Source organism: Notolepis coatsorum (assembly GCF_963971535.1).
Source record: "Notolepis coatsorum genome assembly, chromosome: 9".
Classification (NCBI taxonomy): domain Eukaryota; kingdom Metazoa; phylum Chordata; class Actinopteri; order Aulopiformes; family Paralepididae; genus Notolepis; species Notolepis coatsorum.
In genome coordinates, this window is record NC_140173.1 from 147,851,035 (window position 1) to 147,923,123 (window position 72,089).

The following is a 72,089-nucleotide window of genomic DNA, read 5'->3' on the forward strand; positions in this document are numbered from 1 at the left end:
CGGGAATCTGATTACCAGACGACTGCTCTAACTCCTGAGCCACTGTCACCCCCATTGGTAAGTAGGAAATAGGGCTTGGGTTATACAAACATAATAATAATAATAATAATAATAATAATAATAATAATCAGAACTATACCCCCTTAAAGCTGCAGTACGTAAGTTCGTAGAAATTAGCAAGAGTGAGTTTACCTGCCCAGTAGTTTCCCACATATTCCCACTAGCAGCGTTAACCCTTTCACTGCCACACTAGTACAGAAAGTTAACCCTGTCGTGTGATAGTAAAGGGTTAACCTTATGCAGTGTGGCAGTGAACGGGTTAACCCGCTGCTGTGTGTGGCAGTGGAAGGGTTAACCCTTCTGTGTATTGCCGCAGTGAAAGGGTTAACCGTTTGGCAGTGCGGCAGTGAAAGGGTTAAACTGTTTCCCCCCCATGTGACCCCTGGAACACCACTTGGCAACACCTGACTGGTTATTGGTGCAGGGAGTTGTTTTTGGCCAATCAGATGTGTTTGGCCTGCCAAGTGGCCGTGTTCCCCTGGTCACAAAAACACCGGATTGGCCAAAAACAACAGCTCCCTGCACCAATAACCAGATGTTGCCACGTGGTGTTCCCTGAGTCGCATGGGAAAACTAACACCGCCATCCCCGTTCCACGTCAAAAACGACACACAATATAGAGGCAATATAATATATTAGGGCTGACCCCTATTAATCGATTAGTCGACTAATCGGTCGAATGGGGCCGTAGTCGACTGGCCAACCTCTTATCGAATATAATAAAAAAAAAAAAAAGAGGCCTAGAAGCGTGGCTAACGCTAATGGCACGCATACCAGAGGCTAACTGCCTACGAAAACAGGCACAGAGGCACTGAAAGAGGATTTCACCCGTCTAATGAACACACTAGACTAGACAAATATCAAGATGTATCCATCAGTGGACCAATTGCATGCTTTTGCAGAGGACAAGAAGCCTTCAGTCGACTCCTTCAGACATTAAGCACCCCCCACAGCCCAAATGGAATGATAAAAAAAAAAAAAAAAATGAAATTAAAAAATTAAAAATATTATACTTTTTTTTTTTTTTTTTTTAAGTCGACCAATAGTCGACTAACGGCAAATGTTGGCCAATCCTAGTCGACCATCCAAATCCTTAGTCGGGGACAGCCCTATAATATATATATATATTTTTGGCTGAAAACCTTTCCTTAAAGCTGCTGGAGTCTTTGGAAATCCTTTTGTTGCACATGCATGGGCTTGAGAAGTGATGTAGAGCTTGCTGTATTTCTGCTGGGCAGGTAAACTCACTCTTTCTAATTCCTCCTAATTTGCCTACTGCAGATTTAAGTGCTTTAAGATTTCTTTGTAAAAAAAAAAGATATTTAAATATATATCACACCTGCCGGTTGCTTGCAGGTGCGTTGGTGAAGAGATTCACACTTTTTGAGAGACCTGCACACTGCTTCTAATTTTGAAACTATTACTATTATACTACATTTTGAAATTATATTTCTATAATCTAATCAAATCGATTCTAATATATATATATATTTGTATGTATATATTGCGGAGCAGATGGCGCTGTAAAAAGCCATACCTCTGCATGGATCCATGGAGCTCTCAGCTTGGACTGGTTCCATGGTCATACCTCTGCAGGATCCATGGAGCTCCCAACCTGTACTGGTTCCATGGTCATACCTCTGCAGGATCCATGGAGCTCCCAACCTGTACTGGTTCCATGGTCATACCTCTGCAGGATCCATGGACCTCTCAGCCTGTACTGGTTCCATGGTCATACCTCTGCAGGATCCATGGACCTCCAGCTGTGGCTTGTTCCATGGTCATACCTCTGCAGGATCCATAGAGCTCCCAGCCTGTACTTATTCCATCAGCCTGTACAGGCACGTGCACACATAGAGCCCAAGGGGTGCTTGAGCACCTGCCTTTTTGAGCCTCATAAAAAAAGTGCCCTTTTTGAATTATTATTATCTTTTTAATATTCGTTACGCATATAGACTGCCCTTCCAACTGAAAATGTCAGGATAGAATCAAAATATTAGGTAAAGAGAGAGAGATGCCCCATATTCCATTGCAGTTTGCACGGCCTCCTCAGCGTGCCTCTCCGCGGACCTATATATTTTATGCATAGCGTGGGTGGTGATGATGATGATGATAGAAACCGGTGTGGCGCATACAGTTGAATGCTGGTATTACACTCACTGAGGGACACGAAGAAGTCAAGTCCGATGGGATTTGGGAATCTCAAATACAAATCGGGATTGGAATAAAAAATGCATTTATATTAAACAATACAGAATATACAGCACTTCTTGGGGTCTGTAGGGTAAGCACTTATTCCCCCCTGAACATTTATGGAGATGTATGGGCCTTTTAAGTCAGTGATAAAAGTGTCTTTCAAGGATAAGTGAGCTCCTGCACTGATTATTATAGTTCAATATTCAATATTTGATCACAAAAAAAACCCAAAAAGCATAAAAAGAGGACCCGAAAAGGGCCCTTAAATATCGGGCTCGTGCGCTACGCTCGCTTGGTTAAAACACACACAGGTATAGTGCCCTTTTCAGCCTTTGAGCACCTGCCCCTCTAAAGTCCTGTGCACGTCCCTGAGTGGGTGTGTATCCGTTAGTGGCTTGATGTGATGGAAATTAGTCAGAAGGATTACGACAAACATCTGTATCTCCAGTATGCACCCTCCCAAGTGATGATGTTTGGAGGGCGTGGAGGAGATGTATTATAGGACACGAGTGTCAGCTTCCTCATGGTTGCATTGATCCATTGGTGGACTGTTTCCAACATGGTGGACTTGATCACCTGCAGTGATGTAGACATCCTTGTCATCTGGGAACTGTCCATCTGTTAACAACTTATTTGACAGGAATGAGAAAATGTCTTGTTACACTAACTCCTCATCAACAGAAATATCTCTACTTGACGTGTATTGTGTCTAGCACAATAAAAGCTTTCCCATAGAGCTCTGCATGATGTTTGAAGTGCTGCATTCTCAGCTTATTTGCTGTCTTCTTCTGTGTTTTCTTCTCATGGAACAACAGTAAGTTATTTCGCTTGATCGGTGCTGTCAGAAGTCTGTCATTTGATTCAAGCACTCTTCCTGAAATTGTTGTACTGCTCTTGTCCCGTAGACTCGAGTTGATGGACAGATACGGCAGCAGCCGCAGACTCACACACCTTATTGTCTAATGTAACCAGGTCTTTACTGCCCTCCTCAAAGGGATTCCCATTGCTCAGCAACACCTCCATCAGGTATTTGGCTTGGCGTTGACATTGGTGCTGAGATGCAGATCCTTTCTTGTGATGAGGACATTCTTCACAATCATCGTTTGTTCTTCACAATCAACTGTTGTTTACAGTTCTCATATCTAACTCTAGTTATCCACATATTTATTGTCTCATTGTGTGAAATATCATATAAGATATGCTCCAATCATGTTTATTTTATTTTTATTCAATTACTCATTCATGAAAACCTAGGTACAGGCACCAACATCACCATTCTAGATTCAATAGAATAAAAGTTATGAAGCGTAATTTGAAATAAATACAGAAATTGCAGCCATCTTTGATTTTTGCCATACCAGAATATTCAAAACATCAATATTTGAACTCCAGTTGATTCCTCACACAGTATTAACTTAAAATAGCAATACAAAATTATATTACACAGCAATTGTGTGAACATTAAGACGTTTTTAAAGAATTCATGATTTCGATTGTGGCCATTTTGGATAAATTTTTATTAAATTCAACTGGTTTCTTGACACTCAAGCCCAAATTGTTCTATAGATCCTTATCTTCAAATTAGAAGTGAAAACGAAACTTTCGCATACATTTTAAATGACTGAGTGCATGTCCAGGCACCCCACTATCAGAAAAGTGTGTGATTTTCTGGTCAGCAGGAGATGTGCATCTCTGGCAGCTTATGGTCAGTGGCATTGTTCGACAAATAGTGTTGAACTTGAGTGTTACACCCTGAGTGCATAGTATAATAGACATATTAGCATGGTAGGTAGTAGTATACGGATAGTAACATAGTACATAGTAGTAAGGTACTAGTAAAAGACAGTTATTTATATGTAGCAGGGTGGATTATCCCTGCTTCGTGGGAACGGCTGCTGGCAGTCACGAGGTAGCTGGACACAGTAGAACTCCGTCTGACTGCACCCTCGTCTTTGGGCCTGGGGCGTCGACTGGAGGCTGGTAGTGTGAGTGGATGGGGCCCGGGATTTACCAACCTGGTCTGGTACTCTGGTCTTCCTCCCCTGCCGCAGGGCGGTCAGCAGTACTCCCCAACACGCTCCCACTTCCCCCAGTTTCTCCTTAAACCCTCCCACACCTAGTGACTGAATTGTAAATAAATACCCTGAGTTCCCCCCGCAAGCAGTACCCTCCCTCAAGGACCCTAGAAACCTTACAATGAAAAGGGAAAGGTGGAATAGGAAGGGGTTAATTATGTTAACGTTACCCACACCAAAAGGGTTGTCAAACGGCTCATGGATGGACACACACACCAATCTCCCATCTAATTCTTTAATGTTACTTATTCTGGTTCGTTACAATGATTTAATATAAGTGACCAATTGGACTGAAGTCCCACTATAGTGCTGCTCGTAACTCCATACCTCATGAACACGTATATTATACACCCACCCCTGGGTTACTGTCAAGGATAATATACTTCAATGTGTTTGACTCATCGCCCACGTCTGGGTCTTCACTCTGTATAATACCTCAAAAGGCTTTAATTATACGGCAAGAGTAATACCTCTCTAGGCTTTATTTATAATACACCAGGTCTGTAACTTCACCAGAGAAAGGGTTAACTAGATGGGAAAATATTATTGAACACCAACACGGTATCACACTCAAAGGAAATGAAAAGAAAGCAAAAGGGTGGGCCCACTAATACCTTACAAAAGTCCTATCTTAATGCCGGCATATATTGTTTGGGGCTCCCCTTATGAACTGTAATAGCAACGCTGACTTCGCCTGCGGGCTGCACCACACTGTGTACGGTGTAATACTCCGGAGCATAGATGCTCATTTATACTCATCCAAAATGGCCGCCTCGCCGCGCCACTGTCGTCCGGAAGGCAAGATGGCGTCGAACACTCTCAGCGAGGACACCAGCAGGCGGAGCTGGAGCAGAGAGGCAGTGCTGGCTGAGAGCGTGTGCTGGGCGATGACGACCTCTGCTGGACGGGGCGAACTCCCGTAATCTGCAGGCAGCCAGGTGTAGATCTGGTCGCAGGTAGCCAGGGCAGACTGGTTGCAGGCAGCCGGAGCAGACTGGTTGTAGGTCCACGCGCGTATCTGGGCTTGCACTCTATACCGTCACACTGCTACTGTAACCCGACTACTATGGACTCAGATATGCTGTTAGCCGCACGCTACTTATACCGCCACACTACTACTGTAACCCGACTACTATGAACGTTAGTGCTTCGTTCTGTACCGTTTGCTCACACACTATCGCTGGTACTTCTAGGATATCACGTCAACTAGCAAGTACTTCCTATCACCCGTCGCTATCCCACAGGGCTCTTCCAGATCACTCCTTCAACTGGGGCTCTTCCGGAGCACACGACCGTTGCGACTGTTCATGGTCAAGTTCACTGCCGAAGAGGCTCGCCTTCCGTCTCTCGCCTCCATATATCTCCTCCCATCTCTCTCCGACACTCTCTGCCTGCTACTGCCCCCTGCTGGTCCCGCCTACTAGTCACACAGGGGAAAGGATGGTAGAATAGAATCCAGTACTGCCGTTTATAATCCATATTTCGGCCGGTTAGAAGAAGGAGAATATCATTGTTCGTGCGAATATCAATGAAACTAATTAGAATGTCTTGGTGCAGAAAGGGGAGATAAAAAGGCAAGTCAGCACATCTGAATAATAGACATATTTCAGATTGCTACATATATATATATTATATTGTAGAAATCGTCGGAATAGAGAAACGCACAATTTCTCTCAGTTGACAACACAAAGCCGTGTCATTTATTTCGCAGTAGCACAAGTGACAGCTGTCAGAACTATGCCGTGCTAGCTTCTGACAGCTCGTAGTAATCAAACATTTATCAATGAAACCCCACACAGGGCGTCTCCACTCAGCCCAACCCCAAAACCAACCTCCTTAAAGTGACAGTGCCCCATCAACACATCAAAACAATACCATGGGGAATTATGTCTCTATAGAACCCACTACAATATAAATATTATATTTATTAAGAAGGTTATTTATTTATTTGCATTTCAGATATTGATTGAAGAGGTGTGTTTCTATATGGGTGACATGTCCCCATACACAGGTCATACAAGGGCATGGTGTTGAGGGCAGTCACCAGGTCTCCACCCAATCCAATGCCTATATGGGAGATTTCCGACGACCTGTTAAGACGGCACTCTCTTACGTTAAGACAGCACTCTCTTACGCCACCATCGCCAAAACACCAAAAGAGCATCAAATCACTGACCTCTAGGACCATCATTCAGGTCATAGTACCAGTTAGATTAGATTACATTGAAATGTATTGTCATCATACAGCATAAGTACATTACAATGAAAATAAGGGGGGCATCCAACCCGAGTGCAAATGTAACAGTAAAGTGCAATAGTAATATTAATATAGTGATTAAGCTGGGTATAAGATATATACATTTGTTCTACTGAGTATAATGCGAATAACATGTATGTACAGAGTTGTAATATATTTTAATGTTTCAAAAATGTTCTTATGTACCCCAGTTGCTATTGCATGCACATATTTGTTTTATTACACGTATATGTACATACATGAATGAATGAATGAATGAAAACTTTATTTAACAGATTGCAGAATGGGTACAATACAGTACGGCTCAATACATACAATTGTTAAGGGGATGCAGACCTGAGAAAGACGTTTGTCTTGTTTCCATCAGGGTCCCCCATTTTCAATTCATATAGACATATATGACATACATGACATACAGATAGTCAGTACTGCTACATCTATACATTTATGACATACCAGATTTGCAAATACAGTACTTTTTGTGATACAGAAGGAGTCAAGAAAAGGGAGTATATACATTTGACGTAGAAACTGTACATTGGAGGAGGTTGGGTGGGGGGGGTTGGGTACATTGGGATATTGACAACCATACTGGGTAATTTACATTGGAGGTGGTTGGGGGGGGGGGGGGGGCACACTGTATAAACAAGTAACACTGTACATTGAGGGAGGGGGGGAGGAGACACTGTACAAACAAACACAATTGTACATTGAACTATTGACAAAACCATACTAGGTAAATGACTGTACATTGGAGGGGGTTGGGTTAGGATATTTACAGGGGCCAGTGTTGAATTGCAGTCTCCCGTAGGTGTCCCTTGAGAGAGGTTTTGAAAGTGGGTAGTGATCCACATTCCTTTACAGCTTTGGGTAGGGCGTTCCACATTGATGTGGCATAATTGCGAAACGTGTTTAGTCCCTTATTTGAGCCGAATCTGGGTTTAACATGATTTGTGGAGCTCCCTCTGGTGTTGTGATCGTGGTATTCACTGACCTTTGGGAAGTATTTTGACATGTACATGGGTACCTTGGTCGTGTAGTGTATCTTGTAGACCAGGCCCATTGCAAGTTGTTGTACTCTGTCGTCTACTCTAAGCCATCCTAGGTTGTCAAAGTGGGCAGGGGTGAGGTGGGTTCTAGGAGTAAGGTCAAGCAGTAGTCTGACCAGTTTGTTTTGAGATGTTTGTAATTTTGTTTTTAGCGCCTTTGAGGTGCTTTGGTACCATGAGGTGCAAGCATAGTCGTAGTACCCCTGAATGAGTGCTCCTGCCAGAGTCTTCAGGGTGTTCTTGTTTACCAGAGAGGAGATCCGGTACAAGAATCGAGTTCGTTGGTTGACTTTTTTTATTACATTGGATGCCATTTTGTCACAGGAGAGATTAGCCTCTAGGATGGAACCCAGGTAGGTAATTTCATCTTTCCTTGTGACAATATTGTCACCCACTGTAACTGAGAAGCCATCGGTCTTGCTGAGTTTGTTATTTGAACCGAAGAGAATGGACTCTGTTTTGCCCATGTGTAATGATAGTTTGTTATCAGCGAGCCATATGCAGATTCTGCCTAGTTCCGAGCTGAGGGTTTTTTCAACCTGTAACTTGTTCTTGTCAGAGACCAGCAGGGCTGAGTCGTCCGCAAACAGGAACAAGTTGCAGTCACAAGCTGACGACATGTCATTTGCATAAATTAGGAACAGTAGCGGTCCTAGTATGCTTCCTTGTGGAACACCACAGCTCACTGTGAGGGGGGGGGATAGAGTACCGTTTACCTCCACCATCTGTTCCCTCCCCTCAAGGTAGGATTGCATCCAGCTCACTGATAGACTATCAAAACCAATTGCTTTTAGCTTGTCAATCAGAATGGAGTGATTGACCGTGTCAAAGGCCTTTTGTAGGTCCAGCATGACCATGCCGCAGTATTTGCCTGCGTCCACCTCTTGTTTGATGTGGTCATTCAAATAGAGAAGGCATGTGTCAGTGGAGTGGGATGTTCTGAAGCCAGATTGGAATTCGTAGATTAGATTTTTTTCCGCTAGGTACTTTTCGACCTGTTCGTAGACTATTTTTTCCATGACTTTCGAGATGGAGGTGAGAATAGAAACAGGGCGGTAGTTGCCTGGGTCTAATTTGCTGCCCTTTTTGTGCAGAGGGGTCACCCTCGCAATTTTGAAGTCCTTGGGGACGTGTCCCTGTTTTATGGAGAGGTTTATTATGTGTGTGATGATTGGTGTGATGGCGGCTGCTGAGTCTCTGAGGAATTTGGAGGGGATGTTGTCATGGCCAGTGGCCTTGTTAGGTTGGAGGGCGCTCAGTTTATTGAGTACCTCATCTGTTGTTACCATTTCCAGCTTGAAGTCGTCCTTGCGGACCCCTAGGTTTTTGTAGTAAGCTACTATGTGTTCTACCCCATAAAGCCCTGAGTGGGAGGGTAGTTTGTTTACCAGTGTTGTGGCTATGTTTGTGAAGAAAATGTTTAAGTAATTGGCTACATCCAGCTTGTCTGTGATGAGCGTGTTGTCCGTTTTTATGTTTATGTTTGAGAATCTGGTTTTAAGTTTTTTACTGCATCCTAGTTGATTATTGAGTAATTTCCAAAGTTCACGTGGTTTGTTTTTGTTTTCCTCAGTTTTGTCATTGATGAAATTCTTTTTTGCAGTTTTGATCATGGAGTTTACGTCGTTTCTTAGTCTGTTTCTTTCTAGTTTGAGTTCAGTCACGTGGGCTTGGAGTTCACTGCTCGTGCTTTTAGTAAGCTTTGACTGACTTTTACGAAACTCAGAGCATTTTTTGTCTCTGGTTTTCATAGCGGCCAGTATTTCGGAGTGCATCCACGGCTCAGCGCGATTTTTTACCCTGGTGGTTCTTAGGGGGGCCATGTCGTTTAGTATTGCTGAGAATTTGGTTTTGAAACCTAGCCATGTTTCGTCAACCAGTGTACCATTGAGTTCATCTGACCAGTCCAGACTCTCCAGTTCAAGGTTGAAGGCCTCGCTAGAGTAGGTTTTGAGGTCTCTAGATGTGACTGTTTTGTGGCAGCCAGCCTTTTGTTTTAGTTTTTTTCGGGTACAGAAACGGGTACCAACTATTCGCCTGTTTTATTCTCCACCCATCCATAGCAACACTATTATCACCGACATCCAAGAAGGGGGATCCCCCCTTGAACGGCCCTTCTAAGGTTTCTCTCCTCCACATCGCCTGTGGTGCTTTTTTCCTATTGCTATAGGTTTTTCCTTACCTTCGCTGGGGTATGTCTGGGAGTGTTGCATTTATTACTTTACATTTATTTTGGATTTCATGGTGGGTTTTTTGTTCTTGATTTATTGGGATGTTTCTTCTTGAATAGTTTAAAGAAGACTTGTCCGGCCCATGGGGACATTAACTTGTGATTTCGGGCTTTACAAATCAATTTGATTTGATTTAATATGCATTTATATGTCCAGTGATACAGGTATAAAGACACTATGGTCAGGCACTCTACTACTGGCCCCTGAGCAGCTAACACTGGAGCGGTTAAAGCTGAGGTGCCTTGCTCAAGGGCACAGCGAGCAGGCACGTGCACACATAGAGCCCAACGGGTGCACAAGCACCTGCCCTTTTGTGCCTCGTAAAAAAGTGCCCTTTTTATGCCAATTATTTTGACCATATTTTCTTTTTTACCTCCATATAGAGAGAGTGATCTGCAATCTGCTTGGGTTGGGGGTGCAATTCCTAACAGGCTCAACCATATGGATAAAAGTTCCCATATTATGTGCATTACACAAACTAAAAACAGATATTACATTACACAAACTAAAAACAGATATTACATTACATTACACAAACTAAAAACAGATATTACATTACATTACACAAACTAAAAACAGATATTACATTACATTACACAAACTAAAAACAGATATTACATTACACAAACTAAAAACCGATATTGTCTGAATTACTAGAAGAAAGAAATGCACCACCTTTGGCTGATAGTAATTTATTAATTTCTTAGGATTTCTTTTGGTCTAATTATGTTTATGGTTCTTAGATGGGTCCCCTGCTGCCTCCTCCTCCTCTTCCTCATCTTCCTCCTCATCTTCCTCCTTCTCCTCTTCCTCCTCCTACTCTTCCACATCTTCCTCCTCCTCCTCTTCCTCCTCCTCCTGCTCCTACTCTTCCTCCTCCTCCTGCTCCTACTCTTCCTCATCTTCCTCCTCCTCCTGCTCCTGCTCCTCCTCCTCCTGCTCCTCCTCCTCATCCTCCTCCTCCTGCTCCTCCTCCTCCTCCTCCTCCTCCTGCTCCTCCTCCTCATCCTCATCCTCCTCCTCATCCTCCTCCTCCTCCTGCTCCTCCTCCTCCTCCTCCTCCTCCTCCACGGGGAGCAGCGTACTGGCTCATGTTAGGCAGGCCATGCATTATGCAGCAGCTTAGGTAACGGCACTGGGTCTTCATGTCCTCGGCTACAGTCCACCTGTCGCTGCTCTGGTCGTAGCGCTCCACCTTGGTGGAGAGGGTGGAGAAGTCATTGTCGCCTCCGACCACGAAGAGCAGGTCTTCCAGCACCGCGATGCCAAAGTAGCTGCGGGGGGTGAGCATGGCGGGCAGGGCGCTCCAGGAGTCAGTCAAGGGGCTGTAGGCCTCCACGCTACGCAGGTCGTTTTCACCGTCAAACCCTCCCACCTGAGGACAGGACACATGAGAGGAATGTTTTAGTGTGTGGCTCAGGCAGACAGGCAGACACTGTATTAATCCACTTAGGGAAATGAGGGCATCACAGCAGCATTGCAAGTCAAATGATACATATCTATAGAAATATCTAGTAGTATAAAGCATTTGTCTCCATGTGCACCTACCGCATAGACTTGTCCTCCGTACGCAGCGACTCCCACTCCGCCACGCCTGCTGCTCATGGGGGCGATCAGAGTCCACTGGTCGGTGTCTGGGCTGTAGCACTCAGCTGTGAGCAGATGCCCCAACCTCGTCCTGTTGAAGCCACCACAGATGTAAACCTGTAATAAGAAAGAATATTCTAATTTAGTTGATATATTCCATTTGATTTCATTCTACTTTAATTGTCTGTTAATGTTGATGCACCAAAGGACCCAGACACATCTTTTGTATGTGCAAGCTTACTTGGCAATAAAGACATATATGATTTCTGATCTAACGTTCCTTGTGTTCATCTAGCACCCTGTGTCCCTCAGTTCCACCCACCTTGCCCTGGAGGGCTGCTGCCCCTGCGTTGCTCCTGTGCTCCAGCATGGGTGAGATCAGTGTCCACTGGTTGGTTTCAGGCTCGTAGCGCTCGGCGGTGTTCAGTTCCACATGTCCGTCGTGCCCTCCCATGGCGTAGATACAGCCGTCCAATGCGACCACGCTGAGGTCACTGCGGCATGAGTGCATGGGAGCCGCCTGCAGCCAGCTGCGAGTGACGGGGTTGAACCTGCGCAGACTGCTGAGACTCTCCCAGCCGTCCCAGCCGCCAGCGCAGTAGACCAGACTGTGGAGATAAGCGGTGCTGTGGTAGGCCCGGGGACTCTCCCCTTCAGCGCTCACGTCCATCCATCCACCGGCTCGGATATTGTAAGCCTCCATGACACCCCGGCCTCCGATGGCCAATAGGACCTCCCGGCGCAGGCGTGGGCGGGTCAGGGGGTTTGGGAGCCTGTCGGAGCCAGGGGGGTTCAGGACGCTGAGGATGAGGGGCCTGCAGTCGTGGCTGTCCCTCACCACAGGGTTGTTCTGGACATTGCTCCTGAAGTAGTCAGGCCTCATCAAGCCCATGCGAACCTGGGAAGAGACAAGCAGACAGCGGGTACAACTTAGACATCGGTTGTAGACGGTTTCTGTTAGGGAACAGTTTGGACCCAAATGTTTGAGAACCACTGTACTAGGGAACCTAGTGTTGTTTTAATGTAATGCACAGTAATACAATTAGTTACCTTGGGCAGCAGCAAAGGGATGTGTGTTTTACGCTCCTCACGGGAGTGGTCGATCCAACGGAGGACGGCCTCGAACACTGTCTCCTCGCTCTTCACGTTCAGGTCATCCCTCTCGATGATGTCCACCAGTTGCTGCGGGGACAGCTCCACAAACTCCTGTGAGATGTGCAACAGTGGCACACGATGAAGAGATGGGCCTTGCGCCTCAGGTCAGGGCAGCAGTAGATGTCCACGAACCTCCAGATGCCGACACAGTTTTCCAGAGACAGCTGGCCTTCTAGGAAGTCAGAGCACGCGCCTACTATGCCAGTGACGCGAAGCTGGTCTGCAGCCACCAGAAGCTCTTTCACGTTCTCTGCTGTCACCAGCACAAAGCGTGTGTAGGCGTACTCTATGATGAGCTGCATCATACCCGGGGACACCCCAGGGATAGTGTAGACTGCTTTCTCTGAGTCGCTCCAGCGAGTGAAGAGGGCTCTGTGGGACGCAGAGTATAGAGATATCTGATGAGTAAACAGTAAGCAACATTCTGTCCTGTGTAGTAATTAGGGCTGACCCCTATTTGTCGAATAGTAGACTAATCGGTCGAAAGGAGCCGTAGTCGACTGCCAACCTCTTGGAAGCGTGGCTAACGCTAATGGCACGCATACCAGAGGCCAACTGCCTAAGAAAACAGGCACAGAGGCACTGAAAGAAGATTTCACCCATCTAATGAACACACTAGACTAGACAAATATCAAGATGTATCCATCAGTGGCCCAATTGCATGCTTTTGCAGAGGACAAGAAGCCTTCAGTCGACTCCTTCAGACATTAAGCACCCCCCACAGCCCAAATGGAATGATACAAAAAAATATATATATTATACTTTTTTTATTTATTTTTTTATATATATAGTCGACTAATAGTCGACTAACGGCACATTTTGGCCAATCATAGTCGACTATCCAAATCCTTAGTCGGGGACAGCCCTAGTAGTAATATATTTTCACTGTAGAAATATAGGGTCTTAGCACAGTAGAAGTATAGTATCCTTTTACAGTAGAAGTACAGTATTATATCTGTTTACAGTAGAAGTACAGTATAGTATCTGTTTACAGTAGAAGTACAGTATAGTATCTGTTTACAGTAGAAGTGCAGTATAGTATCTTTTTACAGTAGAAGTACAGTATAGTATCTGTTTACAGTAGAAGTACAGTATAGTATCTGTTTACAGTAGAAGTACAGTATAGTATCGGTTTACAGTAGAAGTACAGTATATGTTTATAGTATCTTTTTACATTAGAAGTACAGTATAGTATCTGTTTACAGTAGAAGTACAGTATAGTATCTGTTTACAGTAAAAGTAATGTATGCACTTTCCTGTGACAAAATGGCATCCAATGTAATAAAAAAAGTCAACCAACGAACTAGATTCTTGTACCGGATCTCCTCTCTGGTAAACAAGAATACCCTGAAGACTCTGGCAGGAGCACTCATTCAAGGGTACTATGACTATGCGTGCACCTCATGGTACCAAAGCACCTCAAAGGCGCTTAAAACAAAATTACAAACATCACAAAACAAACTGGTCAGACTACTACTTGACCTGAACCCCAGAACCCACCTCACCCCTGCCCACTTTGCCAACCTAGGATGGCTTAGAGTAGACGACAGAGTACAGCAACTTGCAATGGGCCTGGTCTACAAGATACACTATACGACCGGGGTGCCCATGTACATGTCAAAATACTTCCCAAAGGTCAGTGAATACCACAACCACTACACCAGAGGAAGCTCAACAAATCATGTTAAACCCAGATTCGGCTCAAACAAGGGACTAAACACGTTCCGCAATTATGCCACAACAATGTGGAACGCCCTACCCAAAGCTGTAAAGGAATGTGAATCCCTGCCCACATTCAAAACCGCCCTTAAAGAGCACCTACGGGAGGCTGCAATTCGAAACTGGCCACCGTAAATGCCCAAAACCCCCACCACCTCCTAATAGACAGTCTCCTCCCCACCGCATGTATATATTCCCTCCCCGCCGTATGTATATTTCCCTCCCACCCACCCACCCCCTCCTAATGTACAGTCCCCTCCCCATCATATGTATATACTCTGTCAGGATCTAGGGGTAACAGTACTGTATATTTGAATACCGCCTATGTCACAAATGTATCAGTACTAAATACCTATATGTCCCTATGCCATAAATGTCATGTATGTTGTGTATGTCATAAATGTCTATATGAATTGAAAATGGGGGACCCTGATGGAAACAAGACAAACGTCTTTCTCAGGTCTGCATCCCCTTAACAATTGTATGTATTGAGCCGTACTGTATTGTACCCATTCTGCAATCTGTTAAATAAAGTTTTCATTCATTCATTCATTCATGGTATCTGTTTACTAACCAAGCTAACCTGAATCAAGCTAACCTGAACCAAGCTAACCTGAACCAAGCTAAACTTACCTGAAATAGTCACTGCAGTCACACAGGAGGGCCTTGTGGGCATTAAACTCAGTACTGTTGACTTTAATAACCACATCACAGAACCTTCCCTCATTAAGGATTGTACAGGACATTGTTTCCTTTTCCATGTGGGGATTTTAAATTGTATCTACAGAATATATTCAAGCTTACAGACAAGTAGCCGGAAACAACAAGTGATATCTTCACTTGGTCTTGAGATCTGAGATCTTCTGAGAGAATTGTTGAATATATACTGTACACAAATGTTCTAGAATATTCTATTATGACATCATACTGTGACATCACAAATGTTCTAGAATGTTTGATTATGACATCATACTGTGACATCACAAATGTTCTAGAATGTTTGATTATGACATCATACTGTGACATCACAAATGTTCTAGAATGTTTTATTATGACATCATACTGTGACATCACAAATGTTCTAGAATGTTCTATTATGACATCATACTGTGACATCACAAATGTTCTAGAATGTTTGATTATGACATCATACTGTGACATCACAACGGAACATGTTTGAGTCCATTTGAATAATTTAAATAATATGTTGACATTAAAAAATAACAAATAAAATTATTAAAAAAAACTACATAAAACAATGATACAAATTATAATAAAATATTTAAGTAAAATGTATAGAAATAAAGAAAAATAAGACAATGAAATAAAGATAATAATTCATTTAAAAGCTATTTTAAAAAGGTAAGTTTTGAGCAGTGCCAACCGAGTCTGCTGTCCTAACAGACTTGCGTACTGTAGGGTAAGCACTTATTCCCTCCGCCCTGAACATTTATGGAGATGTATGGGCCTTTTAAGTCAGTGATAAAAGTGTCTTTCAGGGATAAGTGAGCTCCTGCACTGATTATTATAGTTCAATATTCAATATTTGATCACCAAAAACCCCAAAAAGCATAAAAAGGCCCATCCCCGCCCAAAAAGGGCCCCCAAAAATAGCACAGGCCCAGTGCCCTTTTCAGCCTTTGAGCACCTGCCCCTCTAAAGTCCTGTGCACGTCCCTGAGCCTGTACTGGTTCCATCAGCATGTACTTCATTTCATTTCATTTAATTTTTATTTATTCGTACATGGAATTATTATAGTCCAACAGTAAATATTAATATGCTCCACTAAATTCCATGGCCGAAAGGAACAGGAAGAAGAAAATTCCTATTTGTACCTGCCCCTACACACATACAGATCACTGATAGACTAATTGCAATGTTTACCAAACCAAACAGAATGTACATACTTATTTTGCAGAAATGGAAACACCAACACAATTAAATTAACATAAATAAATACATTTGATGTATCTATCAGTTAAATTGCATATTTAGGTTCATTAATTTATACACACACACATTTATCTATATATTTATATAATGTATTATTCTATATTATACTTCTATATACTATATAATTGTATTATTTTAATTGTATTATAATATAACTAAATCATACTATTTATACTACACTATATTTATACGGTATTATACAATATTATTATTCTATGTTACGCTGCTATATTACTATACTCCTACTAGCCTGTACTGGTTCCATCAGCCTGTACTGGTTCCATCAGCCTGTACTGGTTCCATCAGCCTGTACTGGTTCCATCAGCCTGTACTCTGGTTCCATCAGCCTGTACTGGTTCCATCAGCCTGTACTGGTTCCATCAGCCTGTACTCTGGTTCCATCAGCCTGTACTCTGGTTCCATCAGCCTGTACTCTGGTTCCATCAGCCTGTACTCTGGTTCCATCAGCCTGTACTCTGGTTCCATCAGCCTGTACTGGTTCCATCAGCCTGTACTCTGGTTCCATCAGCCTGTACTCTGGTTCCATCAGCCTGTACTCTGGTTCCATCAGCCTGTACTCTGGTTCCATCAGCCTGTACTCTGGTTCCATCAGCCTGTACTCTGGTTCCATCAGCCTGTACTCTGGTTCCATCAGTCTGTACTGGTTCCATCAGCCTGTACTCTGGTTCCATCAGCCTGTACTCTGGTTCCATCAGCCTGTACTCTGGTTCCATCAGCCTGTACTCTGGTTCCCTCAGCCTGTACTCTGGTTCCATCAGCCTGTACTCTGGTTCCCTCAGCCTGTACTCTGGTTCCCTCAGCCTGTACTGGTTCCATCAGCCTGTACTCTGGTTCCATCAGCCTGTACTCTGGTTCCATCAGCCTGTACTGGTTCCATCAGCCTGTACTCTGGTTCAATCAGCCTGTACTCTGGTTCCATCAGCCTGTACTGGTTCCATCAGCCTGTACTCTGGTTCCATCAGCCTGTACTGGTTCCATCAGCCTGTACTCTGGTTCCATCAGCCTGTACTCTGGTTCCACGGTGAATCAGTGGAGAACAACAGCTGCAGTCTCTGGGGACAGAAAGGAAACCCCCACATAGAAAAATACTGTTGTCCGAATACTCAGGCTCACAATCCACGCTTTCACTGAAGGCCACGGCACACAGACAGCATTTCCAGGCATTGTATGTGGGTAATTTAGCCAGTAGTCATGCCCGACAGTGTTCCCATTGTAGTAGGCCTACCTTTGTTCTTTATAGATTAGATTCAAATGTGTTTGTCATCATACGGCACAAGTACAGTACAACAACAAAAAAAACGTTTGGCATCCAACCAAAGTGCAAATGTAACAGTAAAGTGCAATAGTAATATACAATGTACAGGTGATTAAACTGGGTCTAAAATATATAAGTTAGTACTACTGAGTAAGAGTGCTAATCAGGTGTATACGTACAGAGGTGTGGTATTAATATGTACAGTGATACAGGTATAAAGACACTGTGGTAGTAAGTCACATTGGCCAGCAGGCAGCAGCGTACTGTAACTACAGTAGAAAGAGTAGGTATGGGATATGTACAGATATAGATCAAGTATTTACAGATATATGCAGATTATTATGTAAAGATATATAGTCTAACCTTCGAAAGAAGCTACCGCCTAACCTTTGAAGCTGTAATAGCTGTAAACTGTAATAATCTGTAATTAATAACTTTTCTTTTACATTAATATTTTCAGATTTTATAGTTGTCGTCATCACTAATGATAGATACGACACTCATCACTGTGTCCTTTATGAGAAGGTTGGTTGGTCCTCTCTGACAGATATTTTAGTAAATTTGTTAAGGTCCTTACTAGTAAACTACCTCCTTATACTACTGTACATCATTATTAGAATGGAATTTTGGAACCTATGGAACCCGTGAGTCTGGTCCTTAACTCATTGGGCACAATACAGTGAATGGGTACAATACAGTACGGCTCAATACACACAATTGTTAAGGGGATGCAGACCAGAGAAAGACTTTCGTCTTGTTTACATCAGGGTCCCCCATTTTCAATTCATCATAACATATATGACACACACGACATACAGATAGACAGTACAGCTACATCTATACATTTATGACGTACCAGATTTGCAAATACAATACAGTTTGTGATACAAAAAGAGTCTAGAAAAGAGAGTATATACATTTGACGTAGAAACTGTACATTGGAGGAGGTTGGGTAGGTGGGGTGGTTGGGGGGACTGTACATTGGAGGTGGTTGGGTAGGAGGGGTGGGTGGGTGGGGGACACTGTACAACTGTACAAGCAAAACTGTACATTGGAATATTGACAAAACCATACTTGGTAATTTACTGTACATTGGAGGGGGTTGGGTTAGGACATTGAGGGGCCAGTTTCGAATGGCAGTTTCCCGTCCCGTAGGTGTTCTTTGAGAGTGGCTTTGAAAGTGGGTAGTGATTCACATTCCTTTACAGCTTTGGGTAGGGCGTTCCACATTGATGTGGCATAATTGCGAAACGTGTTTAGTCCCTTGTTTGAGCCGAATCTGGGTTTAACATGATTTGTGGAGCTCCCTCTGGTGTTGTGATCCTGGTATTCACTGACCTTTGGGAAGTATTTTGACATGTACATGGGTACCTTGGTCGTGTAGTGCATCTTGTAGACCAGGCCCATTGCAAGTTGCTGTACTGTTGTCTACTCTAAGCCATCCTAGGTTGTCAAAGTGGGCAGGGGTGAGGTGGGTTCTAGGAGTAAGGTCAAGCAGTAGTCTGACCAGTTTGTTTTGTGATGTTTGTAATCTTGTTTTAAGCGCCTTTGAGGTGCTTTGGTACCATGAGGTGCAAGCATAGTCGTAGTACCCTTGAATGAGTGTTCCTGCCAGAGTCTTCAGGGTATTCTTGTTTACCAGAGAGGAGATCCGGTACAAGAATCGAGTTTGTTGGTTGACTTTTTTTATTACCTTGGATGCCATTTTGTCACAGGAAAGATTTGCCTCTAGGATGGAACCTAGGTATGTAATTTCATCTTTCCTTGTGACAATATTGTCACCCACTGTAACTGAGAAGCCGTCGGTCTTGCCGAGTTTGTTATTTGATCCGAAGAGAATGGACTCTGTTTTACCCAGGTGTAATGATAGTTTGTTATCAGCGAGCCAGGTGCAGATTCTGCCAAGTTCTGAGCTGAGGGTTTTTTCAACCTGTAACTTGTTCTTGTCAGAGACCAGCAGGGCTGAGTCGTCTGCGAACAAGAACAAGTTGCAGTCACAAGCTGACGACATGTCATTTGCATAAATTAGGAACAGTAGCGGTCCTAGTATGCTTCCTTGTGGAACACCACAGCTCACTGTGAGGGGGGGGATAGGGTACCGTACCGTTTACCTCCACCATCTGTTCTCTCCCCTCCAGGTAGGATTGCATCCAGCTCACTGACTATCAAAACCAATTGCTTTTAGCTTGTCAATCAGAATGGAGTGATTGACAGTGTCGAAGGCCTTTTGTAGGTCCAGTACTGTTTATGATACAAAAAGATTCTAAAAAAGAGAGTATATACGTTACATTTGAGGGGGAAGAAACTGTACATTGGAGGTTGGGTAGGTGGGGGAAACTATACATTGGAGGAGTGTGGGGGGAAATAACGAAATGCAGATTTACTTTGTTCAGAGAAAACTCAAGGAAGGGACCATAAATGAATAATGTCTTATTTTCGGTGTCACTTTCCCTGCCAGGAGTTCTGACGGCAGCCGTCATGGTGAACGAGGCAAAACTATTTCCCTCATCATCCTTTGTTTTGAAATCGCCGTCATTCCAGACTGCTGAGGGTTGTTCAAAGATGACAGGAGGGGGAGGAGGCCGGGGCTGTGTGTGTGTGGTGTGCACCAGGGGGCGACATGTGCACTAGGGACATGACCCCCCCCCCCCCACTTTTCAAAATCTTGTTTTTGTCCCTCACTTTTTACAGTCCGAAAATTAATATGCAATACTTTTTCTGTGTTGTGTGCGTGCGTTTGTGCAATGACGTGTCAAGAGTATGGCTATATGTGCACATTATATTATATCCATGTAAGAGGGTCACATGATGCAGCCCCGCACAACATAATACTAGCCAGCAGAGAGAAGCGCCTATCTGGAGATGATCCGATAGAGCGGCAGAGAGGGGAAGATAAACTAACACATACACAGACACACGTGTGGGCGCAGGCGCACTGGGGAGAGGGGGGGAGAGAGAGAGACATATTTAGACCGTGTTTATTTATTTTCATTCCAGAGTTCAAATGCAAAACAATTACGTAGCCAGATTTCTATCAAAATCACAAAAATACAGCGTCTGTTGTATGTATGTTTTTTCTTTTTTTTAACTGACTGTTTTATTTTTGGCACAGCTGAAATAGTGTCCAGAGATAAAAGCACAACATAACAATTCTCTTAAAAAAAACGAAAATATAAACATTCAATGAGATAGAAAAAAAAACACAAATGTCGTGACAGGCGACGATCAGAACACAGCCGGGGCTGTCAGGGCCAAACCAATATCACTGTGTGGTTTATGCTAGTTCCATGTGGTTTATGCTAGTCCCATGTAGTTTATGCTAGTCCCGACTCCCATGTGGTTTATACGAGTCCCATGTAGTTTATGCTAGTCCTGACTCCCATGTGGTTTATACGAGTCCCATGTGGTTTATGCTAGTCCCATGTGGTTTATGCTAGTGCCATGTGGTTTATGCCAGCCCCATGTGGTTTATGCCAGTCCCGTGTGGTTTATGCTAGTGCCATGTGGTTTATGCTAGTCCCGTGTGGTTTATGCTAGTCCCATGTGGTTTATGCTAGTGCCATGTGGTTTATGCTAGTCCCATGTGTTTTATGCCAGCCCCATGTGGTTTATGCTAGTGCCATGTGGTTTATGCCAGTCCCGTGTGGTTTATGCTAGTGCCATGTGGTTTATGCTAGTCCCGTGTGGTTTAGCGAATATCCACGAATATCCACGGAGAAGACGAGACACTACCAAACTTGGATAAACTATACGCAAAAAGAGGACTACATTTTTTCCATCTAAACATCAGAAGCCTCCTCCCCAAAATAGACGAACTTCGGCTACTATTTAATAGTTGCAAGGTAGGAGTAATATGTTTCAGTGAAACTTGGCTTGACAGTTCAATAAGCGACTCCGAAATTGAGATTGAGAACTATATAATTGTAAGGAAAGATCGAAACCGAAACGGAGGAGGTGTGTGTGCTTATATTAGGTCGGACATTGGTTTTAATATAAAATCAGATCTTGAACACGACGCGGTAGAAGCGATGTGGCTTGATATTCTGTTACCCAAAAGCAAACCAATTATTTTTGGAGTCTGTTACAGGCCACCAGACCAGGGCAATTTTTATGTTGATCTAGAGGAGATATGCTCCAAGTGCACTGATTTTGAGAAATCTGAAGTTGTTGTCATGGGAGATTTCAACACTGATTTACTTAAAAAGAGCTCTGGATTAAAGTCCCTTCTGAATTATAGTAAATTGTTTGACCTGCACCAGCTCATCACTGAACCTACCAGAGTTACCCCCCTTTCTCAGACCATAATCGACTTAATACTGGTCTCTGATAAACAGAGGATAACAAACAGCGGCGTTGTTGATTTTGCACTCAGTGATCACCTTGCAATTTTCTGTACCAGAAAGGTGCAGAGGGGTCATTTTGAGGGTCACAACAACATAAAAATCAGATCTTTAAAAAATTACAGCAAGGAAATGCTCCTGGATGGTTTAACGGGTGTGGACTGGTCTCATGTAATGCACTGCAAAGAGGTTGATCAAGCATGGGATGGTTTCAAAACAACATTTCTTAAAGTAGTTGACAGATTAGCACCCAGGAAGATGGTCAGGATAAAGCAGAGGACACAGCCCTGGATTAATGATGACATTTTAAAAGCTATTAAAATAAGGAACAATCTTTTTAAACTATTTAAGAAGTCCAGGACAGAACAGGCTTTCCTAGATTTAAAGAAACACAAAAACTATGTAAATAGTTTGATTAAAGGGGCGAAGAAGGGTTTTTTTAATGAAAAAATAACAGAGTATAGGAACAACTCAAGGAAACTCTGGAGGACACTTAAAGAGGTAGGATACAGTAAGAAATTAAAGACTAAATCGGGCAATATCAGTTTAGAAATAGGAGACAAAATTTCAGCAGACAAATCAGAGGTGGCAGACTGTCTGAATAGCTATAGTCCCATGTGGTTTATGCTAGTCCCATGTGGTTTATGCTAGTGCCATGTGGTTTATGCTAGTCCCATGTGGTTTATGCTAGTCCCATGTGGTTTATGCTAGTCCCATGTGGTTTATGCTAGTCCCGCCATGTGGTTTATGCTAGTGCCATGTGGTTTATGCTAGTCCCATGTGGTTTATACAAGTCCCATGTGTTTTGGGGCAACTATTACTCTTAACATAACATAACTCTTAACATAACATAACATCAGTATTGGTTGCGTCCCTAAAATCGGCCCCCAAAAAACAGAACCGAAGGCGTAGTGTGTGTGTGTGTGTGTGTGTGTGTGTGTGTGTGTGTGTGTGTGTGTGTCCCGCGCGTTATTAGGCCACGCCTTCGTCTCGGTCCATGAGCGCGCCGCCGCCGCTCCCCTCCCCCCCCCGGCTGCAGCAGAAGACGTCGGCCAGCATGTGCTTGGGGATCTCGGAGCCGCGGACGCGCAGGGCATAGCAGGCGTCCTCCACCTTGCCCAGGCTCTGGCGCAGCGTGTGCAGCTTCTTGGACACCTCGTAGGGCCCCGTGTTGCCGATGTACGAGAAGCCGTCGTGGATCTGCCGCAGGAACTGGCTGACCTGGAAGGGCGTGTCCATGTCGCCGTTGCCCACGCTGCTGATGCACATGCGCATCAGCTCGCCCGTCAGGTCGGCCACGCCCAGCAGGTAGTCGGCGGGGCCCACGTGGAAGGTCAGCGGCGCCGGAGGAGGGGGGCCGGCCTCCAGTGGCACGTCCTCGGAGGGTGACCCCTGGAACAATTGCGGAAATTAAAGGGATAGTTAATTATTTTTTTTTTTTAGTATATATATATTCAGATTCAAATCTTTTTATTGCCTATATTTATTGTAACGTATAATATAACCAATAGGGCTTACAGACCCTCATCTGCACCTTTGTTTACACGGTTTATTTTTCTCACATTTCTACATTCAGATCTAATTTGATTGCCTATTATTTATGACTTTTTTCTATTACCCTGCCCATACCTGTACCTCCCCTCCCCCCCCCCCCCATGCTGCTATGCACCCACTTACCAATGATGACGTTGATCGGCGGTAGAGTCCTTTCTCGGTACAATCCATGCTGTACAACTAGTTCCGACTAGTCAGCCACAGACTAAAGATGGATTGTGCTGAGAAAGGATCTACTGATCCACAACCCTACATCCTTAGAAAGTAGAAAGTTTGGGTTCCAAAAATCTGAACTTTCCCTTTAAAAAGGAACAGGCCAACATTATGGGAAATCTTCTCCAGCGTCAGACAAGAAGATAAGATACCAATTTCCTCTCTGTGCGTTCAGTAGAAAGCTATCCGGCTGCAAGCTAGCCTAGCACAGCACAAATGAATGGAAGTGGATACAGACCACTAGTCTAGCTCAAAACTCCGGGAGAGACAACAGCTAGGGCTAGTGGTCTGTATCCGCTTCCATTCATTTGTGCTAAGCTAGGCTAGCTTGCAGCCGGATAGCTTTCTACTGAACGCACAGAGAGGAAATTGGTATCTATCTTCTTGTGCGACTCTGGTGAAGACGGTAAGCGCATTTCCCATACGGTTGGCCTGGTCCTTTAAGATCAGCCAGTTCAGTAGACCCTTGTTGTCCCATAAAGGTCAATAATGTGTCAAATCAACAGTTAACAACAAGGGTGCCAGCACTAGGTGCTCGGAAGAGCGTGCACTGAATCCAGCATTGCAGCTTGGCCAACTAAGTGATCAAATGTATTTGTATAGCCCGAGATCACATGGAATAGCCCCCATGGGCTGTAGAAATCTTCTTGTACAAGTCAAGAAGAAACATCACAATAGACCAAAAACAAATAAACACCGTAAAATCCAAATATGCGACACACTCCCAGACTTTCCCCAATGAAGATAAGGAACGGCTCACTAAAAATCCAGAAAAAAAAGAAGAATAAAAGCACCACAGGAGAGAAACCTCAGAGGGGCTGTTCAAAGGGGGGGATCAACGGGATGTCGGTGATAATATAGTGTTGCTATGGATGATAGATGGATGGAGAATAGAACAGGCAAATAACTGGAATATGTAATGAAGCACATATATATATACATACATAGTATCTAAGGTATGTAAGAAAATCGTTAACAATTTTAATAAATAAGGGGCGGCTGGGTGGCGCAGCGGACATTGCGCTCGTCACCAACGCAAGAGACACCGGGTTCGAATCCGGCTGTCGGCATTGCCTCCGGCTTGGGCCGGCCGTCATACTAACTCAATTGGCAGAGTTAGCGGGTAGGAAGTCGATGGGTGGTAGTCTGGTCGTTGTGAACAGCGACTCCTACAGGTCGGTTGGGGGACGCCTGCACAGCAAAAGTCAGGAAAAATGGCGGGGGGGCAGTGTGAGCCTCCTACACGTTACACCTCGCCAAAATGAGAGTCCGCGCTGGCAGGTGAAAAGATGTGACAGGCTGCCTCCACGTGTATCGGAGGGGACATGTGATGCAAGGCTTCTATCCTCCCTACAACCGGCCAGTGGGGGGCATATGTGAGCAACGATCAGGACAGGGGAGGGAGAATAGACCTGTCTCAAACCCTGCCCCTTTTCTTGATCCTCCAATCACAGCTGTCGCTTACCTCTGACTTCCTCGTACAAACAGTTTGTACGAGGAAGTCAGAGGTAAGCGACAGCTGTGATTGGAGGATCAAGAAAAGAGGGCAGGGTTTTGAGACAGGTCCATTGGCACGAGAGGTAAATTGGGATGGGGAGAAAAATCACAGAAAAAGGGAGGAGAAAAAGTAGATTTCTTTTTTATATAAATAGAACTAAGAACAAAAAAAAGCATAGGAAAACTGAGGCCGATGTAGAGTGGATCCATCGGGCCTGTGGAAGAGATTGATCGAAACAAACCAACCAACCAATCAACGCAGAGTGCACTTTCCAACCAACCAATCAACGCAGAGTGCTCTTTCCAAGCACCTAGTAAAATACCTACAGGAGTTTATGACACTAAACGAATTGAAACTAATCATGAACATTTTTAGTACAGATGGAAACGATTCTGTAGATATTTGTTTGTTCCTATTTGTTTGTTCGATATTTGACATGCTGTCAACCAACGCTTGGAAAGAAAGCATTTCCACACATACGTGCATTCTTGCTACTTCACTAACAATGTGGAAAGACCAGACCGACATTTCAGTCAACAGGCCTTCATCAGTGTATTTGATTTGATCTGAAACGCAACAATAATTGTGAGATGATTGATTTTCAACATACATCTCAAGGAGAAAAAAACACAGAAAGTGTTTTTGAGTGATTCCTTTTAAAAGAAAAGATTCTAGACTTGTGTTAAATTGGCAGCCCCCAATTTTCATAACCTCCCTTGGAGATTTGTTTAATTTGTAAACATCTTTCTCACGGTACTACCGTATATTAAACTAGGGATGGACATGAGTAATGTTTTCCCAGAGTACTCGCATTAATTACTTAAGAGTAGTGCTTGAGTAATTGTTTTGGGAAATCTATTTTTAGAAGGCATCTTAACACATTGTCTGCCACGCAGTTTGCCCATCTTATACCACTCTCTGCCAGTGCTGTAAGCCTATGGAGTCGGTCACCTTCTTTGCCGGGCTATAACTTTTTAAATATTACAGCTATATCGACATTACTATGGCCCATTCAACATCGGGTAGCTATCGTTCCGGATGTGGGAACGTTATATTTTTCCATTCATACATTGTCGTGTTAGTACCGTCGTAAATATAAATATGTTTTTAGAGTGTAGAGCAGTAATTCCTAGAACGCGAGTTATAGGCCCGACGCATATTATACATAATCGATTGGCGTTTCGTTCCTATACACGCTATATAAATAAAAATTCAAATGCATGAGTATAGTTTTAGAGTAATTCTGTGTAATCCCAGGAAACGCCGCTAAACAGCGTTTAGTGCATGTCACTAGAAACCGTGCCATTCCTCGCTTGGATCAACAATCAATCTGAAATCAACGGTAAATTATCGGTATTATGTTTCATCATGCATGCATGAAAGGGTGGGGGGGGGGGGGGTTCTATGCTTCGATCGTCACCAATGGCATACGTTGTGGAGTAACGTTACAATAACACTTTCGGATCACAACGAAGGCATCGGATCAACGCAAGATTGAAAACATATAGCCCTTACCTTGACTAGGATGTACTGCAAAAAGAATATTCCAATTATCTGATCGCCATTCCAAGTATTGATGTCGATCGTGTTGCCAACATAATCCACGGAAGCACATAAATCCACGGTACTTGATTCTACTCAATCCATGTGTTATAAACGTTACTCCTCCCCGACTAGGAAAACCAGACTTTTTAGATCGAGGTACAGGCGGAGCCAGAGAGATTGCAAGGATGTGCAATACCGGCCGCAAGCGATCTCAGACCCATTCAGGACAGCCTGCACAATAGTTGTTGTTGAACCTTAAAAAAACAATTAAAACTATTTAAATAATAAGTGTTGAAACTTGGGTGGTGCAGTGTTGAAGTGCATAGTAGTAATACAGAACCAAGCATTTCACTGTAATGTACATGTACCTTATATATGTGACAAATAAAAACAAAACGTGAAACTTGAACTAGTAAGAATGTCTCGTCTAAAGGTACCGTGGGGTCTGCCTTCTCCTCCTTGGTGGGGTCTGCCTTCTCCTCCTTGGTGGGGTCTACCTTCTTCTCCTTGGTGGGGTCTGCCTTCTCCTCCTTGGTGGGGTCTGCCTTCTCCTCCTTGGTGAAGATCAGCCTGGCGTTGATCTCCTCCAGGGTGATGAGGCTGCGGTGACGGATGAAGTGCTGGAACGACGCCGCCTCCACATACTCCTGGATTCCTGCGGCACGGAACGCAACGCAAAATGTAAACTGAAATTATACATGTACATTTAAAGGCCCAATTCGTGATCCAAACAAAAAACAGACGCATAGTCCCATCCCATCAACAACAACAAAAAATATTATTACAATAATAATTATAAAAGGAAAAAGTTCCTAGTCGTCATTATTTTTAAACACAATTACTCACAGAATGTTTAGAATGCCTGTGTCCACCATGTTGGAAGAAACAACGGTTGCTATATGTGTTCATGAATGAGAAATACAGGCGCATCTCAATACATTTGAATATCAAGGAAAAGTTCATTTATTTCAGTAATTCAATTCAAAAAGTGAAAATCATACATTATAATATAGATTCTTTACACACAGAGTGAAATATTTCAAGCCTTTATTCCTTTCAATGTGGATGATTGTGGCTTACAGCTAATGAAAACCCAAAATTCGGTATCCAAGAAAATTTGAATATTACATAAGACCAAAAATATATATATATATATATTACAGAAATGTCAGCCTACTGAAAAGTATATGCACTTAATACTTGGTTGGGGCTCCTTTTATAACCCTAATAATATATATATTTCCTTGGGCCAAATCCCCAAATTGGACGATTTGGTACCATCTGGGTGGGCAAATTCTAGATGTGATTTTATTATTCCCATTATTATACCCCAGAAAAGCCGCAACAGTGAGGCATTCACCGGTAGGTGGTAAATGCGCAAAAGGTACCACACCTCAGCGTAGGAAGGACATATACGTGACAAATAAAACAAAACTTGAAATTATAAAGTTTTCAATTAGGGTGCGATTTTTCGAATTAGTATTCAAATAGTTCCCAGTGACTATCGAATAGCAATTTTGTGAGTTGTGCCCAATATCCAAACCAAAAACTGGTGCTCAAAAGCACCAATGGCAGACGTATCATGGCACAGTTGTCGGCAATAGCGGTTTTAAGATCAACACCGGATCTGCAGAGGGCAACGCTCTTCCTCTGAGGCACACATAGCACCTCCACCGACCACTTTCCCGGGGGAAACCCTGCGTACCTAAGGAAACACCGACAGGAAAGCGCAAGTAGGCCATCTAAAAACAGTCAACAGCTGGAGAGGCACGGTGTTGGCACGAGAGAACAGAGCCCCGTCTGACGCCGGCAGGATGTGACATGAAGCGGTTACACAGGCTTTTGAGTTGCCTTCGGTTCCTGTGTTCCCTGTGTTCCCTGCCAGGAAACCATCCTATATGGACCTATATAAGAATTTGTTCTTAATTGCTTGCCTGGATAAATAAAGGTTAAATAAAATAAAATAAATGTAAAACTAGTATGTGGTCCAGCTATGCTGCTCTGATTAAAGTTTATGTTTTTTTTTGCATCTACTTTTTTCTCCCATTTTCAATTTTTCTCCCATCCCAATTTCGTATCGTCCAATTCTACCCTCCCCTGTCTCGAACGCTGTTAGACCATGCCTCCCACAAGCCGGCTGCAATGTGGACGAAGCCTTGCATCACGTGTCCCCTCCGGTACTCGAGGAAGCAGCCGTCGCATCTTTTCACCTGCACAGCGCGATCTCTCAGTGACGGGGGTCTGCGTGGGAGGGACACGCCGCCCCCGTCGCTTCCTGATTCTGCTGCACAGGCGCACCAACCGACCTGTAGGAGTCGCTATCCACAACGTCCGATCCGCACCCACCAGCTTCCCACCCCCTAATACTGCCAATTGTATTAGTATGAACGACCAGCCAAGCTGATAGCAATGCGGAGAGCTGGGCTCAAACCCAGCGTCTCCTGCATTGGTGGTGAGCGCCTTGCCCACTACACCACCTAGCCGCCCTGATTAAAGGTTATGTTAAAGTGGTATGTGGTCCAGCTATGCTGCTCTGATTAAAGGTTACGTTAAAGTGGTACGTGGTCCAGTTATGCTGCTCTGATTAAAGGTCATGTTAAAGTGGTATGTGGTCCAGTTATGCTGCTCTGATTAAAGGTTGTGTTAAAGTGGTACGTGGTCCAGTTATGCTGCTCTGATTAAAGGTTATGTTAAAGTGGTATGTGGTCCAGCTGTGCTGCTCTGATTAAAGGTTATGTTAAAGTGGTATGTGGTCCAGTTATGCTGCTCTGATTAAAGGTTATGTTAAAGTGGTATGTGGTCCAGTTATGCTGCTCTGATTAAAGGTTATGTTAAAGTGGTATGTGGTCCAGCTATGCTGCTCTGATTAAAGGTTATGTTAAAGTGGTATGTGGTCCAGTTATGCTGCTCTGATTAAAGGTTATGTTAAAGTGGTATGTGGTCCAGTTATGCTGCTCTGATTAAAGGTTATGTTAAAGTGGTGTGTGGTCCAGTTATGCTGCTCTTATTAAAGGTTATGTTAAAGTGGTATGTGGTCCAGCTATGCTGCTCTGATTACGTACAACAACTCTGAAGTTGACAGTAGGGCTGTCTTAAATACTTCGAAGCTTCGTTCAATGGGCATGGGATTCGAATATGAAAATAAAATTCGATTATTAAAAAAAAATATATATATATATATATAATTTTTTTGGTGCAAAATCAACTCTGCCTCTCTTTGTTAACTACAACAAGTAATGTTATTTAAGATGAGGTCGGACGCTGCACTGACAGATTTGTGTTCATTGTGCTGCTTTTATAAAGCCTCAAATGACGGCTTACAATATTTCATGAAAGCAAAGTGTTTTGTTTGTCTAAGATTTAAAAAGGTTTAAACTTTACAGCACTGACAAAGTTGAACAAAGTGCTGTACAAGTCCCACAACATAAAAAAAAAATTAAAATGTAAATTATAATTATTATTTTTTTTAATCTCGAAGCTTCGAAATAAAATCGAATCTCGGCCCCCGAAGCTTCGAATTCCAAAAAAAAAATTGAAGGTCAGCCCTAACTGTTTGTGATACAAACTACCTATCATGCTAATTATGTCTATACTACTATACTTATACTACTACCTATCATGCTCTATGTCTATACTACTATACGTATACTACTACCCATCATGCTAAGGCCTAAAAAATGGTTTGGTTCTGGTTGCCGACCGACCCTGCCGATTTAGGTGCGACCCAATTTATTTTACGAGTTAAAAATTTCTTTTTTTTCTTAAACAAGACTCCAAATGCTCCTTATGTACAAATGGGGACGAGGGGACATTTATGCACATCTACTGGGACTGCCCACCAGTTAAGATATTCTGGAAAGAGGTGACCCAGCAATTATCAAATCTCTTAACTCGGGATATACCTGTACACCCCTCTGTATTACTGCTGAATGATGTTTTTGAGTGTGCAGTACATCCACAGCTAAAGAGATTGGTTTTATCGGGTATCACAGTGGCTAAAAAGCTGATAGCATCACGATGGTTTCAACCGGAAAAAATGTGCCGAAAGGTCGGGATTATTACATATCTCGATGTGATTTATCAAGAAATATCTACAGCAAGAATTTTGGGTCTCAATGAATCCAAAATGACATTGTGGTTAGAAGTGGTGGAGAAAATAAAAGCTAGCATATAATGGTAATGTCTGGTTAGGAGCGAGGGATAATGGATGGATTATCCAATGGGGGGTCCGGGAGGGGGGGGTACGAGCTAGAGCATATGTGTGTAGGGTATTAGATAGCAGGTATTGGGGGTATATCCTGTATAAGACATTTAACTATATGGTGATTTTATTGGATGTGCACTGTTAATAATGCTTGTATATCTTATCGAGTGTTGTCATGTTTGTTTATTATGTTTGTTTAAAAAAAAAATAAAAAATAAAATACAATTACAATTACAATTTTTTTACAATAAAGTTTCATAGAAATCTTAGTCAAACCTTTAGTATTATGGATATTAAACATGCTGGCAGAGTACATGCATCCATGTTGTCGTGAACATTTTAATTAAATAAAGAAATTCCCTATCCATAGTCGCCGTGGGAATTCTTTTTAATAAAAAAAATTATTAAATAAATTCCCTACCTACCCATGGCCTTAACTGACAACCAACAGGAACCAAACACATTTTTTGTTATGGCTAATATGTCTATACTACTATGCTACTCTACTTATACTACTACCTATCATGCTAATATGTCTATACTACTATACGTATACTACTACCTATCATGCTAATATATGTCTATACTACTATACTTATACTACCACCTATCATGCTAATAGTCTATACTCCTATACTTATACTACTACATATGCTAATAGTCTATACTCCTATACTTATACTACTACATATCATGCTAATAGTCTATACTCCTATACTTATACTACTACATATGCTAATAGTCTATACTCCTATACTTATACTACTACATATCATGCTCATATGTCTTTACTACTATGCACTCAAGAGTGTAACAATCAAGTTCGACACTATTTGACGAACAATGCGACTGACCCTTAGCTGCCAGAGATGTACCCTTCCTGCTGACTTGTTGTTCACAATCTGTAAGTCGCTTTGGATAAAAGCGTCAGCTAACTAAATTTAAAATGAATCCATTTACATTACTTTATTCTTTAATCCCATTGGCCAACTATTTACAACAACAACAACACCACTTTCATGATGGAAAGTGTCATGTTATGCTCAGCGCTGCCCTGGACGATTGATTTGGCTAAATACAAACCGATGCTAATGGATTCTGCTAGATGCACTAAGAGACAGTATGAGAAGATGAGAGATAACTCTTTATACAGTTATTAAATTCACTACCAAAAACTCCTTCCATCCATTTCAGCTCTAAGTGGCTCATGAGCGCTGCAGTGCCCTGTTATCTGCTGCAATTACCTTCACTTTCTGCCCACAATATCTTTAAAAGGCCCTTTTTTCCCATGAAAAACACAAACGGCGCCATTAAGGCTGACCGGAGACTCCTGCTCAACAGCACCAGCCGCAGGCCCAGAGAGCCTGTATACGATGAGTCTCCAAATCTAATAAAGATGATGGAAAAAAAAAAAAAAAAAACTCCAATTGGTGGGAACTGCCAGTTGTCACGTCGCAAGCAGAGGTTCCTGAATGACCGCAATCTAAAAAAACGACTTCCCTAGCTGCCAGATAACAGCCAGCTCTCAGTCCCGCTAATGTTCTCCTCCACAACGTCGCAGACAGTTGGGCTACAATCAACAATAACTTGATATTCTCGATTCTAGTGGGAAAAGGGCTTTTTATCATCAGGAGGGTGTGTCCCATCGCATCCAGGCCGGTATCGTGGCTCACTCTCACACAATCATGTCGTCAATTAGTGACGCCACTACTAGGGAAGCCATTAACCCTTTCACTGTCACACTAACCAAATGGTTAACCCCTTTCACTGCGACAATACGGAAGGTTAACCCTTTCACTGCCACACTACCAAATGGTTAACCCTTTCACTACCACACTACAGACGGTTAACCTTTCACTACCACACTACAGACGCAGTGTGGTAGTGAAAAGGGTTAACCTTCTGTAGTGTGGCAGTGAAAGGGTTAAAGCCCTTTTACTCAAGTATTTTACTTTGGGGTAAAGGTTTTAGGTACTTGTAGTTGACGCGAGTATTTCGGTTTAACAGAACTTTGTGCTTTTGTATGTTTCATTAGACGATTATCTAAGACTGCCCCTTTGTAGTTGATTTTTTTAAACGGGCGCAATAAAACAGATAAAAGTTCGATATCAGTGAAGGTGCAGATAGATTCCCTCACTATGACGGTCTTACACGAGTTTGGGTTCACATACAAGCACACGCCCCCTTCCCGCTGTTTTGCTGGTTATCCGTGCGGTTGCGGTCAAGCTGAAGGGGCTGTCCAAAGCAGTGATGCCACAGATTACTTGTAAAAGTAATCCGATTACTGATTATTGATTACTCCTTTAAAAAGTAATCCAAGTTACTTTACTGATTACTTGATTATCAGAGTAACTTAGTTACTTTGAAAGTAACTAGGTTACGAAGTCGTCGTCGTTCCCCCAACCGTTTTTTTTAAACGCTTTATTGAAAGTGCATAAATTGTTTTTAACTTGTTTCTCTGCACATAACGTAAATTGTTAAACTAGTGCTTCAGCTTCTGTACCATCAAGTATGGTAAAGCAACAGTCTATGATGCTCACAGCATTAGAGCAGCCAGCCAGTGGTTTTACAAAACCAGTGTATCCATTCACATCTAACAAATGCAGGCTGAACTATTCAATTATATCAACTGTAACTATTAAATTGTTTTTATAAATGTCTCTCTATAAACATACAATCAGTCTCTCTTTAACATGTAAATTAACTGTAAATCTGGCAAATAAGAGCTTTTGCTCTGCCACCATCAAATATACATTAATCAAAAGGGAAAGAAACAATCTCTCTCTTTTGCTGTTTGGCTGGCCTCCGAGTCCTCCTGTACCTACTAGTCGAAGCGTCGGCTAGTGTTGTGATTCCAGATGCTTTCAATGCAATTGGATGTGCTGTTTTTAGCGGTAGACAGTATTTTGTTTCCTCCGCATATGAACGTGAAGTAGTGACTGACGAGCGTTTTGGGATGGAAGTCTGAACAGAAACTCACTTTTAATTTTGCCAAGCGTTTTGGGGTGGAATTCTCCGACGACGGAGCCCTGCTGTCACACGATTGGCGCATATGTCACATGACGTGCTGTGAAGACCCGCCCTACTCTGCCTCTGATTCGCAGACTGTGGATGGGGAATGTGATTGTACCAAAGCAGAGTCACTCACAGACAGAGTGTCCAGTCACGCCGCGGCCCGCGGGACACATTCTTGTGTAACCCTTTCACTGCCACACTACGTCACTCCCAAAAGAAAAACAGCTCAAAATGTATTTTTGACTGTCGAAAACGAAATAAAATACTGCATTCCGCCTGCATTATGAATTTATGATGAGATAGTAACGAAATAGTAATGCACAGCCACTTGGACAAGTAACTGCAATCAGATTACTGGCTTTTAAAGATTAACGCGTTAGATTACTATTTTCGGGGGAAAGTAATCAGATTACAATAACGCGTTACTTAGTAACGCGTTACCGGCATCACTGGTCCAAAGCCATCGATTTCATAATCCTCGCTCGAGTCATGGTCTTTTAACCACGTCTCAGACAGTGCGATCACACGAGCATTATTTCTTGTCTTCAGGTATGCATCTTACGTTCGCCTGGAGCTCGTCAACTGTATTCCTCAACGATTGTGCGTTACCGAGGATGATGGAGGGTCAGCGGTAAGGATGGGTACCTTTCACATTTGAACCGATACCGGTACCCAACGGTACCTTTTTTCTGTACTTTAGTCTCAAGAAATTTTATTTACCTACCTCAGTCGTAAAAAAAAAAAAAAAACTTCAAATAACTACAATTTAGACAGTTTTCGGCTTGTCATTGCTCCGACTGCTTTGTTGTTGAATCAAGTCAAATCCTAGGTAAGCATATATTGTGCGTGTGAACGTTGACATGAAAAGAAAAAAGTAAAAAAAAAAAAAAAAAAAAAACATTTTAATAAAATACATTTTTTTTGGGTTTCTCACTTGATTCGATACTCGGTAGTACCGACGTGTTTCGGTTCGGTACCTCAAAAGTACCGAATTCGGTACCCATCCCTAGTCAGCGGTAAGCGGCGTAGTCCGGTTTCTCAATGGTCGATGTCAATGCAGGGCGGCCGATATATAATGATATATATTATATATAATCACGAGGTAGAAGAGGTGGTGCAAATCATCATATATATAATGATAAATATTCTTGTGGCAGTGTTTCTAATGAAAAAGCTCAATGCAATTTGCAATTTTTTCAGTTTATTGTTATTTGTTTATTGTGAGCTGATTAAGTAAGGGATAATGTATATAGCTACGAGGTCATTGTCGCAAAATAATTGACCGACACGGAGTTTAGAACACCGAGGCGCCTCGCAGAGGTGTTTTAAACGTCAGTGAAGGTAAATTATTTTGCGATGATGACCGAGTATAGCTATACATTATCCCGCTTATTTCATGGCTAACTTACTAACAATATACCTAATTCATTTGACAAAATCGACAAGACGAGATCAAATGCAGACGCAGTTGTTCTGTGGCTCTGTCAGCCCAAATAAAGTGATTATTATTATCGCCGGCGGCAGCCCGGCAGGTGTGTCTGATTGCACTGAAACAGTGTGTGTCCGTGGGCTTGATTACTCCAGCTGCGAAAAACAATAATCACCGGTGGTTATCGAAAAATAATTCACCGCTGTCAGGGGCTATTGACCAATCACAATCAAGCATTTCGGCGAATGTTAAAACGCCATGTAATAATAATAAGATAATAATAATGAATAATTCATTCCTAGTTAGCATAGACCAGGTGTATGAAGACTCACCAGGCCTGTGTGTGTAGGCTCTGTGGACCAGGTGTATGAAGACTCACCAGGCCTGTGTGTAGGCTCTGTGGACCAGGTGTATGAAGACTCACCAGGCCTGTGTGTAGGCTCTGTGGACCAGGTGTATGAAGACTCACCAGGTCTGTGTGTGTAGGCTCTGTGGACCAGGTGTATGAAGACTCACCAGGCCTGTGTGTAGGCTCTGTGGACCAGGTGTATGAAGACTCACCAGGCCTGTGTGTGTAGGCTCTGTGGACCAGGTGTATGAAGACTCACCAGGCCTGTGTGTAGGCTCTGTGGACCAGGTGTATGAAGACTCACCAGGTCTGTGTGTAGGCTCTGTGGACCAGGTGTATGAAGACTCACCAGGTCTGTGTGTAGGCTCTGTGGACCAGGTGTATGAAGACTCACCAGGTCTGTGTGTAGGCTCTGTGGACCAGGTGTATGAAGACTCACCAGGCGTGTGTGTAGGCTCTGTGGACCAGGTGTATGAAGACTCACCAGGTCTGTGTGTAGGCTCTGTGGACCAGGTGTATGAAGACTCACCAGGTCTGTGTGTAGGCTCTGTGGACCAGGTGTATGAAGACTCACCAGGTCTGTGTGTAGGCTCTGTGGACCAGGTGTATGAAGACTCACCAGGCCTGTGTGTAGGCTCTGTGGACCAGGTGTATGAAGACTCATCAGGCCTGTGTGTGTAGGCTCTGTGGACCAGGTGTATGAAGACTCACCAGGCCTGTGTGTGTAGGCTCTGTGGACCAGGTGTATGAAGACTCACCAGGCCTGTGTGTAGGCTCTGTGGACCAGGTGTATGAAGACTCACCAGGTCTGTGTGTGTAGGCTCTGTGGACCAGGTGTATGAAGACTCACCAGGCCTGTGTGTAGGCTCTGTGGACCAGGTGTATGAAGACTCACCAGGTCTGTGTGTAGGCTCTGTGGACCAGGTGTATGAAGACTCACCAGGTCTGTGTGTAGGCTCTGTGGACCAGGTGTATGAAGACTCACCAGGCCTGTGGGTAGGCTCTGTGGACCAGGTGTATGAAGACTCACCAGGCCTGTGTGTAGGCTCTGTGGACCAGGTGTATGAAGACTCACCAGGTCTGTGTGTAGGCTCTGTGGACCAGGTGTATGAAGACTCACCAGGCCTGTGGGTAGGCTCTGTGGACCAGGTGTATGAAGACTCACCAGGCGTGTAGGCTCTGTGGAACTGAAAGATGTCCTCTCCTCTCAGCTCCTCAGCGATCAGACCAATCTTCTGCCTCACTCCGTCCAGCTTCACGTCCGACTCGGCCAGAATATCGTCTGGATTCGGTACGCTGTGGGACCAAGGAGGAAGCACAGAGTCTAGTTGGAGAATATCATGTGTAATGATAATAAAGTCAAGATGTGATGCTTGAATTATGGCAGCAACACTAACCTGGATCCATCCCCCTGCTGACGCCCTCATGTCTCACATTTTGTCATTTTCTTTTTACATAATAATAATTAGGGATGTCCGATATTGGCATTAAAATGTAATATCGGAAATGATCGGTATTGGTTTTCAAAAAAAAAAATTTACATTTATTTAACCTTTATTTACCCAGGCAAGCAGGTAAGAACAAATTCTTATTTTATTTATTGTCAAAAGTATGCATAATGTTGTGTTAATTCCACAACAAGAGATATGTAATGTTAATTACCTGAAATTATTCCGTTTTTGGGGGGGGGGGGGGGGGGGGGGGGACCCTGCATATATCGGTATCGGTTGATATCGGTATCGGAAATTAAGAGTTGGACAATATCAGTATATCGGATATCTGTAAAAAAAAAAGTCAATATCGAACATCCCTAATAAGTAATAATAATAATAAATTTAATTTGTAGTGCACTTTACATTTGGAACTAAATCTCAAAGTGCTACAGGGTAAAAAAAAACATAGGCTGGTGAGGCTTCAACATAGGCATAGGCATAGAACAAGGCATTAAAACATACAAAAAAAACTTAAAACTAAGAGAAAGCTTTGGTGAAGAGGTAGGTTTTTAGTCCTCTCTTTTTTTTATCCACTTTTTCTCCCATTTTCTATATTTTCTCCCATCCCAATTTCGTATCATCCAATTCAACCCTCCCCTGTCACGAACGCTGTTTCTTGCCTCCCACAAGCCGGCTGCAATGTGGACTAAGTCATACATGGCACGAGTACAACACAAACACAACGAAAACACAAAACCGTTACAAACGAGACAAACAAAAAGCAAGCCCTCTACTTCATAGTGCAGTATATCTCATATCGTTAGCCTCATATGATAATTGCCGGTTTGAAACGGTAATTTTTCAAGATTTTTGGAAAAGAAGAAAAAAAGAACTTTCCAGCAAATGTGTACGAGTTTTTATTTTATATTTTGAAAATAAGTTCCACTAGGTGTATCAACAAGTTTGCAAAAATACAAAAAAACACAACAACCATTGCGTAACAAAATAAGGTGACTTTTAAACAAAATATGTTGTGATTTTTTCCTCGTATATACATACATGTCATACACTAAGGCAGTTGTTATACTCGCCTAAGTCATGCGATCGCCATCTGTGTATGTAACGTTAAAATGCACAAGTCACACGAGTCAGTTAGGCAGATGAGGATTTTTGAACGTAACAAGCGTTCTGATTGGCTGAGGACATAGGCACTAAGCCAGGGCGATGCAGCAGATTTAGGCAGAAATCTCAATTTGGCAAACATATTACTTAGGCAATTATCGTATGAGACTGACGATATGTGAAATTGTATGCCTGAACGTTTTTTTAACAAAAAAATGCAGATATACCTGGTCACTCGGTGCAGAAGAAATATGGTCCTCTTGCTGTCGATGGTGACGTCACGACTGATCTTGACAAGACGTTCATGTTTGTCATGTTTGATGTCGAGCTCCCGCTGAAAAACTAAGAGAACATTTGATCCGTTACATTGTGTATCCGTGTCTCTACAATAACAAAGACAGCAACCGTACGAGTTCACGTTCAGTTTGTATTTCTGATGGCCCGGTATCAGCAGGGCTGTCCTCCACTACAGAAGATCCTTATCGTGCTGCATACTAATCCATTATTTGATTTAATCAACAAATCTGTACGATTGTGTTTCTCACATGCCGGTCACGTAGAGGGCCCTCTTTAAATCCAGTGCTTCCCAGAGATATGGTTAGAATTTTTCCGGAAATAACAAATTCAGCATGAAAACACAAACAAAAAGCATCAGTAATTGACTAACATAGGGGCGATTTCACAAAGAATGGATTGCGCCCGCTGCCCGCTAATAGCACCCTTAACTGCGTGTGATTTGCGGCCGCTATTTACTCCGTCTTAAGCATATTCACTAAAGATATTGTGCAAATTATATATGATGTTTGTCATGTTTTTTCAGCCATGCCATTTTTTTTTTGGAAATATACTTTTGCATATTGCAACTACTACAGAAAAACGTGAGTACACAAGTTCAACTTCAACTCAAGTTCAGACCTATGTTACTCTATTTCATTAGCACTAAAAGTTAATTTTCTTTATTGTATCAGAAACTACTTCAGAATGTTATCTTTCAAAAGAGACCAGGCTCATGCATGTGCTATAAGTATAAAGTATAGTATTTTGGTTTGCAAAGAAAGTATGCAGTCCTCAAATTCAAGTTTAAAAATGGCCACTTTTGGGGGTGCCTGAGGTTTTTAAACTAGGTCGTGTTTTTAAGGCAAGTCATGTTTTAAAATCAGGTCATGTTTTTAAGCTAGTTCATGTTTTTAAGCTAGTTCATGTTTTTAAATCAGGTCGTGTTTTTAAGGCAAGTCATGTTTTAAAATCAGGTCATGTTTTTAAGCTAGTTCATGTTTTTAAGCTAGTTCATGTTTTTAAATCAGGTCATGTTTTTAAGCTAGTTCATGTTTTTAAACTAGGTCATGTTTTTAAGCTAGTTCATCTTTTTAAGTTAGGTCATGTTTTTAAACCAGGTCATGTTTTTAAGTCAGGTCATGTTTTTAAGCTAGTTCATGTTTTTAAACCAGGTCATGTTTTTGAGCTAGTTCATGTTTTTAAACTAGTTCATCTTTTTAAACCAGGTCATGTTTTTAAACCAGGTCATGTTTTTAAACCAGGTCATGTTTTTAAACCAGGTCATGTTTTTAAACTAGGTAATGTTTTTAAACCAGGTCATGTTTTTAAGTCAGGTCATGTTTTTAAACCAGGTCATGTTTTTAAACCAGGTCATGTTTTTAAACCAGGTAATGTTTTTAAACCAGGTCGTGTTTTTAAGTCAGGTCATGTTTTTAAACCAGGTCATGTTTTTAAACCAGGTCATGTTTTTAAGTCAGGTCATGTTTTTAAACCAGGTCATGTTTTTAAACCAGGTTGTGTTTTTAAACCAGGTCATGTTTTTAAGTCAGGTCATGTTTTTAAACCAGGTCATGTTTTTAAACCAGGTTGTGTTTTTAAGTTAGGTCATTTAAACTAGGTCATGTTTTAAGCTAATTCATGTTTTTAAGCTAGGTAATGTTTTTAAACCAGGTCATGTTTTTAAGTCAGGTCATGTTTTTTTTTATATTCAAGTCATGTTTTTAAACCAGGTCAAGTTTTAGTTTTTCAGTTGAATCATATTTAAAGTTCAAGGAAATCCACTGTCAGTGAGTAATCGTGTTAAATAATCGTGATCCCAATATTGATCGCGATAATGATTTTTGCCACAATCAAGCAGCCCTATAGCCATATATATAGACTAGCCATATACAGGAGTGGTCTAACCTGCTACCAGTAACCTACCTCTGAAGGCAGCGAGGACAGGTGAGGACAGGTCGGCGCTCTGGTCACCCTCCTGCCCAGTCTTTCTCCGCAAACATCCCTCACCTGGTATGAGGAGGAAGACAATCAGGTTATGTTGCTGAAATATCAACGTCGTGAAATGGTTCTGCTGCACCACTGCTAATTGGACTTTTTTGGTCCGAGTTAATTATATTGTTTACAGTTTATTTTTCTCATATTTTTATATTAATATTTTGTTTTATTGCCTATATTTATGTCTTTCTTCTATGACCCTGCCCATACCTGTACCTCCAGTCCCCTCCCCCCCATGTTGCTATGACGCCCACATTGTAAGTCAAGTGTTCCTAAATTAATTGCCTTGGGGAAATTCAAGGGGATCAATGAAGGAATATCTTATCTCGTCTTATTGTCAGACTTACCGTACTTTTCGGACTATAAGCCGCGGCTTTTCCCCCCATTTTTCGACCCTGCGGCTTATATAACGGTGCGGCTTATATGTGACTCGACGTGACCAAAACTGAAAATGTAAAAATCTAAATATTGCTTTTTTGACTGCATTGAAATGTTATTCATCTGTTCCCTTATTTGCTAAACTTAATACAACTTGTAAATTAGTTAATTCTTGTTATTTGTCCGACAGTATTGTGTCCCAATGCTAATTACATATGGTAATTAAACATTAAAACACCTGCGGTTTATAGTCCAGTGCGGCTTATATACCGGTATGTACACATCATTCAATTTAGCTGCTGCGGCTTATATTCAGATGCGGCTTATAGTGCGAAAAGTACGGTAACTAAAGCCAAGTCAGGGTAAGGTGGTAGCTTCATATTAGTCAAACCGAGTAGTGTAGGCAAGGCAGGGTGTAGACCCTTAACTGCTATAAACAATGATGTTGTTTTGGCTCCAGAAGTCTCAACGGACAGTCTGGATGAAACCGTGCGACAGAGGTAGTAGAGCGGTCGTCTGGTAATCTGAAGGTTCCCGGTTCGATTCTGGCTCCTCCCGGCAGCGTGTCGAAGTGTCCTTGAGCAAGACACTGAGCAGATGAGCAGGTTGGCACCTTGCATGGTCGGTCGCCTCCGCCGTCAGTATGTGAACGGTTGAGTGAATGGGTGAATGTGAGCCGTATAGGTTATAAAGCATATTACATTTTACATTGGGTCATTTAGCCGACTCTTTTATCCAAAGCGACTTACACGTTTTGTACGACAAGTCATCACGAAGGGTACAACTCTTTCAACTGAGTAACAATGGTTTGATTTACCATCAAATGTCCGTGCCTTTTGTTACTTTCACATAGTCAAGTGATTTCTTCCAGTAGGCCCCATGTCTCTGGAGTTTCTCCACGTGAAAAGACAGCAGATGGCAATTATAGTCTAACCAGGTATGCAAGGCAAGATCCTGCCCAGTTCTAATGCTCACTGCAGCTGTGAATGTGGAGAGTCATCAAAGAGAAGCAGGCTATTTCTCGGTCCTCGCTCCACAATGGCGGAGCGAAGTTCCCACCACAGTCAGGACAGCCGAAACCCGCCCAATTTTCCGCAGTCGACTAAAAACCCACTTCTTCAATCAATATAATTTTTTTTTATAAAATGTTCAAAATATAATAACCTTTGTACTGTCTTTTACTATTTTGCACTTTCCTACAAAGTAATCTACCTTACCTATACTACTACGCTAATATGTCTATACACTCAAGTTGTTACATACAATGTTGTTACTGACCCTTAACTGCCAGAGTTGTGCCCTTCCTGCTGACTTGTTGTACAGAACTTGTAAGTCGCTTTGGATAAAAGCGTTCAGCTAAATGACTAAATGTAAATGAGAGCCATGGAGACAGACTATTTCATGTTTTGAGAACCAACTCTATGATCATTTTCAACTCAAAAGATCTGTGCACAATGCATTGAACGCAGAAGCAGAAGCAAGAGTATTTGTATAAGATGACGTCGACGAAAAACACAGAGCTAATAGTATATCCGACATCCTACTAATAGAGAAAAATGCAATTGAACGGCCCTCAAAGTTCAAGTAGGAAACTCAGGCATGATCTCTCAACTCCGCAATTATCAACACGGCAGCATACATTGTATTGTAAACAACAACATTGTTTTAACATGTTTGTAATCTTTAGAAGACAATTAAAGCTGGATTCTCATCAGTACCAGACGTGGTTGGCTGACTCAACAGAGAAACCATCGACACACACAAACACCAGCTTCTGGCCAGGGTCCGTGATTCTCCTTTAGATAAACTACATATAAGATAAGACATTCCTTTATTGATCCCCTTGGGGAAATTGGGGCAGCATGTGGGAGGGGCCGGGAGGTACAGGTATGGGCAGGGTAGAAATACATAGATATTAGGCAATACAATTTGATCTGAATATAAACATTTAATAAAAAAAATTACAGTGTAAACAAAGGTGCAGATGAGGGTCTGTATGCCCCATCAATCTGAATATGAGTAAGAGTGAAAGTAAACAGTGTACACAAGGTACAGTGTACACAAGGTGGTACCCTAACTGGCATGATTATACGTCATAGGGCTGTCTTATACTTCGAAGCTTCGTTCGATGGGCATGGGATTCGAATATGAAAATAAAATTCTATAAAAAAAATATATAGAAAAGATTATTTCAAAAAAAAAAATGTTGTGTGCAAAATCAACTCTGCCTCTCTTTGTTAACTACAACAAGCAATGCTGTTTGTTATTTAAGATGAGGTTGGACTCGGCACTGACAGATTTGTGTTCATTGTGCTGCTTTTATAAAGCCTCAAATGACGGCTTACAATATTTCATGAAAGCAAAGTGTTTCGTTTGTCTAAGATTTAGAAAGGTTTAAACTTTACAGCACTGACAAAGTTGAACAAAGTGCTGTACAAGTCCCACAACATTCTTTTTTTTTTCCGAATTAAAATTGAATCTCGGCCCCGAAGCTTCGAATTCCAAAAATACGTCATATGTTGTAGTCCGTGCAGGTTTTATTTGACGAGGTTTTCCTCCCTCTGTTTCTCAGCTGGACATGATGGGAATGCACCGAGGTCATAATGCCGACCTCCCCAACCGGGAGTGTCCAACTGCTGACTTGGAATGGAATGTGTTCTAGGTATAAGTTGGCCACTTCCTCTCAGCAGAATGGAATGTGTTCTAGGTATAAGTTGGCCACTTCCTCTCAGCAGAATGGAATGTGTTCTAGGTATAAGTCGGCCACTTCCTCTCAGCAGAATGGAATGTGTTCTAGGTATAAGTTGGCCACTTCCTCTCAGCAGAATGGAATGTGTTCTAGGTATAAGTTGGCCACTTCCTCTCAGCAGAATGGAATGTGTTCTAGGTATAAGTCGGCCACTTCCTCTCAGCAGAATGGAATGTGTTCTAGGTATAAGTTGGCCACTTCCTCTCAGCAGAATGGAATGTGTTCTAGGTATAAGTTGGCCACTTCCTCTCAGCAGAATGGAATGTGTTCTAGGTATAAGTCGGCCACTTCCTCTCAGCAGAATGGAATGTGTTCTAGGTATAAGTTGGCCACTTCCTCTCAGCAGAATGGAATGTGTTCTAGGTATAAGTCGGCCACTTCCTCTCAGCAGAATGGAATGTGTTCTAGGTATAAGTTGGCCACTTCCTCTCAGCAGAATGGAATGTGTTCTAGGTATAAGTTGGCCACTTCCTCTCAGCAGAATGGAATGTGTTCTAGGTATAAGTTGGCCACTTCCTCTCAGCAGAATGGAATGTGTTCTAGGTATAAGTCGGCCACTTCCTCTCAGCAGAATGGAATGTGTTCTAGGTATAAGTCGGCCACTTCCTCTCAGCAGAATGGAATGTGTTCTAGGTATAAGTTGGCCACTTCCTCTCAGCAGAATGGAATGTGTTCTAGGTATAAGTCGGCCACTTCCTCTCAGCAGAATGGAATGTGTTCTAGGTATAAGTCGGCCACTTCCTCTCAGCAGAATGGAATGTGTTCTAGGTATAAGTCGGCCACTTCCTCTCAGCAGTGCGCTCGTCAACTACCACTGCCGTTTATGGGAATGATTTGAGGTTTTGCACAGAATGTTTCGAATGCTGTTCATTGTCCCTTACTCCCTTCATGTTGAAGGAGACAATGGTTTACTATGTGTTGATATTATGATAATTAAAATGTTGTTTTATTACAGGGTATTGTAAACAAGTCGCGGTGGACCAGTAAATATAATTGACCAATGTTTTACATACTCTTACGGCAACATATAATTCGCCAGAAAGGCGTTTTCTTTCCAGAGTGGTTACCAATGGTTACAGGCAGCCATGATGGAAGAAAAACAAACATTGTGTGCAAACTACAAAGCATGTCATTTGACAAAATTATCCCTTTCGGGTGCCAGTTTTTTTTTTGCAACGTGTTCAAAACCCCTCTCAAAGAGCACCTACGGGTGGTTGCAATTGGAAACTGGCCCCGGTAAATGTCCAACCCTCCCCCCTCCAATGTACAATGTTTTATGATAAAGACAATCAATGTTTTATGATCTCCTTCTCTTAAAACAGTACTGTATATTTGACTTGTATGTCATAATTAAATGTCTTGATGAAACAGTACTGTATAAAGTACTAAATACCTATATGTCCCTATGCCATAAATGTCATGTATGTTGTGTATGTCATAAATGTCTATATGAATTGAAAATGGGGGACTTTGATTGATTGATTGAAAACTTTATTAACAGATTGCAGAATGGGTACAATACAGTACAGCTCAATACACACAATTGTTAAGGGGATGCAGACCAGAGAAAGACTTTCGTCTTGTTTCCACCAGGGTCCCCCATTTTCAATTCATCAGGACATATATGACATACATGACATACAGATAGTCAGTACTGCTACATCTATACATTTATGACATACCAGATTTGCAAATACAGTACTGTTTGTGATACAGAAGGAGTCAAGAAAAGGGAGTATATACATTTGACGTAGAAACTGTACATTGGAGGAGGTTGGGTGGGGGGGGTTGGGTACACTGGGATATTGACAACCATACTGGGTAATTTACATTGGAGGTGGTTGGGGGGGGGGGGGGGGGGCACACTGTATAAGCAAGCAAAACTGTACATTGAGGGGGGGGAGACTCTGTACAAACAAACAAAATTGTACATTGGACTATTGACAAAACCATACTAGGTAAATGACTGTACATTGGAGGGGGTTGGGTTATCAATCAATCAATCAATCAATTCAATCAATCAATTCAATCAATCAATCAATCAAGGGGATGCAGACCAGAGAAAGACTTTCGTCTTGTTTACATCAGGGTCCCCAATTTTCAATTCATCATAACATAATATGAATGACATACAGATAGACAGTATTGCTACATCTATACATTTATGACATACCAGATCTACAAATACAGTACTGTTTGTGATACAAAAAGAGTCTAAAAAAGAGAGAGTATATACATTTTACGAAGAAACTGTACATTGGTCTGTCTATCTCACATGTCAGCTCGTGCAAGGGCTACTAACAGTTATTGTTATTAGCTAAGGCAGGTACGGTACTGCAGAAACGTATTAAAGAACGTACCTTCGCGTTTACTCATAACTTCAGTGTTGCGTTTTGAATATAAATAAATAATATAACAGACTGTGTTGACAAAAGGCAAGACGCCTCGTTGAAAATATACGTATATAGATTAATAAAGACTGAGTCGTTGAACACGACGAGCTAGCTAGCTGCCAGGAAAACACAACAAGCAGCGGTTAGTCAGGAGAAGTTAGAACGCAGTGGAGCTGCCCTGGTCAAACGCCTGACTACTGTCGATACTTATTATTATTATTATTATTATTACAGAAAACACGTCAGTCTATCAAGGGCATGTAAGGATATCTCACATGTCTGAAGCCAATAAGAAAATATCGAATGATTATTAAACACAAACATAGTTTATACGATTTTTATAATGACTGGCATCGTAGCGTGGGCCTCATTTTGTGAAGAGGGCTTTTGCGCGGTTTACACGCGTAGCCAAGAGAAATGCATGCTGGGAGATGTAGTCACAAAGCGTTGCATTGCAAATGTATATATTTTCTGATATCTGCTTTTGACCAGGTGACCAGGTCTGATATTCAAACTGCTGCATTGTGCTTTGCAACTATGATAAGTACATTTTCAAATTGAATGCTATTTGTTACAGATGTCTTGACATTTAATTTGTGGTAAAAAAAAAATAATAATAAAGACAAGAATAAAGGCTGACAATTAGAGCATCCCTTCATCAGGATTCAGGGCTAAATGTCAGTGACCTCCTAGGAAAATGTTCATGCCGTCATAAAAGCATCTCTCAGTTTATTATCAGCGAATTATAGCCAAATGTTGGTCCCCAACTATTACCGGATCCAGGGAACCAGTGAATCCAGAAACCAATACAACATACCACTGGCACCAGCAAAGATAGTGGTGTCATGATCCAGGAGGCAGTTATACGGACCTTGGCTTCTAAAACTAAATGTTGGGCCTTACAGAACAAGGCTGCCAGAAGATGAGGGTAAATCCACCCTTAATTAAACAGAATTCACATACACTATATTATTTCTATAATATTATACAGATACAGTCTTCTTACTATTATGTACCTTACTGCTATGCTACTATACTTATACTACTACCTGTCATGCTACAGTAATATGTCAATGTCACACTCAAGTTTTACACTATAACAATGCCACTGACCCTTAACTGCCAGAGTTCCAACCTTCCTGCTGACTTGTTGTTCACAATTTGTAAGTCCTGATTTTCAGGACTCGTGACTCGACTTGGACTTGAGCACTGATGACTCGGACTTGGACATGGACTCAGAAGGTGCCGAGGAGGAATCAGACTTGTTAATTGATAAATACAGTTATATGTATTTTTTTTTGTAATAGACCCTAATCATTTGGCATAAGATATCGATGGCTATATTAATACCGTAACGTTATTTAATTCCGTACAAGGTCAGACACGCGTGTTCAGTTCCACCTACATGCGGATTCACGTCGATACCCTCATGTTCAGTACTTAATAAGATGCCTAAAGAGGCGTTGATTACTTGGACTCGGACTAGGGTAATGGGGACTCGACTCTGACTTGACTCTGGCTCTTCTTTGGTGACTCGGACTTGGACTCGAACACTGGGGGACTCGAGACTCGACTCGGACCCGAGATTTAGTGACTCGACTACAACACTGCCCTGAGTATAGCGCACTCAAAGTCTGTCTAAAGAGAAGTCGGTTCACTCTGCTGCCATCTTGATAATGGGGACGAACAAAACCACACCCCTATTATGTTTGCATTGGGGAGTCATGCAAACGAGTCCCTTGTTATGGGGCAATCGCTCACTGTGCAATTCCCAGCCTTTTGGCACCAATAGAAACTCCAATTTCACCTCAAGATGCAGTCAATTATACTGTTACTCAATATAAAATCACATGACATTTAAGCCAATTATTTCCCCACTATGTTTATTTTAAAGCAAGTAGTTTCATTGTTGCCGCCATCTTTAGCCTTACTGATCTTTACCCCATTCAAAACTACCACAGTATTGAAGCTCCCTTTTGTCTTTCTGATGGGTATATATTGCAATGAATGATACTGTAAATGTTATTAGTTGCTCTTTGAAGAGAAAAGATGTAACGTTAGATATTTATTTGTTTGGTATAGAAGTATGGGCACCTGTTAGACGGGTGTAACTGGGTTTACTAAATTCTCAAAATGTGTAAAAAAAGAAAAAACTTAATTTGTTGAGGTCCTAGTCTGGGGGAGGGGAGGGGGGGTCTGGCCTAGAAGTTTTCTTTTTGTTTATAATGATTTTTTATTTTTATTTTAGGGGGGGGGGGTGGTTTATTTTGTATCTATTTTTCTGTAACTCGGGGAGGGGGGAGGGGGGGCAGTTGGCAGCATTTCCTTTTGTATGGTTGTTGAACTGTTGAACTGATGCTGTAAAACTGAAAAAAAAAGAAAATACCAATAAACATATTGTTTAAAAAAAAAAAAAAAAACGACCACAGTGATTTGTCTCCTTATATCAGACTGTCTCTGTTGCACCGCTCAATGTTGTTCAATTGTCTTTCAACTTTGACTGCAGTTGCCTACTGACCTTTTACCAAGTGCTACCGCTTAAATTACAGCTTCATGTGATGTGGGCCGAAGCAACTGAGAAATCCATCCTCTCTTTGTTGTGAAGTTTATCCAACAACGGGCTTTCTTGGCAGGAGTCACGGTCGCAGATCACGGTGAGCAAAGGGCAGAGCGCTTATCATCTGCAGGCACGGTTAACCTTTCACGACCATACTACAGAAGGTTAACCCTTTCACTACCACACTACAGACGGTTACGGTAATGCAGCAGTTGCCGCTTTGTCATGCGGCAGTGAAAGGGTTAACCTTCTGTATTGTTGCAGTGAAAGGGTTAACCCTTTGGTAGTGTGGTAGTGAAAGGGTTAACCGTCTGTAGTGTGGTAGTGAAAGGGTTAACCTTATGTAGTGTGGTCGTGAAAGGGTTAACCGTCTGTAGTGTGGTAGTGAAAGGTCAAGGTCAATTTTATTTATAAAGCACATTTAAATCAACCGAAGTTGTACCAAAGTGCTGTACAATATAAAAACAGAAATACTAAAAGAAAATACAAAGGGAAAGGGTAAACCTTCTGTAGTGTGGTAGTGAAAGGTTAACCCTTTGCCACGTGGCAGTGAAAGGGTTAACCCTTTGGTAGTGTGGTAGTGAAAGGGTTAAGCGGAACAACAGAGAATACTCTGGTGATGATGTCATCAAGAGGAGACACATCCTGGAGCTGCTCCAAAGAAAGCGAATAGCAACTCCTAGGACATTTTTATAGATGTTCTGATTCAGAGCTGTAACCCTTTCACACTACCAAATGGTTAACCCTTTCACTGCGACAATACAGAATGTTAACCCTTTCACAACCACACTACAGAAGGTTAACCCTGTCACTTCGACACTGTCAATCACACCATTCTGATTGACAAACTAAAAGCAATTGGTTTTGATAGTTTATCAGTGAGCTGGATACAATCCTACCTGGAGGGGAGAGAACAGATGGTGGAGGTAAACGGTACCCTATCCCCCCCCCCTCACAGTGAACTGTGGTGTTCCACAAGGAAGCATACTAGGACCACTACTGTTCCTAATTTATGCAAATGACATGTCGTCAGCTTGTGACTGCAACTTGTTCCTGTTTGCGGACGACTCAGCCCTGCTGGTCTCTGACAAGAACAAGTTACAGGTTGAAAAAACCCTCAGCTCGGAACTAGGCAAAATCTGCATATGGCTCGCCGACAACAAACTATCATTACACATGGGCAAAACAGAGTCCATTCTCTTCGGTTCAAATAACAAATTCAGCAAGACCGACGGCTTCTCAGTTACAGTGGGTGACAATATTGTCACAAGGAAAGATGAAATTACCTACCTGGGTTCCATCCTAGAGGCTAATCTTTCCTGTGACAAAATGGCATCCAATGTAATAAAAAAAGTCAATCAACAAACTCGATTCTTGTACCGGATCTCCTCCCTGGTAAACAAGAATACCCTGAAGACTCTGGCAGGAGCACTCATTCAAGGGTACTACGACTATGCTTGCACCTCATGGTACCAAAGCACCTCAAAGGCACTAAAAACCAAATTACAAACATCTCAAAACAAACTAGTCAGACTACTGCTTGACCTGACTCCTAGAACCCACCTCACCCCTGCACACTTTGCCAACCTAGGATGGCTTAGAGTAGACGACAGAGTACAGCAACTTGCAATGGGCCTGGTCTACAAGATACACTACACGACCAAGGTACCCATGTACATGTCAAAATACTTCCCAAAGGTCAGTGAATACCACGATCACAACACCAGAGGGAGCTCCACAAATCATGTAAAACCCAGATTCTGCTCAAACAAGGGACTAAACACGTTTCGCAATTATGCCACAACAATGTGGAACGCCCTACCCAAAGCTGTAAAGGAATGTGAATCACTACCCACCTTCAAAAACACTCTCAAAGAACACCTACGGGAGACTGCAATTCAAAACTGGCCCCTACAAATGTCCTAACCCAGTTGTACAATAAAGACCAAGCATGGCTTTGTCAGTATTCCAATGTACCCACCCCCCCCCCCCCCCCCCCACCTCCAATGTACAGCCCCACCCAACCCCACCCCACCTACCCAACCTCCTCCAATGTACAGTTTCTATGTCAAATGTAGGTCAGTATTCCAATGTACAGTGTGTGTCCCCCCCTCCAATGTACAGCCCTACCCCACCTACCCCACCTCCCCCAATGCACAGTTTCTATGTCAAATGTATATACACTCTTTTTCTGGATTCTTTTAGTATCACAAACAGTACTGTATTTGAAAATCTGGTATGTCATAAATGTATAGATAGCAGTACTGTCTATCTGTATGTCGTGTGTGTCATATGATGAATTGAAAATGGAGGACCCTGATGGAAACAAGACGAAAGTCTTTCTCAGGTCTGCATCCTCTTAACAATTGTATGTATTGAGCTGTACTGTACTGTACCCATTCTGCAATCTGTTAATAAACTTTTCAATCAATCAATCAATCAATCACTACCACACTACAGATGGTTAACACGTTTGTAGTGTGGTATTGAAAGGTTAACCTTCTGTAGTGTGGTAGTGAAAGGGTTGAGCCTATTTTAATAAAACTCACGTGGATCTAATAGCTCAAACAAAAAGTCTATAAACCCAACATGTTGGTCACTAATTCATTGTCAACGGACAAACTTATCACTTGATGAAATCGTAAATTCAAGTCTTGATGCTCTCATTTATCTAATTTTTTTTAGATTTTTTTTTTGCGTTTTATCTCTACTGGGCAGTACAGTAGAGAGAGACAGAGGAGGAATGGGAGACAGAGTGGGGGGAAGACATTCGGCAAATAACGACGGGTTCGGGAATCGAACCCGGGTCGGCCGTGTCGCGGCTGAGCGCGCTATGTGGTTCGCCACTGGGGCGCCCCTATCTCATTTATTTGTAATAGATAATGACTTAACCGTCCAAGATCACGGAATAGCACAATGTCAATTCTGTTTTTGGGTGGATTTGTCCTTTAAAACCTCCCGAGCGCTGAAGTCTGAAAGCTCCTCCGGATCAAGTGATTCATGTTTTATTGTTCCCTCCATCTTGAACGGTTGGGAAGATGGATGGAGATATATACTTAACATGATGAACGAACTTCCCACCACAGTCAGGACAGCGGAAACCCGTTCAATCTTTCGCCATTGACTAAAAACACACTTCTTCAATCAATATCTGTAATGAAAGAAAAAAAAACACTAACCTTCTTACCATCTTATACTATCATGCACTCTACCTATACTAATAACATGTCTCTACTACTATGCAGTGCACTCAACACTGCAGCACCCAAGTTGCAGCACTGTTTGATGAACATTGTTACTCAGAAGAGTTGTACCCTTCCTTGCTGACCTGTTGTACAGAACTTGTAAGTCGCTTTGGATAAAAGCGTTCAGCTAAATGACAAAATGTAAATGTAAATGATGATAAGAGGGTAATGTTTGCCTATTCCATAGGCCTACCTTGACAACATTCTCTCAAGGACCCTGCTTTTTTTTTTAATTGTATCCACTTTTTCTCCTTATTTTCTATTTTTCTCCCATCCAAATTTCGTGTTTCCAATTCTCCCCTCCCCTGTCTTGAACGTTGCTCGACTATGCCCCCCACTGGTCGGTTGTAGGGAGGATAGAAGCCTTGCATCACGTGTCCCCTCCGGTACACAAGGAGGCAGCCTGTCACATCTTTTCACCTGCCAGAGCGGACTCTCAGTGGCGAGGTGTAACGCATGGGAGGCTCACACTACCCCCCGCTACTTCCTGTCTCTGCTGTGCAGGTGTCCCCCAACCGACCTGTAGGAGTCGCTGTCCACAACGTCCAAATCCCCACCCATCGACTTCTACCCTCTAACTCTGCCAATTGAGTTAGTATGACGGCTGGCCCAAGCCGGAGGCAATGCTGACACCCGGAGTCGAGACCGGTGTCTCTTGCATTGGTGACGAGCGCAATCTCCGCTGCGCCACCCAGCCAGAATGTGAATGTGTATGTTTTAGAATTGGCCTAACCTCTTGTGAATGAGATGGTGAACCCTCCCGGGGGGGGGGGGGGGGGGGGGGGGGGGGCTGGAAGGGCCCTGAAACCGGACCCCCTGAGGGTCCTGCTGACTGAGGACCAGCGGCTAGACTTCCTTGTTTGTTTTAGGCCGCCCCACTTGATTTAGATTTGTTTGGAATTCCAAAACCGTTATCGGGGTTTGTAATGCAATACACATACATGTTTTATTCCAGATAGTCTAGGCAGGTCAAAGCAATTCATTCATCCCTGAGAAATTCCAGTTCCACTGTTATTGTGTTAAAAGTGCAGTAGAGTGCGGTTTAACACTACTGCAGATCAGATTACTCGCGTCTCTCCAGGAACTCTTCCTCGAGGGACTCTCGCCAGCTGTGTGTACGTGCAAGCCACTCTGTGCCAGCCTGCTCGTCGTTTGGACCTGCAGCGGGCTGAGAGCGGGGGGACGCAAACAGACTGGATAAGCAGGTCAGGAAGGCCAGTAACGTGGTAGGGGTGGAGCCGGACTCTCTAGCGGTGGTGGCGGAGAGGAGGAGCCTCGCTAAGCTCCAGGCCATCAGGGACAACCCCTCCCATCCACTAGACACAGACTTGGCTGACAGAAGGAGCACGTTCAGTGCTAGACTAACGCTCCCTAAATGCAGCACTGAACGGCACAGGACGTCCTTCATTCAGACAGCCATCAGACTTTATAACGCATCACTGTGCCTCACCGCATCACTGAGCACAGGGTGACAGTACTATCTTCCTGGGCTTTTACTTTTAGACCGACATAGTAAAATTTTACACATAGCCTACTGTATATTCTGGATATTTTTACTGTATATTTTATATTAGAATGTAACATAGGAAATGTATATCCCGGACCATATTTTATTCTTAGGCTTATTTTTTATTCTTATTTGTGACTTTTTGTTTTTGTCTACCTAAATGTTTACTGTTTACTGTGAGCGATCTGTAGTGCCAAATTTTCCTCAGGATGAATAAAGTATTTCTATTCTACATTTACATTTACATTTACATTTAGTCATTTAGCTGAACGCTTTTATCCAAAGCGACTTACAAGTTCTGTACGACAAGTCATCAGGAAGGGCACAACTCTATCAGCTGAGTAACAATGTTCATCAAAGTGTCTACAAGATACACTACACCACCAAGGTACCCATGTACATGTCAAAATACTTCCCAAAGGTCAGTGAATACCACGATCACAACACCAGAGGGAGCTCCACAAATCATGTTAAACCCAGATTCGGCTCAAACAAGGGACTAAACACGTTTCGCAATTATGCCACATCAATGTGGAACGCCCTACCCACAGCTGTAAAGGAATGTGAATCACTACCCACTTTCAAAAACACTCTCAAAGAGCACCTACGGGAGACTGCAATTAGAAACTGGCCCCTGTAAATGTCCTAACCCAACCCCCTCCAATGTACAGTAAATGACCAAGTATGGTTTTGTCAATATTCCAATGTACAGTCTTGCTTGTACAGTTGTACAGTATTGAGCCGTACTGTACTGTATCCATTCTGCAATCTGTTAATAAAGTTTTCAATCAATCAATCAAAGTGTTGAGTGCTACAGTGTAGGTTAGTTTATTAGGACAAGTGCATGACGTTAAGGTTAGTTAAGGTTAGATTTTCTTTATTTAAAATTTATTTTTTTTAAATTTCAGATAATGGTTGAAGAAGTGCGTCTTTAGTCGATGCCGAAAGATTGGACGGGTTTCGGCTGTCCTATTCTATTCTATTCTATTCTATTCTATTCTATTCTATTCTATTCTATTCTATTCTATTCTATTCTATTGTACGTGCAAGCCTCCCGGTGCCAGCCTGCTCGCAGTTTGCCATGAAGACAGAGCAGCCCCTCAGGCTTCAGTACTATAATGTCATGTATGTCATGTATGTCCCTATGTCATAAATGTCATGATGTCATGTATGTTGTGTATGTCATAAATGTCACTATGAATTGAAAATGGGGGACCCTGATGTAAACAAGACAAACATCTTTCTCTGGTCTGCATCCCCTTAACAATTGTGTGTATTTATTGAGCCGTACTGTATTGTACCCATTCTGCAATCTGTTAAATAAAGTTTTCATTCATTCATTCCCAGATTCCCCAATTTCATTCAGCCCACAGTTTCCTCTGTGAGACACTTCTATACAATACATGTTGCAGTGGTGGAAAGTAACTGAGTATTTTTTACTTAAGTACGATTTTGAGGTACTTGTACTCTACTTGAATATTTAAATTTTATGGAACTTTGTACTTTTACTCCACTACATTTCAAAGGAAATATTATACTTTTTTTTTTTACTCCACTACATTCATCTGAACCCATCAGTTACTACAGTAGTTAGTTACTTTGAAATTCGACGCCAGTCTACTTCAAGAGGACATAATAAGAGCAGCATAACTGGACCACATACCACAGGACGAATACTCAAGTCCAGCCGTAAAATAATGTGAATCCCTACCCTCCTTCAAAACTGCTCTCAAAGAGCACCTACGGGTGGCTGCAATTAGAAACTGGCCCCGGTAAATGTCCACCCCCCCCCCCACTCAACCCCCTCCAATGTACAGTTTCTTCCCCTTTGAATGTATATATATATATATTTTTTTTATGATCTCTTTCTCTTAAACAGTACTGTATATGTGTATGTCTTGCATGTCATAAATGTATTGATGAAACAGTACTGTGTATCTGTATGTCATAAATGTCTTGATGAATTGAAAATGGGGGACCCTGATGTAAACAAGACGGAAGTCTTTTTGTGGTCTGCATCCCCTTAACAATTGTTTGTATTGAGCCATACTGTATTGTACCCATTCTGCAATTAATAAAGTTTTCAATCAATCAATCAATCAATCAATCAATCAATCAATCAATCAATCAATCAATCAATCAATCAATCAGGTTCATGGGTATCTTAGTGGTGTAGTGTATTTTGTAGACCAGGCCCATTGCAAGTTGCTGTACTCTGTCGTCTACTCTAAGGCTTCTAAGCCATCCTAGGTTGTCAAAATGGGCAGGGGTGAAGTGGGTTTTAGGAGTAAGGTCAAGCAGTAGTCTGACCAGTTTGTTTTGTGATGTTTGTAGCCTTGTTTTTAGGGCCTTTGATGTGCTTTGGTACCATGAGGTGCAAGCATAGTCATAGTACCCTTGAATGAGTGCTCCTGCCAGAGTCTTCAATTCTTATTTACCAGAGAGGAGATCCTGTACACAAATCTTGTTCGTTGGTTGACTTTTTTGATTACATTGGTTGCCATTTTGTCACAGGAAAGATTTGCCTCTAGGATGGAACCCAGGTAGGTAATTTCATCTTTCCAATATTAATATTGTCACCCACTGTCCCATCCCAACCTTCTGGAAGAAAGAACTACACGAACATTCCGTGCAAGGCCTCTTATTATGCAAACTATTTCCAGATTCAAGATATTTATTCAAGATATGCATTTGTCATAATGCAGTTAAATAACACAGCGACGTACAATGAAAATGTGCCAGTTCACCGTTCACACAAAATATAGAATTTGATAGAATTCTATATAGAATTCCCCCCACCCTACCCACCCAACCACCTCCAATGTGACCCCCCCCCACCCCACCAATGTACAGTTTCTTCCCCCTCAAATGTATATACTCTCTTTTTAGACTCTTATTGTATCATAAACAGTACTGTATATTTGTAGATCTGGTATGTCATAATAAATGTCTAAATGTAACAGTATTGTCTATCTGTATGTCATATGTTATGATGAATTGAAAATGGGGGACCCTGATGTAAACAAGACGAAAGTCTTTCTCTGGTCTGCATCCCCTTAACAATTGTGTGTATTGAGCCGTACTGTATTGTACCCATTCTGCAATCTGTTCATAAAATGTTCAATCAATCAATCAAACACACGCGAGGGGGGCGTGGTTTAGTGATGACTCGCCACCGCCGGGGTGGGAGGAGGGAGCAGCGGCGCGAGCCACCCACCACACTGAACGGACGCCATGCGCGAGACACGGACCCGCGGCTAGCAGCCCAACCCGAAGAAACGTCCCGAATATCGCGTACCAAAACGCCGAAATGTGCCGTCGAATCCACACGTCGGTAGATTACGCGGATACGTGGCGTGAGAACGGACGGCGTGCTATGAAATTATTCGGTTTTAAGTCACCGGGAGGCGATTTTCCGTTCCGTTCGGCGTAGCGTAGCAGGGGCTGCTGTGGTGGTGTTTCCAGAGTTATCAGGGCGCGTGTTCAAGAGGAGCGGAATTAAAGACGCTTTCCCACCGCACTCGTTAACGAGGAGCGGAATTAAAGACGCTTTCCCACCGCGCGTGTTCAAGAGGAGCGCAATTAAAGACGCTTTCCCACCGCACGTGTTAACGAGGAGCGGAATTAAAGACGCTTTCCCACCGCGCGTGTTCAAGAGGAGCGCAATTAAAGACGCTTTCCCACCGTGTGTTCAAGAGGAGCGGAATTAAAGACGCTTTCCCACCGCGCTCGTTAACGTGGAGCGGAATTAAAGACGCTTTCCCACCGCACTTGTTCAAGAGGAGCGGAATTAAAGACGCTTTCCCACCGCACGTGTTCAAGAGGAGCGGAATTAAAGACTCTTTCCCACCATGCATGTTCAAGAGGAGCGGAATTAAAGACGCTTTCCCACCGCACGCGTTAACTAGGAGCGGAATTAAAGACGCTTTCCCACCGCACGCGTTAACTAGGAGCGGAATTAAAGACGCTTTCCCACCGCGCCCATCAACGAGGAGCGGAATTAAAGACACTTTCCCACCGCACGCGTTAACGAGGAGCGGAATTAAAGACGCTTTCCCACCGCGAACCGCGCCGCCATGGAGGACGAGAAGCAGCAGCGCGCGCTGGAGCTGGAACGGCAGTATTGTGAACTTTGCGGGAAGATCGAGAATCTCCTCAAGTGCGGCCGCTGTCGAAATTCCTTCTACTGCAGCAAGGAGCACCAGAAGCAGCACTGGAAAAAACACAAACTCATATGCAAAGAGGCGGCAGTGGCTGCGGCAGCGGCAACGCAGGCGGCACAACAACAACAGAAGCCTGAACCGACACCGCCGCCTCCGTTGCCGCTGCCGTCTCCCGGGGACGACGACGCGGAGGGACAATTAGAGAAGAACAATGTCGTCGAGCCGCCGGAGGACAGCAGCGTGTCGTCTCCGCGAGGCGAGCGCATGAAAGGCTTCATCACGAACGCGGAGGGGCCGGGGGTGGCGGCGGACGACAGACCAGGGGGAGAGGACGGTTCCAACGACGACAACAACGACGCCGACGCCAACAAACCCAACGGACAGACGCGGCGGTTCTCGCCGCAGAAGCTAGCCACGGAGTACATAGTGCCTTGCATGACCAAGCACGGCATCTGCGTGGTGGACAACTTCCTCGGCGGGGACACCGGGCTGTGCGTCCTGGGGGACGTCAAAGCCCTGCACCGCACGGGCCGGTTCACCGACGGTCAGCTGGTCAGCCAGAAGCAGCAGAGCGACTCCACGAAGGACATCCGCGGGGACAAGATAGCGTGGATAGAGGGCAGGGAGCCGGGGTGCGAGAAGGTGCGCTTCCTCATGAGCCGCATGGACGAGCTCGTCAGACACTGTAACGGCAAACTAGGAGACTACACGATCAACGGGAGGACGAAAGTAAGTGTGCGCGCGGCGGGTTAATCGATTAACCGGTCTTGTTGTTCCCATAAGCCGATCAATCGGCTAGTTAGTTTACTTTTCACGCTCGTTTAGAGGAAAGCGGCGTCGTTTGCACAACACGTGCACCTGGTTGGGGGGGGGGGCGGGGGGGCAGTCGGTCTGTTGTGACTTTCAACACATGGGACTTAGAGCAGCACGTGTCGCGGGCCGACATGTGCTGCTATTAGGACATGTGTTGATGAGTAACCCAGGGTGGGTTGGCCACGGATGTGTTGGAGAGGAGGACACACCCTTTGAGGCTGACTAGTCCCCACTTTGCATGACTGTTTTTAATTGAACCTAGAATCCTGCTTCCACCACTCCCCTGCTTGTATTGTAAAAAATGCAACACTTAGAGGTGCCGTATGTGGTATTTTTCTCTTTTGTTAAAATAAGTGGTCTACGTGTTAAAATAATAGCTCTACATCTACACTCTTGACAGCCATCACTGATATAGAGTGTTTGGTCAGTAACATGGGTCTCCCAGTCCCTCCTGCTCTGCAGTAAACAGCCATCACTGATATAGAGTGTCTGGTCAGTAACATGGGTCTCCCAGTCCCTCCTGCTCTGCAGTAGGCTTGGGCGGTATAATTTTTTTCATACAGTCATACCTTGCTGACTTAATACCCCGGTATGGGTATTATGATGGTATGACTTTCATTTTCATCAGCGGGGGGTTGGCGGGCGGAGCTAACAATATACTCGTTATCACCATACATAACGCTTATATTGAAACACGTTGACATTAGGGCCGTTCTTTCAACCTAAAAGTGCACTTTCTTCAACCTCGAACCTAAATTCCTTAGCAACCCGTGTTACCAAGTAAACAAATCACAACGATAGCCACGTTAGTTAGCCAGCACCAGCCAGGTACTAACATTAGCTCTCAGAACGATAGCCAGTTAGCCAGCACCACTGCACCAGCCTAGTACTAACGTTAGCTCTCAGAACGATAGCCAGTTAGCCAGCCTAGTACTAACGTTAGCTCTCAGAACGATAGCCAGTTAGCCAGCCTAGTACTAACGTTAGCTCTCAGAACGATAGCCAGTTAGCCAGCACCAGCCTAGTACTAACATTAGCTCTCAGAACGATAGCCAGTTAGCCAGCACCAGCCAGGTACCAACGTTAGTTCACAGAACGATAGCCAGTTAGCCAGCCTAGTACTAACGCTAGCTCCCAGAACGATAGCCAGTTAGCCAGCCTAGTACTAACGCTAGCTCCCAGAACGATAGCCAGTTAGCCAGCACCATCCTAGTACTAACCTTAGCTCTCAGAACGATAGCCAGTTAGCCAGCACCAGCCAGGTACTAACGTTAGCTCTCAGAACGATAGCCAGTTAGCCAGCACCAGCCAGGTACTAACGTTAGCTCTCAGAACGATAGCCAGTTAGCCAGCACCAGCCAGGTACTAACGCCAGCTCACAGAACGATAGCCAGTTAGCCAGCACCAGCCAGGTACCAACGTTAGCTCACAGAACGATAGCCACGTAACCCTCTGCTGGCGCGTGCTGTGCACTACAATCAACTCCGTGTCAGTGTAATAGCAGTCTGTGACGTCACGGTATTGAGAATCATACCGGTGGGATTTCGAAATATACCAGTAATACCGTCATACTGCCCAAGCCTACTCTGCAGTAAACAGCCAACACAGAGTGTCTGGTCAGTAACATGGGTCTCCCAGTCCCTCCGCTCTGCAGTAAATAGCCATCACTGATATAGAGTGTCTGGTCAGTAACATGGGTCTCCCAGTCCCTCCGCTCTGCAGTAAACAGTCATCACTGATATAGAGTGTCTGGTCAGTAACATGGGTCTCCCAGTCCCTTCGCTCTGCAGTAAATAGCCATCACTGATATAGAGTGTCTGGTCAGTAACATGGGTCTCCCAGTCCCTTCGCTCTGCAGTAAATAGCCATCACTGATATAGTGTCTGGTCAGTAACATGGGTCTCCCAGTCCCTTCGCTCTGCAGTAAATAGCCATCACTGATATAGAGTGTCTGGTCAGTAACATGGGTCTCCCAGTCCCTCCGCTCTGCAGTAAATAGCCATCACTGATATAGAGTGTCTGGTCAGTAACATGGGTCTCCCAGTCCCCCCGCTCTGCAGTAAACAGCCATCACTGATATAGAGTGTCTGGTCAGTAACATGGGTCTCCCAGTCCCTTCGCTCTGCAGTAAATAGCCATCACTGATATAGAGTGTCTGGTCAGTAACATGGGTCTCCCAGTCCCTCCTGCTCTGCAGTAAACAGACATCACTGATATAGTGTCTGGTCAGTAACATGGGTCTCCCAGTTCCTCCGCTCTGCAGTAAATAGCCATCACTGATATAGTGTCTGGTCAGTAACATGGGTCTCTCAGTCCCTCCACTCTGCAGTAAACAGAAAATACATTTCCTGGTATCCCATTCCCACTTTATCCAATCAGGAAAGAGAACTCCACACTGCAAAAAAATGGTCTGACAAAAAATAAATAAAACTAGTTTTAAGCAAATGTGTTATTGAAATTAGTCAAATAAACTACCGGTGCAGTAAGCATAATATTTGGCTTGGTAAGCTTTCTTGAAATAAGTACAAAATATCCAGGGTTCTCTCCCCTGACTGGATAAAGTGGGAAGGGATACCAGAAAATGTATTTTGTGTTTACTGCAGAGCGGAGGGACTGGGAGACCCATGTTACTGACCACTATATCAGTCAGAATGTAGAGCTATTTAACACTTATTTTAACAAACAAATACCACTTTTACAGCACCCTTTTTAAAAACAGCCATTGTAGTCTAGTCGGCTAACTCTGGCGTCTTCTGGATCCACTATCTGAACCACAGCCCTTCCCTATAGCCTATCTGTGCACCAGCCCGCCACTAACACAGTTCACAAACCAGTTTGTCCTGCACGTGTGCACCGTTCCTTTCCACGTCCCGTACCAGCATGCGCCAGCCTGGCAACCTGTGGGACGTACTGTATGTTCTTGGGTTTAGACTAGGGATGCTCGATATTGGCTTTTTTACCGATATACCGATATTGTCCAACTCTTAATTTCTGATACCGATATATGCAGGGTTTCCCCCCCCCCCCAAAAAACGGAATAATTTCAGGTAATTAACATTACATATCTCTTGTCGTCTAATTAACACAACGTTATGCATACTTTGACAATAAATAAAAGAATAATTTGTTCTTACTTGCTTGCCTGGGTAAATAAAGGTTAAATAAATGTAAAAAAAAATAAAACCTTTTTTGAAAACCGATACCGATATTTTCCGATATCACATTTTTATGCCAATATCGGCCGATAATATCGGACATCCCTAGTTTAGACCCAACTGTGATGGTGGACATGCTGGGCTCAGTACTTACGTTAAAGTATTTTTTTACTCAAGTACTGTACTTAAGTACAAGTTCGAGCTACTTGTACTTTATGGGAGTATTTAAATTTTTAGGGAACTTCATACTTTTACTCCACTACATTTCAAAGGAAATATTGTACTCCACTACATTTACTGTATCTGAACCCATCAAGTTACTAGTTACTTAGAAGAAAAAGATTTTGCATAGAAAACATGGTTACAATGTATGAAGTTTATTATATACTTTCACAGAGGACATAATCAGAGCAGCATCACTGGACCATGTACCACTTTAACATGACCTTTAATCAGAGCAGCATAACTGGACCACAAACCACTTTAACATCACCTTTAATCAGAGCAGCATAACTGGACCACGTACCACTTTAACATCACCTTTAATCAGAGCAGCACAACTGGACCACATACCACTTTAACATAACCTTTAATCAGAGCAGCATAACTGGATCACACACCACTTTAACATGACCTTTAATCAGAGCACCATAACTGGACCACACACCACTTTAACATGACCTTTAATCAGAGCAGCATAACTGGACCACACACCACTTTAACATAACCTTTAATCAGAGCAGCATAACTGGACCACGCACCACTTTAACATAACCTTTAATCAGAGCAGCATAACTGGACCACATACCACTTTAACATAACCTTTAATCAGAGCAGCATAACTGGACCACACACCACTTTAACATAACCTTTAATCAGAGCAGCATAACTGGACCACGCACCACTTTAACATAACCTTTAATCAGAGCAGCATAACTGGACCACATACCACTTTAACATGACCTTTAATCAGAGCAGCATAACTGGACCACACACCACTTTAACATAACCTTTAATCAGAGCAGCATAACTGGACCACATACCACTTTAACATAACCTTTGGAGGTCAATGGATTGAGGCTTGACTGCTCCCAAGCACTGGAATACACAAACGTCATGTAGAATGCATACTTTTACTTTAGAAACTTCAAGTAAAGATTCAATAACAAATACTTCTCAACTTTTACTTAAAAGTAGAATTTTAATGGAGGACTTTTTTTTTACCAGAGTACTTGTTTATCTGGGTATTTCTACTTTTACTTAAGTAAAGGAACTGTGTACTTCTTCCACCACTGGGTATAGTAAGTCTGGAGTCCGGCGGAACATTTCTTTGTTGTTGTTTTTGTTCTGTAGTCCAGCAGTTTGATTTGAAATGGAACAAGTAACGCCTACTAGCCCTTTCACTGCCGACGGTCGCCGTCGGTTGTGTGATAGTAAAGGGTTAACCTTCTGTCATGTGGCAGTGAAGGGGTTAACCTTCTGTGTATTGTCGCGGTGAAAGGGTTAACCGTTTTGATAGTGCGGCAGTGACATATTGGGTGAAATGTGTTGGAATTGTGGCTGCCTTTTTTATACATAGTACCCCCATTTTAACCTCTTAAGCCCTAGCCATATATTCAGAAAAGTAAATGAAAGAATAGAATAGAATAGAAAACTTTATTGCCATTTCAACACATGGTTGATTGGGATTTGTCTTGGTGCCACATACTGTACAGACATTATAAAAACATACAATATAAAAACACAAGAATACATGCAATACAATCCCCACAATAAAAGTTTTACACAAACGATTAAAAAGAAAAAATGCTACAGTACCTAAAATAAATTGCTCAGTGTTCCAGTTTAAAAGTGCATATTGCCTTAAAGTGCATGTCGGCTGGTGCTAGCCCTTGTGGTGCAAAGTGCCTGTACATTTGTACTTGAGTTCAGGTGACGGAAGTGGAGAAGATTGCTCCACTTCTACATGTGGATGTTCCTGGTATCTAGGGACATCTATGGACCTCGGGGAATATATTCCCCACTGAGCTCATTCAGCACCTTCTTCAGATCAAGAGTGTACAAAAAAAACCTAAGCAAAGGAATAAAGGGCAGATGATTTACAGAGGTTTTTGTAGAGTACTGAATTTTGCCATCTGGACACATGCAATTTGAAATACGAATATAGAATATCACTCAGGCCTATAAATTACCTTATTATGGTCACATCTATGGATCGGGCCAAATCTCCTCATTCATTTGTCGGAGTTCAATCTGGATTTAGTATCACCAGGCGCCCCTGACAGGGCAGCAAAGACCATGAATTAAATCTACCCTACATTTACATTTAGTCATTTAGCTGAACGCTTTTATCCAAAGCGATTTAACAAGTTTTGTACAACAAGACAGCAGGAAGGGTACAACTCAGCTGAGTAACAATGTTCATCAAAGTGTTGAGTGCTGGGCGGCTACATGGTGCAGTGGGCAAGGCGCTCACCACGAATACTGGAGGCTGGGCTCAAACCGATCATCTCCCTGTTCGAGCCCAGCGCTCCACATTGCTTTCAGTTTAGCTGGTCGTCCGCACTAATACACATTGGCAGTATTAGGGGGAGGGAAAACTGATGGGTGGGGATCGGGCGCTGTGGACAGCGACTCCTACAGGTCGGTTGGTGCGCCTGCGCAGTAGAATCAGGAAGCGACGGGGGCGGGGCTGGGATGGGAGAAAAATAGAAAATGGGAGAAAAAGTGGATAAAAAAAAAAAAGTGTTGAGTGCTACAGTGTAGGTTAGTATATTAGGACAAGTAAGTACATGACAGTAAGGTTAGTTAGGGTTAGATTTCTTTTTCTTTTTTTTTTCATTTCAGATAATGATTGAAGAAGTGCGTCTTTAGTCGACGGCGAAAGATTGGACGGGTGGTTGGAAGTTCGTTCCACCATTGTGGGTAGGGATCAGGCCATGTGAGCGGATCGTAGCGTGAGCGGCGCGGGGCGCGGAGCAGGCGGTTTTGACGTGAGCGAGGAGTGGGTTTTAAAATGGGTCGGCGCGACGTCCGGAGCGAGAGTTCTCCTCCGCTCCAATCCACTCCAGGTCGCTCACAGTGGTTTAACACTGTTGATGTAATATACATGCAGTACAATGCCAAAGCAACAGATGGCGATGTACAAACATGAAGGCCATTTTCAACCAATGAGAAGGGTGAACCTGTGATATCCTGTTCAGGCTTTGTCACTGTAGAGACGCCCACACTCACTCCTGTTAGAAAAAGTATCGACGCCATTGTTGTTGACGTTAGCTTACATGCTAACGTTAATGGCAGCGACCATAGCATTGTGGCTCGGCTAGCCTATCGCTTAATAGAGCTAGTGAATGGATAAACAACGTTATTTAACATTGCAGAATGGGTACAATTACAATGCGGCTCAATACAAACAATTGTTAAGGGGCCCAGGGGGTGTAGACTGTTGTAGTTTGAGCTAATTTACACCATGCTCCAAAAAAAAATATATATCTGCCGAGCGATCTGGAGCGGGGAGCGCTCGATTCAAGGTGAGCGGGGAGCGAGCGGAGAGCGACTTGGGGGCGGGGTCAACATGATCGATTAGCGGAGCGGACCAAGCTTTAAAGAGCGAAGAGCGGATTTCTCGGCCGCGCCGATCCGCTCACGTGGCCTGGTAGGGATGGGAATTGATATGATTTTATCGATACGATTCCATTATCGATTCTGCTTATCGATCCGATTCTTTCTCGATTCCTGATCAATTTATAATTTAAATAAATAAATTGGAAATGCAACAGAACTAAGCTGGTTAGAATAACAACATGCAACTTGACATTTCTGATTGTCATTTATTGTTGAGCCCCCATGTCAGAAAAATACAAAAACTGTAAAAAATAAAACATTAACTATAGCCTACACTTAAATAAAATAATGTATTTGAGATTCTCTTCAAATGTATTTTTTTTTATTTATTCTTAAACTAATTTAATCTATTGGATAACGACCTGTTGAATGTAACTACAGTTCAATATCTTAAACTAATTTAATCTATTGAACCGTAGTTGCATTCAACGGGTCGTTATTCCTCTGACTTCTCTGTCTCACTTCTCTGTCTCACAGACAGACAGACAGACAGACAGCCCGCCCGCTCGCTCGCTCCCCGGGCCCCTGTAAAGGTATTGGCTTGTGTTGCTACACCGACATGTTTGTATGTTGCACGGTACTTCCTGGCTTACCGACTAGTAAACAACAGTCAACGTGATCATCACACGCTCTCCGTCTCTTATTATATGTGAACTAAAGAGTACAAGGTACACAACAGCCCCCACCCCCTTTTTTATTGTATTTGTAACTGTACTACCTGCTGTCAGCTGTTTATCTCTCTCTGTGAGCTTGATTAGCTATCGTTAGCTTGCGTTAGCTAGCGCTAGCTCCGCGGCTAATCTTAGCTTACCCTGAACTAAATCAATGACTAGGTTCTAAAGCATTGGAGTAGTTTTCACTGCACATAGAAGCAGCCAAACAGCGGGAGCATTTCGGGAGCATATGACCAAAACCCAGGCAATTTCGAGCCCTTAAGGAATCAAATAGTCTGCCATGGCTACATGTGTGGCGCTAACGTTATGCGCAACTGTAGGAAAAACCTGGCAGCGATAAGGGACTCGATAGTCACGGAGGCATGCGATTCCAGATTCTCTTTGATGACCCTCCCGGAGCTTGGATAGGAGTAGGTCTGAGGTGGCCAGAAGATGCAGAGCGTAGGGGTCTTGAGGGTGTATAGTTAGAGACCATTGACCGGTGGTATGCATGATATGCCAGGTCGAGGGTCTTGAAGCGGATTTGTGCGGCAATGGGGAGCCAGTGCAAGGTCCCTGAGAAGTGGGGTGACATGGGCTGACTTCGGTAGGTTTGAGATCAGGCGGGCTGCTGTGTTCTGAATGAGTTGAAGAGGCTTTGGTGGCAGTGGTCGGAAGGCCAGCAGGCAGTGCGTTGTAAGTACAGTTACCTTTTTGTAATGAAAAAGGTTATATGTATAGGCAATACAGAATTTAAATCTGAATATATACTATGAGTAAGAGTAAACGGTATACACGAGGTACCCTAACGTGATATACCGTAATTCCTCTAATAGTAACCGGGTCTCAAATACAAGCCGGGTCTCTATTAATGGCCGGGTGCGTTCTTGAGCTAAGCAATTATAAGCCGGCCTCCTAATACAAGCCGGGTTACTAATATACTGAGCTGCATACTGAGCTAGTTACTTGATTTCACTTTGAAAACGTTGAAATGACCAGTGACCACCTGTAATTGCACTGTTTACTATTTCATACAGTACTTGGTTTCAATAAATGAACCCAGTACATTTTACTGGGTTCAAACTGACACAAAATGTTGTTTTATTCATTATGATCCGTTTGAAAATTTGAAATATAGGCCTCCCTCTTATACAGGCCTCCTCCTAATACAAGCCTGGTATCCGCTACAGTTGAAACAAATACAAGCCGGGGTTACTATTAGAGGAATTACGGTATGTCATACGCGGCTGTAGTCCGTGCAGGTTCTGTGATTAAGTGGTGGTCAGACATGCCTAATAGTGATTCATTGTCTGTTTTTTGGGAAATCAATTTGGTAGCGCTATCTGATATTGTGGTGATATCGTGGTGCATTGCATTGTTTCATGCATTTCATTGTATACTTGTATGCCGTGACAAATAAAACTCTTGACTTGACTTGACTTGACTTGACTTGACTTGGTGGTGCCTGTCTGATATTGTGGTGGGGGCCTGTCTGATATCGTGGTGGGGCCTGTCTGATATCATGGTGGGGGCCTGTCTGATATCATGGTGGGGGCCTGTCTGATACTGTGGTGGGGGCCTGTCTGATACTGTGGTGGGGGGCTGTCTGATATCATGGTGGGGGCCTGTCTGATATCATGGTGGGGGCCTGTCTGATACTGTGGTGGGGGCCTGTCTGATATCATGGTGGGGCCTATCTGATATCGTGGTGGGGGCCTGTCTGATATCGTGGTGGGGCCTGTCTGATATCATGGTGGGGGCCTGTCTGATATCATGGTGGGGGCCTGTCTGATACTGTGGTGGGGGCCTGTCTGATATCATGGTGGGGGCCTGTCTGATATCATGGTGGGGGCTGTCTGATATCATGGTGGGGGCCTGTCTGATATCATGGTGGGGGCCTATCTGATATCGTGGTGGGGGCCTGTCTGATATCATGGTGGGGGCCTATCTGATATCGTGGTGGGGGCCTGTCTGATATCGTGGTGGGGCCTGTCTGATATCATGGTGGGGGCCTGTCTGATATCGTGGTGGGGGCCTGTCTGATACTGTGGTGGGGGCCTGTCTGATACTGTGGTGGGGGCCTGTCTGATATCATGGTGGGGGCCTGTCTGATATCGTGGTGGGGGCCTGTCTGATACTTTGGTGGGGGCCTGTCTGATACCGTGGTGGGGGCCTGTCTGATATCATGGTGGGGCCTGTCTGATATCATGGTGGGGGCCTGTCTGATACTGTGGTGGGGGCCTGTCTGATATCATGGTGGGGCCTGTCTGATATCATGGTGGGGGCCTGTCTGATATCATGGTGGGGGCCTGTCTGATATCATGGTGGGGGCCTGTCTGATATCGTGGTGGGGGCCTGTCTGATACTGTGGTGGGGGCCTGTCTGATACTGTGGTGGGGGCCTGTCTGATATCATGGTGGGGGCCTGTCTGATACTGTGGTGGGGGCCTGTCTGATACTGTGGTGGGGGCCTGTCTGATATCATGGTGGGGGCCTGTCTGATATCGTGGTGGGGGCCTGTCTGATATCATGGTGGGTGCATTTAAAAGTTAATTGTATCCTTCGAGTGACATCCTTGCAAATGAAAAACAGTGCTTGGAAAAGTACTTAAAAGTCCTTGAATTTCCTTTGGCAATGTCTGTGAGAACCCTGCACACTACTATTAGCTCACGTATTATTATTCTTTACACCCAAGTTTTGTCTGCCTTCTCCTCCCACAGTTTCCACCCGCGCACACATGCACAAAACAAGCGGCTTTTACTCCAACTCTGGTTGCTACTAGTTTGTGGCCAGTTTCTTTTCTTTTTACGACGTCGCCACAAATCAACTTCAAGATGTCTGTTTCCATCCATATAGCAATGAATCGCTGGAATGTTGACGTTCAGTACGCTCTCTCCCAAATCTGCATAAGTTGGGACATGTGGCCGGGCTTCCCTCTCGCTGCCCTCAGACTTAACCACCATTAATGACCCAGCCGGGGTCACGGGCAGTTCACCACCAGCCCATATAAGGGCACAGACACTGCTCCACTCGCACACATACACACACATACGCATTGCGTGCGCACATACACACACACACACATACACACTGCCTTGCCCCCACTGATATCTCGTGAAGCGTTTGTCCTACAGACATGGTCCCGACGTTGTCCCGTTCAGCACGCGGTCTGCAGATTCAAGCTTCAAGAGTTTTATTAGTCACCACATCACATACACACACGAGACATGTAGTGTGAAATGAAGGTGGGCCCATGCCCGCCTTGATTGTGCAAAAAAAAAAAATACAAATAATAATAGAATAAAATAGAATAGATAATAGATAAAAGGTACTAAGATAAAATACTATTCAAGATTCAAGGGTTTTATTTGTCACATACATTACCAGGGCATACAGTGAAATGCGGGTGGCCACGCCCGCTTTGATTGTGCAATAATACTAATAATAAAATTGACATAATAAACGGGTAATGAAATAGACATAAAATGGGAATGATAAAATAGACATGCTAAAGTCCTGAGATAGTGCAATACAATGTTAGCTACGGATTTAAGGCACTGGGTCCTATGTACACCAGCATTTCCGTTAGCCGGTAATTACCGGTATTTGACCGGCAAAATCTGTTGAAGTCCGACATATTTAATCTCTCCGGTCTTAATGTCCGGTGAAAATAATTCCCTGAGTCTAAGCACAATTTGATTATTTGAATTGTATTAAAATAGGCTAAAATTAAATAGCCTATGCGATGAACGAAACGATCATTACATTTGTTTCCTCGTTGCTTCTAATAATGACAACGACGTTGTCAGCGAGAGCTTAGTGCTGGGTGTGCGAACTTTTGTGAAGCTGCAGAGCCGGAGCAGCAGCAGCACAATGCAGTATTCCATCAGTACTCCAATTCAGCCATTTTCAATTCAATGTTGGGTGGGGGGCGCTGTTGTGCGGTTCCCAGAAAAGAGCCAATAACAGCTGAATCAGCTGCTCTGCAGCGCCATACTCTTTGCAAATAAGTCGTTGCGAGGTGGAGAGAGTCGTCACGCAAACCTGCACGATAATGTTGCCGTCTCTCTCTGCCAAATTTATCAGTTGATATAATTAATACAAATGTCCAATATAACGGAATTCGTTAGCTCATAAAAATGTGATTATAACAGACTGTTGTTTATTAATGTCGGGCGACTGCCCACAGACACCTATTTGATTTAAAGTCGGCAGCAGCACGAGTCTCGGGACTTATTTTATTTTGAATATAATGACTTTATACGCAAAAGTAGCCTAGTTTTAAGTAAAAATATTATAAATCTACATGCCTTGATGATGTCATTCTTTTGTTTTGTTGTCATTCTTTTGCCTATCAATTGTTTTTAAGCTCAATAAACTCTGACCGGAATTTCTGTCATTTGACCGGTAGATTGAAATCTACCGGACACTGAGGCCGGCAACAATTTTTTCTAACTGAAACCCTGATGTACACTACTATACAATATACAGTTTTTACTCTATAACTGTATCCTTATGCTATACTTGCTATATCTAAACTATACTATACAAGAACCACATCGGTTCTTTCCTTAAACTGACCTTTATTTTCCTCGTTCCTTTAAAGTGTCCTTTCCATTTAGTTTAAAGTGACCGTTTGTGTGTGAGCGATTGCAGTAAGTGTGTTGTGTGTATGTATGTGCTCATGTGTACTTGTGTGTGTGGAGAGTTCAGTGTTCTGACACAATGCTGATACAATGCTAAGCTTAAAGGTAATGAGTCCTATATACACTACTATACAATATACTATACAATATACAGTTATGCTATATGAAACTATACTAACTATACTATACAAAACATACATTTATGTTTTTGAAAGTGACCTTTGCTTTTTCAGGGCATTGGCTGCAAAACCACACTTTCACAATCTCCCTGGAATTGTCTAGAGACAATTAACAATTTGGTGGAAAAAAACACATTTATGCAAATTGTTATTTAATATAGATAGGGGTATGGTTTAACTTTAGACTAGAGGTATAACCTAATTAATAATTAATGGAAGTGTTGATATTAGTGGACAAACCAAAGCACATATATAACAGCTTATAGCCTATAAACCACATCATCCTAATGATGGGGACAATGGAAAGGCAGATACACAATACATACACACACATATATATATATACACATATACACACACATATATATATATACATACACACATACATATATATACGTAATCGTATATATATACACACACACATATATACACACATACATACATACATACATACATACATACATACATACATACATACATACATACATACATACATACATACATACATACATACATATATACACACACAATACACACACACATATATATACACATACACTATATATACACACACATATATATATATATATATCAGGGTTTCCGTTAGAAAAAATTGTTGCCGGTCTCCGTGACCTGCAAGATTTCAATCTACCGGACAAATGAGATTAATTCCGGTCATAGTTTATTGAGCTTTAAAACAATTGATATAGGCTATATAAAGAATGTCATCCTCAAGGCATGTAGATTTATAATATTATTACTTAAAACGAGGCTACTTTTGCGTATAGTCATTAATATATTCCAAATAAAATAAGTCCCTCGATACTCCGTGCTGCTGCTGACTTGAAATAAAATAGACCGCGTATGTGGGCAGTCGGTCCGACACTAAACAGCAGTCTGTTATAATCACATTTTTATGAGCTAACGAATTCCGTTATATTGGACATTTGTATTAATTATATCAAGCGAAGAACTGAGAAATTTTGCAGAGAGAGGCGGCAACATTATCGTGGGTTTGCGTGATGTATATCTCCACTTCCCAACGACTTGGTGCTGGTCATAATGTCCGGTGAAAACAACTCCCTCCAAGCACAACTTGACCACCCGAACCGTACCAAAACAGGCCAAAATTAAATAGCCCATGCGACGAATGATTCATTACATTCGTTTCATCGTTGCTCCACCAAGCAGCCGGTCCAACAATGAAAGCTGTTATCAGCGCGAGCCGGCCGCAGTTAGTTTGCAAGAAGCATCCAGCTGCAGACCCGCAGAGCAGCTTTCCAGGTCTGGGGACCGCACTGTGCCAGCAAAGCTGGTGGGTTCTGTGGGTCTGCAGCTGCATGCCTTCCGCAAATCCAGCAGCAAGCTCTCGCTGAGCGAAGCAACGACAACAAACTCAATGATTGTTTCGTTCATCGCATAGGCCACCCAACTCCAGCCCATCCAAATACAATTCAAATAATCAAACTGTGCCCAGAGGGAACTATTTTCACCGGA

General features: G+C 43.0%; 2 protein-coding genes across 2 annotated transcripts in view; one reads left to right on the forward strand and one right to left on the reverse strand.

Annotated features, from left to right (window-relative positions):
• Positions 1 to 20,530: 20,530 nt before the first annotated feature.
• Positions 20,531 to 46,174, reverse strand: tsnax (translin-associated factor X). Its single transcript, XM_084321310.1, has 6 exons — positions 46,019 to 46,174; positions 40,460 to 40,543; positions 38,488 to 38,602; positions 36,871 to 37,001; positions 27,146 to 27,363; positions 20,531 to 23,290 (listed from the first exon to the last, which is right to left on the reverse strand). Exons 1-6 carry the CDS (start codon positions 46,032 to 46,034, stop codon positions 22,871 to 22,873), a joined length of 984 nt encoding a protein of 327 aa, XP_084177436.1. The 5' UTR covers positions 46,035 to 46,174; the 3' UTR covers positions 20,531 to 22,870.
• Positions 46,175 to 56,608: 10,434 nt separating this feature from the next.
• The window catches only part of egln1a (egl-9 family hypoxia-inducible factor 1a), a 96,641-nt gene continuing 81,160 nt past the window's right edge, over positions 56,609 to 72,089 (forward strand). Inside the window, exon 1 of the mRNA XM_084321063.1 lies at positions 56,609 to 58,252. Coding sequence (XP_084177189.1) covers positions 57,437 to 58,252 — 816 coding nt within the window. The 5' untranslated portion in view covers positions 56,609 to 57,436. The remainder of the gene's footprint in view (positions 58,253 to 72,089) is intronic.

What these genes read in the sequence shown, in the direction of transcription:
- tsnax (XM_084321310.1), bottom strand. An exon ending in CCACAGAGCCTACACGCCTG is followed by an intron (nt 27,364 to 36,870) that starts GTGAGTCTTCAT and finishes TCCGTGCCGCAG; the next exon opens with GAATCCAGGAGTATGTGGAG. An exon ending in AGGAGAAGGCAGACCCCACG is followed by an intron (nt 23,291 to 27,145) that starts GTACCTTTAGAC and finishes CAATTGTTCCAG; the next exon opens with GGGTCACCCTCCGAGGACGT.